Genomic DNA, 72,089 nt, shown 5'->3' with positions numbered 1-72,089 from the left:
AATTCTTATAAGTGAGCTCTACTACATGATCTAGAGTAAGAAGAAAGAGTGACAATCCAAATGCTCTGTAGCCTCCTGCTTATAAGTGTGGTGCACGACACACTCATAAACAAGACTCTACTAGACATGGCTTGTAGATTCCCTAGGATAGAACTGCTCTAATACCACTTTTGTCACGACCCAAACTGATGGGCCGTGACGGGCACCCGGTACCTTACTCAACTGAGTACCAACGTAACGTATCTTTCTTATTACATCATTATATACACGTGACATACGGGCCTAATAGGCCAACATGATCAATTATAAATTCAAAACATAGGCCGACAATGTAACGACTCGACCGGTTATTTTGAGATTTTGCACTTTGCTCGCCAGTTCTTGGGCATGTCTAGCCCCGTGTGATGTATTATGACTTGTGTGAATCGTCGGTTTTGGTTTTTAGGGTAATCGGGATGAATTTGGAAGAACAGTCCTCAGTTTGAAGTTTAAAATTTGAAAGGTTTGACCAAGATTTGACTTGTTGGTATAAGATCTCGGATCAAAAATTTTATGATTTGGTTAGCTCCGTTAGGTGATTTGGGACTTAAGAGCGTGATCGAAATGTGTTTTAGAGGTTCGTGGAAGGTTTAGGCTTGAATTGGCGAAATTGAAATTTTGGCATTTTCAGGTTCATAGGTAAGAATTTTGACTTCATAACTAGTTTATATGTGATTAAAGGCCTAATTAGTGGTGAAATTTTGGGAAAAATAGTGCAAAAATGGGTAATTAGGGCTTGAGATTAAGAGACCTTTGAGTGGGGATTTGAGGGGTCATTTGAGGTCCGATTTTGATGTTCTTGACATGTATAGACTCGTGGGAGGATGATGATTCTATTAATATAATTTTTGTCGGGTTTCGAGGCGTAGGCCAGGGGGGCGGGTTTGAGAAATTTTGGGATTTATGTTGTAAATTGATTATTTTCGCATGGGCTTCGTTCCTTTAGCATATTTTGACGCCGTGATTCTAATTTGGATAGATTCGACGCTAGTTGAGGCCGATTCGAGGAGCAAAGGCATTGCATGCTAGAGTTTGGATCGAATCGAGGTGAGTAATAATTTTAAATGTTGTCCTGAGGGTACGAAACCCTGGATTGCGCATCGTTGTGCTATATTGAGGTGACGCACATGCTAGATGACGAGCGTGGGGTCGTGCACTGTTGGGGATTGTGACTTAGTCCATCCTGAATGATGGTTTTACCGCGTATTTGACTGAAAAACTATTTACTATCATCATGTTTTGGGCTGAATGCCATATTTGGGCCTCGTGCCAACTATTTGAACCCTTAGGGGATTTTTACTGATATTTCCTCACTGTGTTGACTTTATACTTGTACTCAGTCATGCTATATTCTACTATTTTCATGACTCATCCATGCTTATTCTGCTTTAACACTTAAAATAATATTTTAAATGATATTTTGGGCTGAGCACCATATTTTACTGTTGCCCGAGTGGCTTGTAAGATTCTGACTGAGTAAGGCCGAAGGCCTATGTTGTGAGGAAACACTGATTATGATTATGAGGTCGAGGTCCTGAGATTTGTACACCATGAGGTGGTTTGTTGATATGAGGCCGAGAGCCTAGTGATGATGCCACAGGATGGCTTGATATTGCGCTTGGGTCGTAAGGGGGCCCTCCAAGAGTCTGCACTCCCCCAGCGAGCGCGGCTACCCATTGTGATATGAGATCGAGCCCGAGGGGCTGGTATTGTTCCATGTGTTGCCCAAGGGGCTGATTCTATTGGAATTCTGCCCAAGGGTCAGTTCTTTATGTGTTTACCTTTTCTAGCTGCCTGTCTTTTACTTGCTTAACTGTTTAAAAATGCATTTTAAGAATCTTAAACTGAACTAAAGTGACTTTGCATACTTTCACTGTTTCATTACTTTTACTAGCTTTTACTGTTTCCTTATAGCCTGTAACGTGCTTTATGTGATTTCGTATTACTCAGTCTACATTTATTATTATTACTCACTGAGTTGGAGTACTCACTTTACTCCCTGCACCCCGTGTGCAGATTCAGGCGCTTCAGGTCCCGCTAGTGAATGTTGATCCTTCCAGCTCAGGCAGATTCGGAGATCCTCTAGGTAGCTGCCGGCGTTCGCAGCGCAGAGCTTCTTCCCTTATCTTATTTTCTCTGTTTTAGCTCTATTTAGACTATGTAGACTCTTCAGACTTGTAGTATAGTGATAGATGCTCATGACTGGTGACACCCCGTTGTTAGGCTGTGTTGGTTTTTGCTTCCGCAAATTGTACTATTCACTGCTTATTTTGGAATTTTATCATGTTTAAGACTTGATACTTATTATTTTAATTGCTTAAGATTGAAATGGGAAAGTGTCGGCTGGCCTTGTCTTCACGAGAGGCGCCATCATGATCGGGTCCGGGTTTAGGATCATGACAAGTTGGTATTAGAGCCTAGGTTACATAGGTCTCACGAGTCATGAGCAGGTTTAGTAGAGTCTCGCGGATCGGTACGAAGATGTCTGTACTTATCCTCGGGAGGCTGCAGAACCTTTAGGAAAAACTTCACATTCTTGAATTCTTATAGTGCGTCCTTGATTTAGCTTGAAATATAACTCTTTGACTTCTTTCCACACATTTTTATGCGCGCTTAAGCGCTCAGTATCAAATGTACATCGATGTCTTGTAATTCCCTGATCAAGGGGCGAGATGTGATCTCTGTGTGTTGATGATGGGCTAGTCTGGAGGACTTGAGGCCAGATCTTTGCCTATAGCTGGAGCACTAAGGCGTTGATTGTGTGGGCACGCGCTTTTGGATTTGTATTGTCGATAATGTCCCTATTAGTGGGAGTGACGACTGGATAGCTGTGTGATGAGTATAACATGATCGTGAGATGTATTCATACGATTTGGAAGCGACAAGAAGGATCTGCTAGAGGATAGAAAAACTATTAGGTGCTTGATTTCCATCTTGATTTGAGGTATAACCCTGAGTTATGGGTGTGTGAAGAATATTTTCATGTTTTCTAGTTGGGGAGTGAAGAAGATTTCACGTTGTGTTATGAGTTCAGACTCAGGAAGATTAAGAGACTACCTAATGTTTATGATAGTAGAAGGTATAAAGAAATGTTAGTTGAGGCGAAACAGGTAGGTTATCTCCTGCGGAGTGTTCTGAAGTTGTGTGATACTTATGTGGTCTGATGGAAGATCTCTTCTACCAGTGAAATGTATGTGCTGCAACTTGAATTTGGGTCGCCTAAGAGAGTGAGGTTAACTATTTCGAGAGCAAAAGCGAGATTTGCAGAAGATTTAAAGTATTAAATGGTATGTGTTTCACGAGCTTATGAAGGATTGAGTTTAATCTCACTATGGGATTATGACAGCAATAGAGTATATGCGTTATGGGTTATTGTGTGTGTTTTGATCTATGGCTTCGATCCAAGTGGGGGAGTCAGCTAATGATTAGTTGATTGCACGGTTATGTGCTATATTGGTTCCATTTGAGGCGTGCGGGTGAATCAGTTATTGCTTACGGAGATTGAGACCCAGGATGGCTCGAGTAAAGGAAATTTAAATAAAGGTTATGCTATGCTTTATGTGTGTATGAGAGTCACATAATTACTTGAGTTGTTATTGGTAAAGGATGCTCGGTGCATAGGGCAAAAAGTTTCTTGGTTGCATTAAGGTGAGGTTGAGTTCTGCGGTGTTGGAGTGCTAATGAGGCACAGATTGCTCGGTTCATTTGGTTAGGCTAATTGTAGTTGAGTAGAGTGGAATACTCTCGAGAATGGTTCTAATGTGTTCAAGATTTCACATGTAATAATTGGAGATTTTCAAGTTGTATTTTTGGCTAAAAACTGAGGTTTGCGTTGGAGGGTGTCAAGACTTGTGGCATTTCTATATCAACTATGGGATTCTATTCATTAGCATCGGGAAGGTGAAGGTAACGGATTTAGATTCGCAGGAAATCTCTTCAGAGTAAAGTATTTCGAATGTGATGCTTTTGGGGACGTTTAAGAGAGTATTCAGCGGCTTATGAGCCTTAGACGATGTGGTTTTATGCTCGGGTCTCGTGTGGTGAATCTGGGCTGAGGAATTGTGGTGTTACAACAATAAGGAGTATCAAGTTGAAGGTAAATCAGAAGGAAACTTAGATACATAGGGTATCTTGGTAGTAGGCCGATCGGTATGGTAAGGATATGATTAGCTCTTTGGATGCTTATGAGGTAATGAGCCTATACAGGTGTTTCACGGCAATGCTCTTGGGTTTTAGTGGCCTGCGTTGCTTGGTTAAGTTAGAAGGATTCAGTCCTGACGGTTTAGTTTTGTGCACATGGAATTCGGGGAGTTCTTGATGGTTTCTACCTCAGTTAGAGATGTGTATTTTCTACGAGTGTGAGGAGCATGGGATGTATAGTGATTTTCTTTTAGACGGGATCAATGGAAAGTTCTTAGCTAGTTGAGTACATAGTTTCTTGTGGGTCGGAAGGGATAGGAAGTTCTCATGGTTATCCTAGGACGGTATGGTTAATGCGGGATGTTGTGTAGGATTGAGATTTGCATTTGTAAGGTCATGGTTCAGTTCTGAAAGGAAGGTCATAAAATCCTTAGGCAACACGGGTAACTTCAGATGATTAGGGAAAGGATCTTCGGATGATTAGGGAAATGATATTACTAATTGGCATGGCTTGATGGGGGTATACGTTTCAAAAAAAGGGCAAGTGTTTGAGTTGATGGTACTTCATTAGTATTGCGGCACTCTCTTGTTGGATCGACTGCTGATATTCGAGTTTGCTTGGTGGTACGTGATAACTAGGGATTTTGACGCATTTTATACTCCTTCTTGCTTATTCGAGTTTGCTTATGTTGTGCGGTCCGCGGAGCTCGAGTTCAGAGAACAAGATCTTCAAGTTCAGAGCCCTAGTGCGGCCGCACACCATTTTGTGCGGTTCGCACTAACCCCGCAGGGATATTTTTGTCCAGATTTTTCAGCTTAGTATAAATAGATTCTTTTTTCATTTTTAGGGAATCAGATAGTTTTTAGAAGCAACTGCGCTCGTGGGAACGACTCTTGTAGCCATTTTGGGCAATTTTATCTACTTTGCAACATTGAATCTTTATTTTTATCTTAGTAATTAATTAATATGAGTTTATCTTCATCTATTTCTTATTTATCTTCTTTGAATATGAGTAGCTAGACCCTATAGCTAGGGTTGTGGCTCAACCCTAGTGTGGGTAATTGATGGGTCTTGTATTTTAGGGCTAAATTGACTATTAGTGTTTGATATTTGGGTCAATTTCATGGTTAATTGCTGAATTAGTGGTTGCAAACACTAGTTTGTGTTTAGTTGACTAAGGCTCTTTTTGAGAAAGAGAGCCTAAGTCTCTGAAATTGATCCAACAAGGAATAAGGGCGTACTCAAGAGATTGATATCCCCAATTAAAGGGTTAAACCTCGAGAGAGTAATACCCGCCTTGAACCATAAGTTGCTTGTGTAAATTTGCATACCTAGTTGGTCTTTATCAAGGTCAACGGGGCAACTCTTCCAACCAACAACAATGGAGACCTCAAGGCAATTAGGGCAATCAACAACAAAACAGTGGCAATTGGGGCAATCAACAACAAAACAGTGGTAATTGGGGGAACAACAGCCAAAACAACAACTGGGGCAATCAGAACAACAATCAAGGCAATCAAGGGAATTGGAATGGTAATAACAACTATTGGGGTGGCAACAATAATCAAGGAGGATGGAATAATGGAAACCGGGGGCAGGGCTTTCAAAGGCCCCCAATGTACCAACAACCGAACAATCCACCCCTATTTCCATCTCAAGGCCCTAGTTCTTCGGGTAATGATATGGGTATAATTGAAATGATGTTCGAGAAGATGATGAAGAAGAATGCATATTCTGATGCACAGTTAGCTTCTCACAATACCTCTATCTAAAACTTGGAGGTGCAATTAGGCCAAATCTCTCAGTCATTGAATATTCGCCCGAAGGGTGCTCTACCAAGTGATACGGTAGTGAACCCGAATGGTGGGAACAATCATGTTATGGCGGTTATAATAAGAAGTGGGAGAGGCGGTGATGTGAATGCCTCTAAGCAAAAGCAAGTCATGGATGATGATGTTGAATTGCAAGATGATGAAGTCCCTTTGGTAGTTGAAGATGTGGTTGATGAAAATGTGAACAATGAAGTAAGTATTGATATTCAAGAAGTCGAGGTGGAAACTCAAAATGATGTGAACCCGTCTAGGGAACACGTAATAGACATGCTGGAGCCGGTTGTGCCAAAAGCCAAGGCTCCTTTGCCATGACCACCTCCACCTTATCCTCAAAGTCTCGCGAAGAAAAAGAATGATAATCAGTTTAAAAAGTTCATTGATATGATGAAGAGCTTATCTATTAATGTGCCTTTGGTGGAGGCACTTGAACAAATGCCGGGCTATGCAAAATTCATGAAAGACTTGGTCACAAAGAAGCATTCTATGCATTGTGAAACTATAAAGATGACTCACAAGTTAGTGCTATAGTGAATTCAATGGCCCCAAAGCTTGAAGATCCCGGTGCTTTCACCATTCCTTGCACCATTGGGAGTGAGTATTTTGCCAAGGCTCTATGTGATTTGGGAGCTAGTATCAATTTGATGCCCTACTCAGTTTTCAAAACAAATGGCGGATAGATCGATGAAGAGACCCTTGGGTATTATTGATGATGTGCTTGTCCGAGTGGACAAATTTATCTTGCCAGCTGATTTTGTGATCTTGGACTACGAGGTGGACTACGAAGTTCCTATCACACTGGGCAGACCTTTCCTAGCTACGGGGAAACATGGGAACTTACCTTTCGGGTGGGTGATGAAAAGGTGGTCTTTCATGTGTGCAAATCTATGAAGCAACCCAACAGTACCGAGGTGTGCTCTTTTGTTGACCTCGTCATAGCAGTGATAATTGATGACACCAGTGCAATAATCAATGTGAAGGACCCATTGGAGGTCGTATTGTTAAATCTTGATATCAATAAGGATACAAGCCGAGTGCAGTGCATGAATGCTTTACATGGAATGAGCTCTTATTCTTATGAGCCTAGGAAATTGTCTTTGGATCTCGAGAATAGAAAGACTCCACCAACTAAACCTTCAATTGAGGAGCCTCCAGTGTTGGAGTTGAAGCCACTTCCTCTACACCTCAGGTATGAGTTCTTAGGCTCAAATTCTACTTTGCTAGTTATTCTTTCTTCTTGCCTTACTAACATGCAGGTTGATGCCACATTGGCGGTGCTTCAAAAGCGGAAAAAGGCAATTGGATGGACTCTAGCTGATATTTGGGGAATAAGCCCCACATTCTATATGCACAAAATTATCTTGGAGGATGATGCAAAGCCTTCCTTGGAGCATCAAAAAAGATTGAACGAAGCAATGCAAGAAGTTTTGAAAAAAGAGGTGATCAAGTGGTTGGATGTCGGGGTTGTGTACCCCATCTTTGATAGCTCTTGGACTTCACCGGTGCAATGCGTACCGAAGAAAGGTGTCATGACCGTGGTTACAAATTCCAAAAATGAGTTGATTCCGACAAGAACCGTCACTGGTTAGAGGGTATGCATAGACTACCGCAAGTTGAATAAAGTGACCCATAAGGATCACTTTCCTTTGCCATTTCTGGATCAGATGCTAGACCGACTTGCTGGGCGTGCCTTCTATTGCTTCTTGGATGGGTATTCTGGGTACAACCAAATCTTGATTGCTCTAGAAAATCAGGAAAAAACCACATTCACTTGTCCGTATGGCACATTTGCTTTCTCTAGGATGCCTTTTGGGTTGTGTAATGCACCGACTACATTTCCGCGGTGCATGATGGCCATTTTCACCGATATGGTGGAAGACATTTGGGAGGTGTTCATGGACGATTTTAGTGTTGTGGGGGACTCATTTGATGAATGCTTGAAGAATATTGATAGGGTGTTGGCCCGTTGTGAAGAAACCAATCTTTTCCTCAATTGGGAGAAATGCCACTTTATGGTGGAAGAAGGAATCGTTCTCGGGCATAAAATTTTGAAGCATGGCATTGAGGTGGATAAAGCAAATATAGATGTGATTTCAAGGCTCCCCCTACATCCGTCAAGGGAGTCCGGAGTTTTCTTGGGCATGCGGGGTTTTATCGGAGATTCATCAAAGTCTTTTTGAAGGTAGTGAACCCCTTGTGCAAGTTGTTGGAAAAAGATGCTAAGTTCGTATTTGATGACAAGTGTATGCAAGCCTTTGAAATTCTCAAGCATAAGTTGCCCACCACTCCTATCTTACCGCGCCTAATTGGAGCTTGCCCTTTGAGCTCATATGTGATGCTAGTGATGTTGCGGTTGGGGCAGTTTTGGGTCAATGAGTGAACAAAATATTTCATCCGGTATACTATGCGAGCAAGACAATGAATGATACTCAAGTGAACTACAAGGTGACCGAGAAGGAACTTTTGGCTATTGTGTTTGCTATAGAAAAATTTTGGTCGTATCTTATGGGTACTAAGGTTATTGTTCATACCGACCATGCCACTCTCCGGTACTTGATGACGAAGAAGGATTCCAAAGCTAGACTGATGCGATGGGTCTTGTTACTTCAAGAGTTTGATTTGAAGATTGTGGACCGGAAGAGTAGTGAGAACCAAGTGGCGGACCACTTGTCCCGCTTGGAGGAGGAGAGGAGGCTTGTGATGTCCTAGAGATTAGTGATTCATTTCCCGACGAACAACTACTTTCGGTGTCGATGAATGATATGCCATGGTTTGCCGATGTTGCTAATTTCCTTGTGACTGGTATAATCCCGTGTGAGCTCTCTTCTAACCAAAGGAATAAGCTATTCTCAAGTGGGATAGTTTGGATTTCTATTGGGATGACCCATACTTGTTCAAGATTTTGACGGATGGTGTGATCCGAAGGTATATCCCGGAGGAAGAGCAATCGAGTATTTTGGAGGCTTGTCATTCCTCTCCCTATGGTGGTCATCATGGCGGGGTGAGGACAACTTCTAAAGTTCTTAGTTGTGGGGTTTTATTGGCCAACTTTGTTTAAAGATGCAGGTGACTTTGTGAAGAGATGCGACGAATGCCAAAGAGCGGGTGGAATTTCGAAGAAAGATGAGATGCCTCTCAATACCATTCTTGAGGTTGATATTTTTGATGTATGGGGCATTGATTTCATGGGCCCATCTGTTAGCTCTTGTGGGAACACTTACATCCTTGTAGCGGTGGACTATGTTTCAAAGTGGGTTGAAGCCGTGGCTTTGCCTAAAAATGAGGCCCGGAGTGTTGTTGCATTTCTCAAGAAAAACATTTTTACAAAGTTTGGTACTCCTCGTGCAATCATAAGTGATGGGGGGTCTTATTTTTGCAATAGAGCTTTTGACACGTTGCTTTCTAAGTACGGTGTCAATCACAAAGTTTCTACCCCCTATCATCCTCAAGCAAGTGGTCAAGTGAAAGTCTTCAACAAGGAAATCAAAAGCATATTGTCAAAGACGGTCAATACAAATAGGACCGATTGGTCGAAGAAGTTGGATAACGCTTTATGGGCTTATAGGATGGCTTACAAGACTCTGATTAGTATGTCTCCGTATCGGTTGGTGTTTGGGAAAGCTTGCTATCTACCAGTTGAGTTAGAGCACAAGGCCATGTGGGCTTTGAGGAATCTAAATCTTGAGTGGGATGTTGCAGCCAATCTTCGTGTCGAGCAAATTAATGAACTTGATTCAGATTTCATGCCTACTCTAGTTCGTCCTTGTATAAGGACAAGATGAATTACCTTCATGATATATATGCTCGTGGAAAAGATTTCAAAGTAGATGATTTGGTTCTCTTGTTCAACTCCCGATTACATTTGTTTCCGGGAAATCTCAAGTCCAAATGGAGTAGACCTTTTGAAGTGGTGTGTGTGACCCTGTTTGGTGCTCTTGATTTAAAGAACAAAAATGGTGAAGTCTTCGGAGTTAATGGGCACCGGGTCAAGCATTATCTTGGAAAAATTGATGACAGCCACTGTCACACCTCCTTTTTTACCTACACCCCCGGAAGAAGCGTAAAGGAGTTTTTCCAATTAAAGGACAATCGGAACGGGATTTAATTATTAATTATTCAGAGTCGCCACTTGGGAGATTAATGGTGTCCCAAGTCACCGGTTGAATCCCGAACCGAGGAAATTTATGACTCTGTTAACAGTCCGCGAACCAGAAATCCGAGTAAGGAATTCTGTTAACCCGGGAGAAGGTGTTAGGCATTCCCGAGCTCCGTGGTTCTAGCACGGTCGCTTAACTGTTGTATTTTATCTGATTTTAATACATGCTAACTTATGTGCCTTTGATTAATTTTACACAGCTTTTATTATAATTATTTTTAAAGAATTGCGACGTCATGAAAACGCATTTCGAACCACGTCGCAATCAATGCACCCTTAGTTATGGACACATTTCGACTTCGTCGAGATTTGGATTTGAGTCGCATCAATGCGCACTCTAATTTTAAGAATGTTATTTAATTAAATCGTGCCTAAGATACTAACGTAGTGTTATTTTGGGGGAAGACCATGAAATTTGCTAAACAACCTTCTCAAATCTAAACAGCGAGATAATTATGTCAACAATTACGTAAGGATCCTAATTGATTAAAAGGCCAATCATCCGTTAAACCTGAATTTTGAACTTCTATGCAGAAATACTGAGGAAATGGGCTTTGAGCCCATACAGTCCAAAGCACTGTCATTACATATGTTGCAGGTGAGGGCTCTTAGAGCTCTAAGAAACAGGCCTTACGGAGGCCAAATTTTACTTATGGACGGGCCAATGCACAGCCCAAAGATCGAGCCCTCGGGGCTCCTTCCTATTTAATTAAACTCTTAAACCTTGATGTACCTAGGCCCCATTTCGATTTCTCGCCTAACCACAGTCTGGGCCGACTGCAATTTCGCCAGGCCCTAAATTGGCCCAGTATGAAGCTGTGCCCAATTCATCTTAGACCAAAACTAAAAGCAACCATGTGTGTTGAACTCTAAATCAATTATAATTTTGCAGACTTGACATCAACATGCTGTGAAACTTTAAACAAATTGAAAATGACAATCGTGTAAACATGCAATGCTCAATTTAAACAACCCCCACCCCGGACTATATACATGAATCTGAATACCCGAATGTCCACTTACTAATTAAAATAATCCAAATCATGTTGGACAATTCATCAATCTCAATTATGCAAACCAGTTATTGGCTCGAATCAACACCAACTAAGTCAATTAGTAATAGTCAGACAATTTAAACAAACTAAACTATGAAAAGGTAATCAACAGACAATGTTTTCCTAAGGCAATAGAATTCAGTAGCATTCTTCATTGTTCTCCACTTCAAACTTGGACTTACATAGATGGGAGTCAAGGAAATGTACCTGGGAATTGTAATGAAAATAGAGAAAAGGAGAGGAATCAACTACTTTCAACAGCAACAAACAACAAACCCAGCAATGTTACACCACAGAAACACAGGCAGATTGCTTTGAAACCAGAAATATAAGCAAATTCCCACAGATCAGCTTAACAGACTTCTAACATTTCCCTGACCCTCACAGCTGAAACCTAGAATTAGTAATGAAATTGTGAAGCTGTTTCAGATCTCCATATTTTGATGTTTTTATTTTCTGAATAACCTCAGAATTGAAATGCTAGCTGAATTTAAAAAAAATGAAAGCTCAAATTAAAACTTAGGGCTCAAGGCAGAAAACTGAGAGCAGACCCCCTTTCCCAAGGCATCTTATGCCCTTTTATAGGCAACTCCCAAAGAGAATGGACTAGATTCTGATTTGCCAATCAGTCCCTCTCTATTTTCAATTAGCCCCTCTAGTTTTATCTTGCTAAACAAGTAACTGCACTATAATTGTTCAAATTTGCACTTGAACCCCATTCTAGAAGGCCCTAAGGCATTCCTCTACCCATACAATACCTATACTGCCCTTCCTTATACCTTGATATTACTATTCCTATCAGAACTACCCTTTTCCATACCCAGATTACCCCTGAAAGCCTTTTAGAATCACTGAACCTACCCTTATCCCTAACAGTTATACCCAATATCCTAAACCATTCTGAAACTTAGCTAAAATTAATTAACTAGCACTCAGAAACTAACTAATCAGACTAACTGAACCAATTCTGGTCAATTAACCAACTCAAACAAGCTAAACGAAATTAAACTGAGCTTAAGCTACCACGATTAACATTAAATGAACTTAAAACTAATTATTGAACCATGAACTTATAATCATTCAACCAACTAACAAGCTCAGAATCAACAGTAATTAACAGAACCTAAACTAACACAATTAAACCCTAAAATTAACAGAACAACAATGAAACAACGACTGCAATAATATTTTAATCATGCGAGTGAAAGAAGCAGTAAAAAGAAAAGAAAAACTCACAAAGGCCTAAAGGATTCCGGCCGGTCATGGACATCTGAATCCTTTCAGATTTTTGACGCGTAACATCCCTAACCATGTGTTCTTACACGAGAACACATGGTTAAGGGTACTACGGTTCGAAATCAAAAGGATTTGATTTTAGTGTTTGGCCAGTAATTCTTAGATCTAAGATGTGGGTCGTTTCATGGTGATTTGAAAGAAAACAAACACAGATTAGTGTTGTGGAAAGGCTGGGGGTTGTAGGGTGTGATTTTGGGCTGATTCGGACAAACTGTCACCTGGCCGGAAAACTTCAAATCAAGATTCGAAGAGTTCCGGCCTTATTCGAGGCAAACCAATGGGTGCCATGGAAAGAGGAAGGTGAGGGGGATCCGTAGTGTTAATTTCAGGGTGAACGGCATAGTTTGTGTTCACCGCCGGCAAGGGATTTTAGGGCGGCGCGGATTAGGGTTTGGGGAGAAGGGGTGGGGTGAAGAAGACGATGGAAATGGGGGTAGGGGGATGGTTTGGACACTTATATACTGGAAACCTAGTTAGTTCCGGACCATTGGATTGATGAGATCCAACGGTCCTGATCCAAGGACCTCGAAACGACGCCGTTTTATTTAGCAGGGGGCAGACCGGGTAAGGACCTGAGCTGGACTTGAATGCATGCGGCGTTTGGGCCTGAAGTATTTTAGTGTGTTTGGCCCAAATTTCGGGTCTCAAACAAGACCACTTCTATACTATTTTTCTATTCTTGCTTTTACAACAATTTTTTTATAATAATTTTTATCAAGATGTAAAACTTAACATGAAAATCCTGATTGTTTTAAAACAAAGACTAATTAATTCCTAAAATTGTTCAAAAACTATTTTGTGACAAATTCACAATAAAATCATTAAAAATGCAAAGGTGAACTATTGTTGTGATTTTTCATGTTTTGTTCTAAACAAATCAATCCTTAATTGATACTAAAATATAAACTAAAACCTGAATGCACAAATGCGTATTTTTGTATTTTATAGAAATTACACGCACAAATAAAAAAAATGCAACAATTATCAAAAGGGACACCAAAACGCACAAAAATTACAAAAATAAAGAAAAATTATTTTGTTTGGGATTTTGGGAATTATTCATATATAGGACAAAAATCATGTGCTCACAGCTGCCCCTCTTTGCTCGGAAACGCGAAGGTTTCCGGGCAAAGACAAGTGAGCAAATACGAGCAATTTTTGCCCGTTCGAAAATTCCGTGCGAAGCATTTTTTTTTGAAAAGTTTGACCGCATCCTGCTTCGGAGGTTGCCTACATATCCTGGGCTAAACAGGAATTAGGTCGGTATAGTTCGGGAGTGTCTGGTAGCTGGGACTACCAGGAACTGTGATTGCACTGCGCTTGTTGTTGTTACTGCTGCTGTTGCTGCTTGCTGACCTCCCTTATTATATCGTGTCAAAGATAAAAGAAGCTAAACTAACTATGCTCTATTAATTATAAAATCCTATCTAAATTCTTCAAACTTGCTCTTGTACTTCCTTGTTGCCTTGTTGTCTTGTTCTTCCTTGATAAAAATCCACGTTGCTATTCCCTGGTTAATTGAGATGTTATTCCCTCTCTCCCAACTGTTGAACTTAAATAAACTCGAACCCGAATGTATTCCTCTGTTATCCAGGTGGGCTCCTGACTGCCGAATCTAAAAATTGAAACTACTCCTCTATTATCCAGGCGGGCTCCTGACTTCGACTACTTAAAATATCTAACACCTCCATTTTCCAGGCGGGCTCCTGATTACTGAACTTAAAATTGAAACTGCTCCTCTATTATCCAGGCGGGCTCCTGATTTCGATTGCTTAAAATATTCAACACCTCCATTTTCCAGGCGGGTTCCTGATTGCTAAAACAGAACTGCATGTCTCTATTCTCCAGGCGGACTCCTGATTACCAAAATTAAATTGTATGTCTCTGTTTTCCAGGCGGACTTCTGATTACCAAAATTAAATTGTATGTCTCTGTTTTCCAGGCGGACTCCTGATTACCAAATTTAAATTGTATGTCTCTGTTTTCCAGGCGGACTCCTGATTTTCGGGTATATGAACTACATCCCCAGGAAGGTCCTAACAATTTACACTTGTTCTAATCGTGCCAACTTTGCAATTAAATTTGGTTCCGCACTTTGCAATTAAACCTGGCTACTACTTGTCTTCCTTCTTGGAGAATTCCTTTTCAACGGCTAACTTTCTGCATCTGTCACAATCAAAGAAAATTTCGTCAGTTTAAAATGGTGGTTAGTTGATGGCATTCTTGCTGAAAAACCCTTCCCCTGCATTGCTTTGTGTTGACTAGTTTCCACATACTGTCCCTGAACCACTTGACTTTCTGACCAACTTTTAAATTTCCGACATCCGGCGACCCAAGTGTTTTACACCCCTACTGTTGTTTTACTTTTCTGACCTTTTGCTTGAGCTTTTGTCTTTCCCACGACATTCCGCAATCATTTCCCCGATGAAACTTCCGTTAATTCCCTGTATTCCACTTTACCTCATGTTGTTTTTGACATGCTTTGACCACGTTGTGCTTTACAATTCCGGAAACAGGTAGTGGGCTTTGCAGTCCCTTCTGCTTGCTTTAACCAAAATTAGTACTGGAGTATCTCAACTAGATAAAACCCTCAACAGAAAATGAAATGCGATGATTTTTGAGTTAAGGATAAGAAAAATCCAAAACCAGATGATTGTTTTAAAAAGCGAAAGAAAAGAAACATATCTGAGCGAAACAGCTGGTACCCATGATCATGACATGCATTTTGGATTAATCGGCCCAATCTGTCCAAATAACCAGCTTTCAATTGCCATACTTTGTTGCCCAGAACTTCTATCAATTGTTTGAATTACCCAGACCTTACCCTTGTTTTCCTGCGGTACCTCGAAACATTCTTCCACTCACAAACCTTTTGCCTTATAACCATCTTCCAACTCACTTTCGCCTCGAGGTGCCCACGAGGGTTTTCACCAATAAGACTCTCTCATTTATTTTTCTCTCAGCTCCCGTCGCCTTACGGTGCCCGTAAGGGTTTTCACCGATAAGACTCTCTCATTTTGCTTTCGTTCTTTCTTGCTTGAACCAGAGTGTCGCCACTGATATGAATTACCGTCACCTGCTCGACCTGGCATTTCTTAGAGATTGATCAAAAGGTCTTTCTTTGGACCGTAATGTAGGCTTTTGGATTGGGTTTAGAAAGAAAGGTATAAAAGGCTCAAAACACTTCGAATGAGTTCAAATTACAACTTTCGAAATCCAACTTTCATAACAACCACAACTTCTGCCCCAGTTTCTTGCTTGGGGATTTTAGGATTTCTATTTGATATGACTGAATCTCGGAGTAAGGCTGCCTACGTACCCTTTTGGGATCAAGTCAAGCGTAGTTCACTGTATTTAACTTTTGTTGTTGTGATTTTCTTTCTTTCTTTTTTCTTTCTTTTCCTTTCTTTTTTTTCTTTGCTTCTCTTTCTCTTTTTTTTTCTTCTTTTCTTCTTTTTTCTTTTCTTTCTTTTCTTTTCTTTTTCTCTTTTTTCTTTTCTTTTTTTTTTCCTTTTCTTTCTTTTCTTTTCTTTTTCTCTTTTTTTTTTCCTTTTCTTTCTTTTCTTTTCTTTCCCTCTTTTCTTTTCTTTCTTTTCCTTTTGTCTTCTCTTCTTTCCTTTATGTTCGGCACCTGTGTTCTCTGATAGTGCCGCTGATTCCAGAAGAGGGGTATGAAAAATAAGTAAGGCTCGAAGGGGATAACAAGAGATAAGAGTGTTTGGATAGCACGCCAAAATGCCTTCATCATTTCAATCTTTAAGATATGCCAGATACAAACAGATACATTCAGAAAATAAAGAAATCATACATAGTATCTCTTGACCGCATCAGAGTTGATGGCCATTTCTACACATTTTCTTTCCACATCTGTCAAATACAATGCTCCGTTAGACAACACTCTGGTTACTACAAATGGTCCCTGCCAGTTTGGGGCAAATTTTCCTTTTGCCTCGGCCCAATGAGGCAAGATCCGCCTCAGTACTAATTGCCCGACTTCAAATTTCCTTGGACGTACTTTCTTGTTGTATGCTCTTGCCATTCTTCGTTGGTACAGTTGTCCATGACACACTGATGTCAATCTTTTCTTATCGATCAAGCTCAACTGCTCAAGACGGCTTTTCACCCATTCATCATCATCGATTTCAACCTCTGCAATGATTCGCAGAGATGGGATTTCCACTTCTGCGGGTATTACTGCCTCGGTACCGTATACCAATGCGTAAGGAGTCGCCCCTATCGAGGTACGCACGGTGGTGCGATATCCCAACAATGCAAAAGGCAATTTCTCGTGCCATTGTCTAGATCCTTCAACCATCTTCCGGAGTATTTTCTTTATGTTCTTATTAGCCGCTTCAACCGCACCATTTGCCTTGGGACGATACGGAGTAGAGTGCCTGTGAGCAATCTTAAACTGCTCACATGTCTCCTTCATCAAATGACTATTAAGATTAGCCCCATTATCTGTGATGATTACCTTTGGGATCCCAAACCGACATATGATATTTGCATGCACGAAGTCAACTACAGCCTTCTTGGTCACAGACTTGAACGTCTTAGCTTCCACCCATTTGGTAAAATAATATATAGCTACCAAGATAAACCTGTTCCCATTTGATGCTGCTGGATCAATTGACCCAATAACATCCATGCCCTATGCAACAAAAGGCCATGGCGCGGACATCGTATGTAATTCTGATGGTGGAGAATGAATCAAATCTCCATGTACTTGGCATTGATGACACTTACGCACAAAACCGATACAATCGCATTCCATCGTGAGCCAATAATAACCTGCTCGGAGAATCTTCTTTGCTAGAACATGCCCACTCATATGCGGTCCACAAACTCCAGAATGCACCTCAGTCATGATAGTTGTGGCCTGCCGTGCATCTATACATCTCAACAAACCGAGATCTGGCGTTCTTTTGTACAACACTCCTCCACTAAGGAAAAACCCACTTGCCAACCGCCGAATTGTTCTTTTCTGATCACTGGTGGCCTGCGTTGGGTATACTTCCGCTCTAATGTACTCTTTGATATCATGGAACCACGACTCTCCATCGATTTCCTCTTCTATCACGTTACAGTAAGCATGCTGATCACGGACCTAAATCTGTAATGGATCAACATAAGCCTTATCTGGATGGTGCAACATTGACGCCAAAGTAGCCAAAGCGTCAGCAACCTCATTATGAATCCTTGGAATATGCCTGAACTCTATGGCCTGAAAACGCTGGCAAAGCTCATGCAGACACTGTCGATACGGTATAAGCTTCAAGTCCCGTGTTTCCCATTCCCCTTGAATCTGGTGTACCAGTAGGTCCGAGTCACCCATGACCAAGACTTCCCGTACACCCATATCCACAGCTAATCTCAATCCCAATATACATGCCTCATATTCTGCCATGTTGTTTGTACAGTAGAAACGAAGCCGAACTGTAACAGGGTAATACTGACCTGTTTCCGAAATAAGTACCGCTCTTATTCCTACGCCATTCATATTTGCAGCCCCATCAAAGAAAAGTGTCCATCCTGACTTCTCAGCTTGTTACAATTCATCAATGTGCATCACCTCTTCATCAGGGAAATAGGTTTTCAAAGGCTCATAATCTTCATCAACGGGGTTCTCAGCTAAATGATCGGCCAATGCATGTGCTTTCATGGCAGTCCGTGTCACATATATAATGTCGAACTCTGTAAGCAAGATCTGCCACTTTGCAAGCCTTCCTGTAGGCATAGGTTTCTGAAAAATATATTTTAACGGGTCCAAGCGAGATATAAGGTAAGTGGTGTAAGATGACAAGTAATGTTTCAACTTCTGTGCCACCCAAGTTAGGGCACAACATGTCCTTTCCAGATGAGTATACTTAACCTCGTAAGATGTGAACTTCTTGCTGAGATAGTAGATAGCCTGCTCCTTTCTGCCCGTAATATCATGTTGTCCCAGTACACAACCGAATGAATTATCCACAACTGTCAGATATAGAATCAAAGGCCTCCCTGGTTCTGGTGGGACCAACACGGGTGGGTTTGACAAATACTCCTTTATCTTATCAAAAGCCTCTTGACATTCATCAGTCCATTTGACCGCAGCATCTTTCTTTAACAACTTGAAAATTGGTTCACAAGTTGTCGTGAGCTGAGCAATGAACCTACTGATATAGTTCAATCTTCCCAACAGACTCATCACCTCGGTTTTGTTTCTTGGAGGTGGCAACTCCTGAATAGATTTGATCTTTGACGGGTCTAATTCAATACCCCGCCGACTGACTATAAACCCCAACAACTTCCCAGATGGCACCCCGAAATCACATTTCGCAGGGTTGAGCTTAAGATTGTACCTGCGAAGCCTTTGAAAGAATTTTCTCAAATCTCTGACATGGTCGGATTGCTGCCTAGACTTCATGATCACATCATCCACGTATACCTCAATTTCTTTATGTATCATATCATGGAAGATAGTTGTCATAGCCCTCATATAAGTTGCCCCAGCATTTTTCAAACCAAATGGCATGACCCGATAACAATACGTTCCCCACGGCGTGATGAATGCCGTCTTTTCTACATCTTCCTTGTCCATTAGAATCTGATGATAACCCGCATAACAATCCACAAAAGAGCCAATATCATGTTGGCACAATTGTCGATCAGTATATGGATGTTGGGCAATGGGAAATTATCTTTTGGGCTTGCCTTGTTAAGGTCTCGATAATCGACGCATACCCTGGTCTTGCCATCTTTCTTTGGCACAGGCACGACATTGGCTAACCAAGTGGGGTACCGTGTCACCTGAATGACTTTTGCCTCAAACTGCTTGGTAATCTCTTCTTTGATTTTCACACTTATGTCCGTTTTGAACTTTCTTAACTTCTGCTTGATAGGAAGGAGTGCTGGATCGGTGGGTAATTTATGGACCACCAAATCGGTGCTTAGACCTGGCATATCATCATATGACCATGAGAAATCATCTTTGTACTCATGCAATACTTTAATTATCTCCTCCTTGAGTTGTGGCTCCAAATGAACACTTATTTTAGTTTCCCGCACATTGTCTTGGTCCCCTAGATTAACTGCTTCTGTGTCATTTAGGTTAGGTTTGGGTTTTCCTTCAAAATGACTTAATTCTTTACTAATTTCCTCATAAGCTTCATCATTGTTACAATCCACCCCATCATCACACTCGATCTCTTGTATTATTACTTCTGAGCTAGATTGGCTTTTAAAACTGGGCCGAAGATTCCTCATGCATGTCATATCATTGATATCAGCATAAAAAGAACTGTACAAAGAAATAAAAGAAAAGAAAATGGAAAGAGAATTAGGGACAAAGAAAATTGCATTTCATTAAATGTAAAGGCAGCAAGGTTTTAACTCATCCAAATGGACGGAACATAGCAACTGGATTACAAACCCTGGAATAATCCAGGTGACAAAAAGGAAAACAAAACCCACTACTATGACTCCCTCCGGACTGGAAGAGGAGTAACTTCCCAATTGTTGATGTTGGCATGTGGTCCGATGTATTGTATGTCTGCTCCGCTTGACCCTTCTCCGGCCTCAACCATGTTTGCTTTAGCAAATACTCTCTCGAACACCTTATCCAAATTCCCCTCTGCCCCAATTAACGAACATGACATCTTTGCCAATGACTGTTTCTTGATATCCGGCCTGACGAAGGACCTAGACAATCGAGGGATTGGTTTAGGAAGCACCCAAGCTTTCTTCTTCAATTTACGGGCCCTTCTGACATATGCCATTGTTGGCTTGAACCCTAACCCGAAGGTGTCCAGATTTTTGGGCAAAGACACAGGTTGAGTAATGCCCTGAAGCTCGACCCCTAAACCTTTCCCGGGCACGAATCCGTTATCCAGCATTTCTGACACTACCATGACGGTCGCAGCTGGCATCCTGGGACATGGCATGCTTTTACCCTCGGGCACCCTGCTCACCGGAACCGTGTTAAAGACCTGATAAACCCATGGCCCCCTATCATCTTCAGTCTCTATAAAGGGTACAAGGGCATCATTCATGGCGCATGAGGGATCTTCCCCATGTAACACAATTTCTTGTCTGTCCCACTCGAATTTGACCATTTGGTGCAGCGTGGAGGGCACAGCTTTGGCCGCATGAATCCATGGTCGACCCAGCAACAGATTATAGGATACTGCAGCATCCAACACCTGAAATTCCATTGTGAACTCGACTGGGCCAATAGTCAACTCGAGTACAATGTCCCCTACCGTGTTTGTTCCTCCTCCGTCGAACCCTCGAACACAAATGCTATTTTTACGGATTCTATCTTCATCAATATTTAACTTGTTCAATGTGGATAACGTGCAAATATTAGCGCTTGACCCATTATCGATTAGTGCCCGAGTAACCATTGACCCTTCACATTTGACCGTCAAATAGAGAGCCTTGTTGTGTTCTGTGCCTTCCATAGGCAATTCATCATCAGAAAATGCTACCCTGTTCACTTCAAATATCTTGCTGGCAATTGTCTCTAAGTGGTTCACTGAAATTTTGTCAGGCACATGAGCCTCATTCAATATCTTCATTAAAGCACGGCAATGCTCATCAGAGTGAATTAATAATGACAACAACGAGATTTGGTCCGGTGTTTTTCTCAGTTGTTCAACAATGGAATAATCTTGTACTTTCATCTTTTTCAGAAACTCTTCTGCCTCTTCTTCCATTACAGCTTTTTTGACTGGCACCGGATTATCTTTTGCGCCCTTAGCCTTTCTCAACTCTTCGAGAACGAAACAACGCCCCGACCGGGTCAGTCCCTATGCTTCACAACTCTCTTCCTCAATTTCCTTTCCTTTGTATGTCACCACTACCTTGTCATATCTCCAGGGTACGGCTTTGCTATCAACCATGGGTAACTAGACTACCGGTTTTATGACAACCGGTTCTACATAGGCTCCCTTAACAACCACCACGGGCGTGGATACTGACCTTGGTACCACTATCTTGACTGGCTCCTGCTTTTTCTCGGCCACAGATGGTCCCTTTCCCATTACTAACGCTGGCTTATCTTTTATCGCTTTTAACTGAACCACTGGCCTTGCACTCACTGTCTTTTCTTTGGCTTCCGTAGAACGAATCACCATAACCACCTGCGAAGGTTTCTTAGGATCTGCCCCCTTATGTATCAGTTCGATCATGTTGGCCTCATAATACGCTGGTAACGGATTTTGATTGATGTTCGGGGCCTCTGGAGCCTGTACCTCAATACGATGATTATCAATGAGCTCTTGTATTGCGTTTTTCAACTTCCAACATTTTTCAGTATCGTGCCCCGGCATCCCTGAGCAATACTCGCAGCTAACAGAGTGGTCCAGGTTTCTGGGAAGAGGATTTGGTGTTTTGGATTCAACTGGGGTCAGCATCCCCAACTGTTTCAATCTGTGGAAGAGAGCAGTGTAAGATTCTCCCAGCGGAGTAAATGTTTTTTTGTTTGGGGCCTTCTCATTTCTAAAAGCTTGGTTTGAGCGGAAGTTGGTTCCTGGTCTGTTAGCCCTGGGAGGTGGATAGGTGTTTTGTGGGTGTGGCTGTGTATTTTGGGGACTTGGTGTATGCCATTGTGAGTGCACTGGGGGCTGAGTATAGGTCTGGGCATGGTGGATAGAAAAATGTGGTTCTGGTGGTGGATAATAGTGTTGCGGTGGGCCATATAGGGTATATTGGAAATTTGGGTGGTGGGGTCTGGGTTGGTTGTAGTAGAGTGGAGGGTTATTGTGCCTGGACCAAGCATTAGCTTCAACTGTAGCAACTTCTTCTTTCTTCTTCTTCCCCAGCACACCACCAGTACCCTTTGGATGGCCTGGGTGGTTACTTTCAACGCCGAGTAGCTCAAGATCTTGTTAGATTTCAACCCTTCTTCAATCATGGATCCCATCTTTACCACTTCATTAAACGACTTTCCGATAGATGTCACTAGATGACCAAAATAGGTAGGTTCCAATGTTTGGAAGAAGTAATCTACCATCTCACTCTCCCTCATGGGAGGATCAACCCTTGCAGCTTGTTCCCTCCAGCGAAAACCAAACTCTCTAAAACTTTCCCCAGGCTTCTTTTCTAGTTTCAACAATGACAGACGATCAGGGACTATCTCGAGGTTATATTGAAAATGGCCAATAAATGCCTAGGCCAAATCATCCCATGTATACCATCGGTCGGGGTCTTGCCTCGTGTACCATTCTAGTACTGACCCGCTCAGGCTTTGCCCGAAATATGCTATCAACAACTCATCCTTTCCCCCGGCACCTCTCATTTTGCTACAGAAACCACGCAGATGGGCTACTGGGTCACCGTGCCCCTCATACAAGTCAAACTTCGGCATTTTAAACCCCGCAGACAACTGTACATCAGGAAAAGGGCACAAATCTTTGTATGCGACGCTAACTTGGTTTCCTAAACCATGCATGTTCCTTAAGGATTGCTCCAGGCTTTTGACTTTACGAATCACCTCCTCTTGTTCTGCATTCTTAACCAGTTTCTCAACTTCTTCTGGGATTTCAAAATGGGGAGAGTAGGTATATGGCTCAGGCGCTTTGAAAGTGGGTTCGGGAGGGTAATATTGGGTGTCGTGAGCTTGGAATAGCGGCTCACTGGATGATCTATGTAGTGGAGCTGGGGGAGGTGCCACAAAGACGGGAACCATGGGTGGTGGAGGGTTCTGTTTAGAGGGTGGAGCTGGGGGAGCGTATGACGTGGTACCATAACCCTGGGCCTGATAAGGGAAAGCTAAAGATGCGTGGGGAGTGGTAGGCTCCTGAGCTTGAGCCAGGGGTGGGATGTAAGATGGGTTGGCAGGATATAGTGGTGCCGGGTGTCCCTGCGACCATGCCCGATGCATTTCAGCCATTTGTGCTTTTAATTTCCTCATCTCCTCTTTCATAGCACCCACATCTGCTACCTCAACCTCATTCGAAGGGTCTACGATGCTGATTTCTGAATCCTGCCCTGTCATTTTTACTTGATCTTTCGACTGGGTGTTGTATGGATGAGTTGCCAGAATTGCCAATCAACTAACCACCTGCCTGGGCTCACACATTTAGACAACCACTTTGTTAGCGATTAGGTCTTAACATATTTAACAATCATACGTTGGCATGAATGCACTTATACAGTCATTTCTTTCTATTGTTCGTTTGCTCGATTGCATGCGTCATCCCGGCATTTCATTCCTTGTCTCGTTTTTCTTCTTTTCGCCTTATCCCTCTATTGTGCTTTTTCTTTTCTCTCTCTTGTTTTTCCGCTCTTTTTCTTTCTTTCTCTTTTTGTTTTTCCGCTCTTTCTTTCTTTCTCTCTTTTTCGGTTTTCCTTCTATTTTCACTTTCATTCTTTTTGTTTTTCTTTCGGTTATGGTTGAATCCTATGGAGATTGCCTACGTATCGTGACCCCGCACGAATCAGACCAAGCGTAGTTCGTGAAGATAAATGTAAAAATAAGGGTGGAAATAAAATGCTCAACTTTCATTAATAAACAGACTCTTACAAACTCGACATCTTTTGTTTTGGAAAGAACCTAACAAACACAATCTGAAAGCAAACCAAAAACTCTAAGCCTGCAAACATACTCAATCCAGAAAGATAACGGACGTACAAAAGACTGACTCGAAATGGTAGACACTCACAGACACGGACTATGCATATTCTAGTGCTTCAAACTTAGGTATCCGCGGGGCATCGTTCGGCCTCGCCGCGGGTCTAGGATCCAAATCCCTTTCAAACTGCTCTAACTCATTCATGGTTCGCTTCACATAGATCATCACTGCTGAGATAAAAGTAGTACGGGTCATGTCTTCACAAACCCGGCATCTCTTGACAATATCATGAGTAATGGCTCTAATCCTGTCTTTTGTTTGCTTCTTTTCTATGAGCAAGCGTCTTATCTGATCGCTGCACGTCTTTAAAGCTCGGGAGTCTTGCAAGTGCTGGTCTTGCAGCTGTTGCACTTCTGCCTCCATTTGGGCCAACAAGTTGTAACAATGTCCCTTTTCAGTTTCAAAGTCTCTAGCCTGCCTAACCGTTTTACCCTCAAGGGCAACTACTTTTCTCTTTAAATTGGCAACAATTTTCTCATGGTCCCTTTTCAACTGATTCAAGTATTGGCGACGCTCTTCGGTTCTTGTCGCCCACTGTGCTTTAAGTTCTGCCATGACGTTTTCAGCTTTTCCTAGCTCATCCCGCCATTCTCTGACTTCGCTTTCCAATCTTTTTACCAATTGTTCATCGGATCGGCTCCTCGGTTGCTTATCGATGGTTATCTTCAACTGTCGGATTTGGGCCTTAAGAGCGTCATTTTCTCTGGCTAGTCTATTCTTTTCACCTTGATCCGCGGCAACCTGTACACTGTTCTCCAATTTCAGACTCTCGACTTGTTGCTTTAATTTACCAATCTCAACTCGATAGCTTTCTTCCTTTGCTAACCAATCCCACTGCTTTTGGGATGACTTGGCGAAATCTTCGAGATGAGGTCTTTTAGCCGGTCTCCCATATGCTACGTCACCACTGAACCACTCGTGATACCCTGGAGCAATTTCCCCTTTGACCCTATCAGACACACAAGTGTTTGCCATCAGATATTGACACTCACTCCAAATTTGACGAACCTCTTCCTCGGGGAATCGACCGTCAGGACTAATTTCGACCACTTGGGTACTCAAATCGTCATCTCTCGGTACTACTTGATATCTACCGAGTTGCCTCAGAACCCGATATGGTGCATAGGGCTGTATGCTTTTGAGTCCCATCAACAAAAAATGCGGTCGGGCTGCTGGCATATATATGACTTCCTCGACAGACAGCCATCCAAGCACCCACTGTATCTGGCTAGCCTTGAGGTTCCGAAATAATAATGCCCAAGCCGTGACTCCTTCAGGTAGATTAGCCCCTTTGATTCTCGTACAAAATTCTCCTATACAAGTTTTCTCAGCCGAACCATAACTCAATAATTGAGAGCGCGGGCACAAATGTTCAATCATACACATTTGTAACAATAAGTTACATCCCTCAAAAAATTTGCCCCCAGCTTTGCACTCAGTGAGAGCCCTGAAGATATCAGCCACAATCATAGGTGCTAAAGTGATTTTCCCCATGGTTTGCAAGGTACTGACGACGCCTGCTACTTTTAAATCAATATTACCATCTTTCCTTGGGAATATTACGAGACCCAAAAAAGCTATCATAAATGCCACTCGTCTGTGTTCCTCCCATTTTTGTCGGTTATTTCTGCTGCACAGCTTAAAGTCTGGATTATTGAACCCGCCCACATGACCATATCTATCATACATGAAGCGGAAATTGCAGAAACCCTTAGCAAAATCTGGATGATGAACTGTTCGGGGTATTTTTAAGGAATCCAGGAATCGGTGTATGGTAAAGGCCCTAGGAGCAATCAAGTATTTGAATCTCAATGGAGCTTGGTCACTTCCAATGTACCCCGCTATTTCTTCCAATGTTGGGGTGAGTTCAAAGTCTGAAAAATGAAACACATTATGTGCCGAATCCCAATGGGCGACCAATACCCTGATGATATCCCCCCGAGGCTGAATGTTTAATAAATCCGGAAGGTCTTTCAAATATTTTCTCACTTCGTCTTGCCCCTCTTTGCCCAAATCATTCCACCACAATTGCAGCTCAAAAGGGATTTTGGTCATTATTGAAAAAAGGCTCGTTTACCATCGTGCTCATCCTGCACATTTATTAAAGCGTTTAAGCAAAAGAAAACCTTTATTTAACTCCAAAAAAAAACTATCTATATTATCGACTCAAAATTACCCCTATATTTTCCAAATTACTTTTTTTAAGATAAAAGACCCGATATTGCGACACGGCCTTTCAATGCCTCGAGGGCGAAAATTTTAAGGCTGTGAGGGTCAAAAATCAAAATACGACCAAATGTGGCTGTTTATGCAAAGTCAGCCTTCCGGCGCCCCGTTTGGGAACATTTGGCTTTTTTTGACAAAAACGGCATCACCTGATTTATTTGTGACAAAATTAAAATTTTGATATTTTTTGCAAAGGGGAGGTTGGACCCGATGAGGGTTGCCTACGTATCTCACGCCCTGTGAGAATCAAACCATGCGTAGTTCGGGAAAATTAACCGAACTATTTTAAAACATGACTCTTTTTCCATTTTTATTTTTTCATGACAAGACAAACTATTTTCCTTTTCTATTTTTGAAAACAAGACAAAATACGATTTTTCCATTTTCAACAAACAATAAAACAATCTATTTTTCCAAACTAAAATGAAAGACTTTTTTTCTTTTCTATTTTTTTTAGTAAAACAAAAATAAAACATTTTCCTTCGTTTTTTTTTTCAAAATTTCGGCAGAGTTTCGCCAGTAATTGGTCATTGATTTTTTATTTCTAAAATAATCAATTAACTCCCTAACTGATATATTTTTTTTCTTCTTTTTTTTCTCTCTTTTTTCCCCTTCAATTTTCCAACATTCCCGAGATTTAGAAACCGGTTAACATGCAAATTCAAAACAAATATATGTACAGAGCAAGTAGGATGCATCAGAATGGTCTTTTCATTTCAGGTTGCTAGTCCCAGACGGACCCAACCCCTATGTTGAGTCCCCTAAGTCAAATGCAACGTGATGCAAATAACCGTTCCTACTAGGGATCCGGCATGAAGTCACGTTATTCTATATTTAAAATCTGGGTCAGTGTACTAGACTGTGTACCCGAGCGGACAACTCGAGTCGAGAAGGGGGCAACTTACCGGGAACCAAAAGGTCATTCGGCTTCGTAACTTGTCCGACCTCTTTCTTATTTCAGGGTATGACACTAACAGAATGGGGAGTCTCAACCAGTAAGCACATCCCCGGAGGTGAAGAGAGAAGGGTGTCGGCACAATTTATATACAGTTCAGACGATATCAAAGCGGTAACATTTAGCACAATTAGCATAAAAAATGTAGGAAAATCAGATATAATTAAATACAACAATTTTTCTAAGCTCGAATTCTAAACCCTGGTCTGCGAAACCAGAGATTCTGGGTTCGATCCCCAGCAGAGTCGCCAGAGCTGTCACACCTCCTTTTTTACCTACACCCCCGGAAGAAGCGTAAAGGAGGTTTTCCAATTAAAGGACAATCAGAACGAGATTTAATTATTAATTATTCAGAGTCGCCACTTGGGAGATTAATGGTATCCCAAGTCACCGGTTGAATCCTGAACCGAGGAAATTTATGACTCTGTTAACAGTCCGCGAACCAGAAATCCGAGTAAGGAATTCTGTTAACTCTGGAGAAGGTGTTAGGCATTCCCGAGCTCCATGGTTCTAGCACGGTCGCTTAACTGTTATATTTGATTTTATCTGATTTTAATACATGCTAGCTCATGTGCCTTTTATTACTTTTACACCGCTTTTATTATAATTATTTTTAAAGAATTGCGACGTCATGAAAACGCGTTTCGAACCACGTCGCAATCAATGCACCCGTAGTTATCGACACATTTCGACTTCGTCGAGATTTGGATTTGAGTCGCATCAATGCGCACTCTAATTTTAAGAATGTTATTTAATTAAATCGTGCCTAAGATACTAATGTAGTGTTATTTTGGGGGAAGGCCATGAAATTTGCTAAACAACCTTCTCAAATCTAAACAGCGAGATAATTATGTCAACAATTACTTAAGGATCCTAATTGATTAAAAGGCCAGTCATCCGTTAAACCTGAATTTTGAACTTCTATGCAGAAATACTGAGGAAATGGGCTTTGAGCCCATACGGTCCAAAGCACTGTCATTACATATGTTGCAGGTGAGGGCTCTTAGAGCTCTAAGAAACAGGCCTTACGGAGGCCAAATTTTACTTATGGACGGGCCAATGCACAACCCAAAGATCGAGCCCTCGGGGCTCCTTCCTATTTAATTAAACTCTTAAACCTTGATGTACCTAGGCCCCATTTCGATTTCTCGCCTAACCACAGTCTGGGCCGACTGCAATTTCGCCAGGCCCAAAATTGGCCCAGTATGAAGCTGTGCCCAATTCATCTTAGACCAAAACTAAAAGCAACCATGTGTGTTGAACTCTAAATCAATTATAATTTTGCAGACTTGACATCAACATGCTGTGAAACTTTAAACAAATTGAAAATGACAATCGTGTAAACATGCAATGCTCAATTTAAACAACCCCCACCCCGGACTATATACATGAATCTGAATACCCGAATGTCCACTTACTAAGTAAAATAATCCAAATCATGCTAGACAATTCATCAGTCTCAATTATACAAACCAGTTATTGGCTCGAATCAACACCAACTAAGTCAATTAGTAATAGTCAGACAATTTAAACAAACTAAACTATGAAAAGGTAATCAACAGACAATGTTTTCCTAACGCAATAGAATTCAGTAGCATTCTTCATTGTTCTCCACTTCAAACTTGGACTTACATAGATGGGAGTCAAGGAAATGTACCTGGGAATTGTAATGAAAATAGAGAAAATGAGAGGAATCAGCTACTTTCAACAGCAACAAACAACAAACCCAGCAATGTTACACCACAGAAACACAGGCAGATTGCTTTGAAACCAGAAATATAAGCAAATTCCCACAGATCAGCTTAACAGACTTCTAACATTTCCCTGACCCTCACAGCTGAAACCCAGAATTAGTAATGAAACTGTGAAGCTATTTCAGATCTCCATATTTTGATGTTTTTATTTTCTGAATAACCTCAGAATTGAAATGCTAGCTGAATTTAAAAAAAATGAAAGCTCAAATTAAAACTTAGGGCTCAAGGCAGAAAACTGAGAGCAGACCCCCTTTCCCAAGGCATCTTATGCCCTTTTATAGGCAACTCCCAAAGAGAATGGACTAGATTCTGATTTGCCAATCAGTCCCTCTCTATTTTCAATTAGCCCCTCTAGTTTTATCTTGCTAAACAAGTAACTGCACTAAAATTGTTCAAATTTGCACTTGAACCCCATTCTAGAAGGCCCTAAGGCATTCCTCTACCCATACAATACCTATACTGCCCTTCCCTATACCTTGATATTACTATTCCTATCAGAACTACCCTTTTTCATACCCAAATTACCCCTGAAAGCCTTTTAGAATCACTGAACCTACCCTTATCCCTAACAGTTATACCTAATATCCTAAACCATTCTGAAACTTAACTAAAATTAATTAACTAGCACTCAGAAACTAACTAATCAGACTGACTGAACCAATTCTGGTCAATTAACCAACTCAAACAAGCTAAACGAAATTAAACTGAGCTTAAGCTACCACGATTAACATTAAATGAACTTAAAACTAATTATTGAACCATGAACTTATAATCATTCAACCAACTAACAAGCTCAGAATCAACAGTAATTAACAGAACCTAAACTAACACAATTAAACCCTAAAATTAACAGAACAACAATGAAACAACGACTGCAATAATATTTTAATCATGCGAGTGAAAGAAGCAGTAAAAAGAAAAGAAAAACTCACAAAGGCCTAAAGGATTCCGGCCGGTCATGAACATCTGAATCCTTTCAGATTTTTGACGCGTAACATCCCTAACCATGTGTTCTTACACGAGAACACATGGTTAAGGGTACTACAGTTCGAAATCAAAAGGATTTGATTTTAGGGTTTGGCCAGTAATTCTTAGATCTAAGATGTGGGTCGTTTCATGGTGATTTGAAAGAAAACAAACACGGATTAGTGTTGGGGAAAGGCTGGGGGTTGTAGGGTATGATTTTAGGCTGATTCGGACAAACTGTCACCTGGCCGGAAAACTTCAAATCAAGATTCGAAGAGTTCCGGCCTTATTCGAGGCAAACCAATGGGTTCCATGGAAAGAGGAAGGTGAGGGGGATCCGTAGTGTTAATTTCAGGGTGAACGGCATAGTTTGTGTTCACCGCCGGCAAGGGATATTAGGGCGGCATAGATTAGGGTTTGGGGAGAAGGGGTGGGGTGAAGAAGACGATGGAAATGGGGGTAGGGGGTATGGTTTGGACACTTATATACTGGAAACCTAGTTAGTTCCGGACCGTTGGATTGATGAGATCCAACGGTCCTGATCCAAGGACCCCGAAACGACGCCGTTTTATTTAGCAGGGGGGCAGATCGGGTAAGGACCTGAGCTGGACTTGAATGCATGCGGCGTTTGGGCCTGAAGTATTTTAGTGTGTTTGGCCCAAATTTCGGGTCTCAAACAAGACCACTTCTATACTATTTTTCTATTCTTGCTTTTACAACAATTTTTTAAAATAATTTTTATAATTTTTATCAAGATGTAAAACTTAACATGAAAATCTTGATTGTTTTAAAACAAAGACTAATTAATTCCTAAAATTGTTCAAAAACTATTTTGTGACAAATTCACAATAAAATCATTAAAATGCAAAGGTGAACAATTTTTGTGAAATTGATACTAAAATATAAAACTAAAACCTGAATGCACAAATGCGTATTTTTGTATTTTATAAAAATTACACGCACAAATAAAAAAAATGCAACAATTATCAAAAGATGACACCAAAACGCACAAAAATTACAAAAATAAAGAAAAATTATTTTGTTTGGGATTTTGGGAATTATTCATATATAGGGCAAAAATCACGTGCTCACAGCCACGTGGTGGCGCTTCTTCATTTCAAATTATGTGATGGTAACTTGCGTCGTGCCGCGACGTTAAATCATGCACTTCTTGGGAGGCAACCCATGTGTTTTTCTTCTTGTTTTTATTTTGATTTTCATTATAGTGTAGGATTGACTTTTGGGCTGACCGGTTGTGAGATGTTACATGGTTGTGTTGATGCAGTGTAAGACATAGTGGAAAAAGTGTCAGGTCTCTAAAGTTGCCAATGCGGCCGCACTACATTCTGTGCGGACCGCACTGGTGAAGGGTGAATAACCACCTCTATGAAGTTTGCCACTGTGGCCACACTATATTTTGTGCGGTCCGCAGTGGACCTCTGTGGCTGCAGTCCATTTTATGCGAACCACAGAGTGTTGCCTCCTCAAGCTTGAAAGTATTTGTGCAGTGCAGACCGCGATCCACACTGGTTGGTGAGACTAGGCCCCAGGTCCTTTTCTATAAATAGGGCTTGAGGCCCTTCTTTTACCTTTTTCGCACTCTTGACTCTCAGACCCTCTAGAATACTGTTCATCACCTTCTTTACTCGTAATTAATTGTTGGACTCGTTATTCTTCATTACATCTCATATCTGGTACTATTTCATTCCTTTTAATTGTTTTCTTCTGTTAATTTCTTTCAATTCGTGCTTTTATTACTTCCCTCTCTATACTTCTCGTAGATTCTGCAATTATTTAGGTTAGGTTAGTTAAAAGTTTGATTCATGTTGAACTTGTTAGTTGAATACATTGGGGTAACATACAGGGACATTAATTAGGTGCAAAATTGAGCTTAAAATCGAAAATTCATGAACCCTAACTTAGTGCCAAGATTGGGCACCCAGTGCGGACCGCAGTTATTTCTGTGCGGTCCGCAGTACCATTTTGTGCGGACCGCATTGATGAATAACCTGAAAGCTGAACTTTGGGTAGTGGGGCCGCACTACATTTTGTGCGGGTCGCACTAGCCCTTGTGCGGCAGCACTACCATTTTTGTGCGGTACGCACTGCCAAGATATAGAGGGTGGGTAGTCTGAACCCCACCCCTGTGCGGACCACATGACCATTTTGTGCAGTCCTTATTAGACCCTGTGCGGCCGCACTCCATTGTGTTCGGTCAACACTGGGTGGTTTTTGCAATACTATTTGCAACTTTTCCTTCTGTCTGTATTTCTTTTTCTTGAGTGTTCTTGACTACTGTCTAATGATTCTAACAAGTATATTTGAATTGTGCTTGCAGACAAAGGTTAAACAACGAGGCAAAGGATCCAAACAACCTTGAAGAGGTGAATCTTCCCGGGGAGGGAAAAACAAAATGGTTAAACTCACTCCCCAATCTAGGCAAAACATCAAAAACATGAGGAAGGCCATAAAAGCTACTGACAGAGCCATTGATATGTCCGGGAGTTAGTACGAGCGCTCCCGGAAGATCTCTTCGGACTCAATCCCAGAATACATCCCTTATCCGAAGAGGCACAGACTGAGAGACACTCCACCCACTTCCCCCCCCTGCCCAAGCATCAATGAACATTTCTTCTGGGTCGTCTGAAGGCTCAGCAGCAGGTAGTGGGGATGAATACTCTACCTCACCCACAGCTTCATTATCTGGAGAGGGTGCCGTAAGAGATAAGGATGAAATAGGGGAGAGGAAGAAAGCCGGAGGTTTGGCAAGATAGATTCGTGAGTAAGGTGGCGTACCAAAATTTCGGGAGTGGTGACCGGTGAGAAAGTTGATCCCGGAGCGGAGTTTCATTGATAGAGACCTGCTACCTCACAATCCCAACGTGAGGAGGTAGTTTAGGACAAAAGTGGGTTGGGAGAGTTTTCTGGATGAGTGTGTGGACGCTAACGAACACTTGGTCAAGGAATTCTACTGCAATGTAGCCCACATCAAAAAGGGCTCCAAAATGACCAAGGTTTGGAATCTGAAAGTGTTATTTGACGAAAAATCAATAAATGAATACCTTGGCTTTAATGAGGAGGACGAGACCCTGTACATGACGAAGATGGAAATGGGTGAGGAGGTTCGTCCATGGTTGGCACAATACCTGGCAATCTTAGGTACCACCCCCGACTGGTTGAGTGTTGGAGTCAAGATTTTGAGACGGAGTTTAAACTTTGAGGCACGGGGGTGGGAGACCTTTGTATATAGCCGGTTGGACCCCACAACATATTATAACTCTCTCCCTCTCCACCGGGCGGTGTTAGTGGCTTCTATAATAGTGGGGTACCCCATCAACGTGGGGAATGTGATGTCGCAGATTATTATAATTGTAGGCGTGGAGCATGACAGAAACTATCCATTCCCCAATTTCCTCACAATGTATTTCCGGGACTTGAAAGTGGACAAGAGGTCTTTCGACATCAAAGTCAAAGCGAAGGCCCTCTTTTCTTGGTATAGCATGCTGGGGGATGACAACCCCAAGAGCAAGAACTTCAAAGGTATTGCTACTGCTCCAACTGGCCAGTCTGAAGAGCCAGTTGTGGTAGTGGCTCCTGCTGAGCCTACCTCTACTTCCACAGACATCCCTCCCGGTCCTTCCACATCCACAGCTGTTCCTGATAGCCCATCTACCTCAGTAGGCCCGGAGATTCCATCTTCCCGGGCCCATCCTATTACTGCCCACCGACTAAGCCAGGCGCTCCTTAGTATCAACAACTGGATGCAGACTGCCTCATCCAAGTTATCCACCCTCACTACCGTGGTAGAGGCTCAGTCGGCACCTCCAACCCTATAGGTTCCCCAGTCAATCGAGGATGATCTTAGAGAGATTTTAGACAACCAGAAGAAAATCCTCGACACTCAGGTAGTGCTCTCAAAGGCAGTTGATTCACATAGAAAGGCTCTCAAGGAGCTTGCTCGGGAGCACAAGAAGCTGAGGAAGACACGGGCCTCCAAAGAGTCCGTGAAGGAGCTGAGAGTAGATGTAGACAGACTGAAGGCGGATCACCTGCCTTGAGATTTATTGCTCCAGGACCCAACACCAGCAGTTCATATAGAGCTGGAGCAGTCACAGAGGCCTCCCAAGAGAAAAAGGATGATCCTTCGAGCTGATGAGGCAGTCATCCAGCTGGCTGACCCACAGGAGACCTCTTCCAGTCAGCCACAGGGTGCACTACCTACAGAGCCTGTCCAAGTCCAGGCCCAGCTCCCAGTAGAAGAGCAAAAGTCCACAAGGGACCAGTCTGAGGTCCTCGAGCACAGAGAGGACCCAGGGACCACAGATGACCCTATGCAGACAGACAGGACATAGGGAGTTTCTTATATCCTTTTTCCTCTTATCTTTTTGGTGCTTTATTTAGACTAGTTGGCATTGGGGACAATGCCAACTTTCATTTGAGGGGGTAGGCCCTACCTGTTATTCAATCGGATGATTGTATATATATTTGATACATTTTTATGCTTTCTTGATTTTTCATCTTTGGTCTGTATATAATTTTGATATTTCATTACATTTATCGTACTTTTATTTTACTTTGGGTCTGTATATAAAGTTATGTTTCATTGTACATATTCATCCCATCTATTGTATATTCAAATCCCCTCTTGTATATATTCATTCTATTTTCCGCAAATTTTTTGTTTTTAGCTTCTTATTTGTGATTCATAGCTTCTTGTTTTCAAAGTTTGCAATAAGCCTTTGGTTTTCTTAATGCCACGATTCTTTCCAAAGGTGGAGTGCTGTGTGAACCGGGTGGCTCTTCCCAATGATGGATGGTGTGACAACCTTCTTAAGTGTTTGAGCCCGTTTTTTCTTTTTGTTTTTAGTAGTTGGTAGTTAAGGGTACCTCAAACAAAGCTTCACTTGGGCCTAGCACATTTACCTTTGATCTTATGGTCAAAAACAAATTGTTGTGTTTAGGATGGTGAAAGTCGTGACCTTGAGACTCTTGTGTTGACCGATAATCATCAAGTGGTTTTTCGGGACCATTGTGTGCTCAAATCGTATCTAAGGTCGTTGTGGGCCCTCGACTCTATGTCTTTAGCAATCTCTTAGCTTGTGCGGTGAGTAATTGAATTGCAAGTCCAAGTCCCAAGCCATTGGTCTAGAACTTGCCCTGAATGTTTGTTGAGGCGAAATCCTAAGTGAATTTTGACTTGAGACATGATTATAGGTTCTCCTTGATCCAAATGATAGTTTGAATAATTCCATATCCTACCAATGATAAGATCCCTAGTCAACCCTCTTGAGCCTTAGACCTTTTTTCTTGCAAGAACTATGATACAAGCCTATACCCGTTCTAAAAGATACCCTCTCTTGGTAACCGATCTTTCCTTTAGCACATGGCAAAAATATAAGTTTGGGGGGAGAGACGAGGATTGTAACAAAGTGGTAGAAAGGCACAAAAATAAAGAAAAGGAAAGACAATAAAAAAAGAAGCAAAAATACAAAAAAAAAATGTCCAATGTGAAAAAGAATAAAAAGGGATTCAAGAAAAGCAAAGAATGAAAGGTGTGGAAAGTTGAAAAAGGAGACAAAGTTTGAAATGCATAAGAAAGAGTGACAGTGTGTCTCTCTAACCCTTTAGAAAGAAGTGAAATGACTCAAAGAGTCAAGTGAATATATGCCAAATGAATCATAAGAAGTGCTTAAGGGAAGATGGAACCTACTTAGACCAAAACATTCCCTACCTTGAACCAAAAGCCTTCATAATGTTTCCACAAAAGCCCTATATGATCTTGAGTTGAATGAAGCTTACATTAGTGGATACTCACATAAGGGGCAAGAATATGGTACTTAGAGCAGGACTTGTGACTTTTTCTTGAGAAAGATGAGTGAATTTCCATTAACCTCATTTTGCGTGCCACTAATTCTAAAGGTGAAGTTTGCTTAGGGAGAGTTGAGGATATATGAATTTGAGTTCTATAATGACCAAAGTAATTGAAAGAGTTCTTTGATGTGTTGAGTCAACCCTTGATGCTCTTGTGTCGCACTTAACCCATGGTGTTTCAATGAGTAAATGTTGTTAATGATTCATTTATATTGAGGGCAATTGTTAGTCACAATTGATACTAGTTGAGGTTGCTTTAGGACAACTAAAACTTCTTGGATTTCCCCTTAAGGGGTGTCTTATTTTGTTTGCTTGAGGACAAGCAAAACCTTAAGTTTGGGGGAGTTGATAACTAGGGATTTTGACGCATTTTATACTCCTTCTTGCTTATGCTTTGATTAGAAATTCACACAAAATAGTCCCAAAAGGCTCACAAGTTGTGCTTGATTGCAGGTTTGCTCAACAAAGTGATAAAATGTCAAAGATCAGCTCAAAAGGAGTAAAACTTGCACAAGTGCCAAATACAAGACAAGCTCAGGCAAAATAGGCCCAGTGCGGCCGCACACCACTTTGTGCGATCTGCACTAGGAGATTTAGAGAGCATGATTTCCAAGCTAAGAGGCAGTGCGGCCGCACTAGGTTTTGTGCGGTATGTACTAAAGGCAATGCAGCCACACTACCATTTTGTGTGGTCCGCACTAGAAGCCTCCGCGGTCGCAGTCCATTCTGTGCGGTCTGCGGAGCTCGAGTTCAGAGAACAAGATCTTCAAGTTCAGAGCCCTAGTGCAGCCGCACACCATTTTGTGCGGTCCGCACTAACCCCGCATAGGCATTTTTGTCCAGATTTTTCAGCTTAGTATAAATAGATTCTTTTTCCACTTTTAGGGAATCAAACAGTTTTTAGAAGCAGCTGCGCTCGTGGGAACGACTCTTGTAGCCATTTTGGGCAATTTTATCTACTTTGCAACATTGAATCTTTATTTTTATCTTAGTAATTAATTAATATGAGTTTATCTTCATCTATTTCTTGTTTTTCTTCTTTGAATATGAGTAGCTAGACCCTATAGCTAGGGTTGTGGCTCAACCCTAGTGTGGGTAATTGATGGGTCTTGTAATTTAGGGCTAAATTGACTATGAGTATTTGATATTTGGGTCAATTTCATGGTTAATTGCTGAATTAGTGGTTGCAAATAATAGTTTGTGTTTAGTTGACTAGGGCTCTTCTTGAGAAAGAGAGCCCAAGTCTCTGAAATTGATCCAACAAGGAATTAGGGCGTACTCAAGAGATTGATAGCCCCAATTAAAGGGTTAAACCTCGAGAGAGTAATACCCGACTTGAACCCTAAGTTGCTTGTGTAAATTTGCATACCCAGTTGGTCTTGAGAAAGTCAATTGGGCAAAATCACTTGAACCACCGAGAGGTGTAGAGTGGGTAAAGTAGTGCAACGGTTATATCATACTCTCCAATCATGTCAATTGTGCCTTAGACTCAAGTACCCGTCAATTGACCACCTAGGTGGATGTCATTACCCTAGTTCCCTTTAAACCATTTGAATTACCCTTTTAGCTTATCTCTTAGCTTAATCTAGTTGCAATTATAATCTGTAGTTTGATAAAAGTAGAATTATAAAAAAAAAACCCAAAAATGATTAGAAGTGTAATTTGGAATACTTACGCAATCCTTAAGCTAAATAGACACTAAATTCCAATTCTAGCTCTGTATGGATATCGATCTTGACCCAAAATCAGGTAAAAGCTGCTTCGACCCTCTCTCGCTACATAATTAGTAGTGCGGAGTAGGCTGAGATCAGCACGGAAGAATTCTCGGAGTATATCTCGTGGAAATATTGGGTATTAGAGGTGTGTCATGTGTTCGGACGGCAAAATTGGAATCAGATATGGTGATTCTTGTGCTATATGGAGTTGGAGACTGGGAGTTCTCACATACAGGTTATGTTGTGGTTGTGGGTCGCATGTATCGGTGCTGTATAGTGACTAACGGGGTTTGGAGACTCGAGTGGATCTTTTGCGGCTTGGTATATTATATTTTGATGTAATATTAGGTACAGACTGGTTGTCTCCATATCGTGTTATTCTGGACTATTACGCTAAGGCAACGATGTTGGCTATGCCGGGAATGACACGGATTGAGTGGCGAGGTTCGACGAATTATGTTCCCAACAAGGTGATTTTATTTTGAAGACTCAGCGGATAGTTTGGAAGGGTTGTCCTTCTTATTTGACCTTTGTGATGGGTTTCAGGGCAGAAACTTCTTCTATGGATTCAGTTCCGGTGGTGAGGGATTTTCTGAATATGTTTCCTGCTATCGAGCATGTCGTCGGACAAGGTTGTTGATTTTGGTATTGATTTGGTGCTGGACATCATATCGTATGGCACCGGTGGAGTGAGAGAAGTTGAAGGAGAAACTTCAGGAACTCCTTGACAAGGGGTTAATCGGTAGGCCTATATGGATATGTGTTCTGCATCGGGACGACTTTGTTGACTTCGAGTTGCTATTGGTGAGAAAGGTGTTGATTCGGTTGTTATTGAGCTATTAGTGTTCTGAGGTGATCTATGAGTTACTTTTCTGTGTTGCGAGACGTTATGATTTGTTGGTTATAGGCACATATGGTATGGTTCTGTTGGGGTTTCATAATGGAAGTCAAGCGGGAAGAGTATTTGGGTATTGCTCGGTGAATGACGTATCAGTTATGTCCTTTCGGGTTTGTGTGGTGTTATGTTATTTGCTTCACCGTAATTATGAAGATTTGCATTGGTTCTAGACATCCAATTGCGCGTGATTTTCGATTTTTGAGCAGAGTGACTTGAGGTGTTTCATGTGGACCAATGTTTGGATAGGGTCGCGCATTGCAGCGAAGTTATGTGGAGGCATGATCCTTCGGGCTAAATTCGTGTGTTCTATTTCTACGATGTGTGACGGGTTTTCAGCATAGCGTGTGGTGGTACTAGTGAGCTTGCGGTACAACTCTCTCATTTGAGTCATTTTTCATGATTTGAGTATGTTCGGATTATTGCTGGTTGGTGTGCGGATTTCACGAGATGTGGCTTTGGATTGTATTCGTGTTGGATTAGATGAGATCGTTGGGATCAATAATGAATACAAACGGATTCGATTTCAGCATGTTAGAATGATAATATCGAGGTTCGGCTCCGAAATTTGCCATGGTCCTTGCCAAAGGAAAAGTGGCTTCATGAGTGGTTGATCTAAGGAATGGTTATGACTTTCTACATGGTTCATTTATCATTGGCAGTATATGAAAGTGTTGGGATGAGACTTTAGTTGATAAGAGGTTTACTATCGGTATTCGGTTGTTGTGTGCAGCTATTGTGATTAGAAGTTATCGCTACAAGTGTTTGAGTTATGTAGTATATCATGTAATTGCACCTGAGATTGCAGGTATGGGTTAATACAGCTTGTTCGGGCTTATTCAGAGTATAGATGTGAGATTCTGATCTTATGGATGATTTCAGAAGCGAAAATGTGGTTCTAAGGTTTGTGGGCTATGTTGGATTGTGAAATTTCAGTTACATTGTGGTATCAGACCGATATGAGATAGGGTAACGTGGGATCACCCCCGGGTATCTACATGGTAAGGTTAATCAGCGAATTGTTGGTTTTTGGAACAATTATGAGCACGTTCGAAGACGAACGTATGTTTAAGTGGGGGAGGATGTAACAACCCGACCGGTCGTTTTGAGCTTTTGCACTTCGCTTGCCAGTTCTCGGGTATGCTAGCCCCGTGTGATGTATTATGACTTATGTGAATCGTCGGTTTTGGTTTTCAGGGTAATCAGGATGAATTTGGAAGAATAAGCCTCAGTTTGAAGTTTAAAATTTGAAAGGTTTGACCAAGATTTGACTTGTTAGTATATGATCTCAGATAAGAATTTTTTATGATTTGGTTAGCTCTGTTAGATGACTTAGGACTTAGGAGTGTGATCGGAATGTGTTTTGGAGGTCCGTGGAAGGTTTAGGCTTGAATTGGCTAAATTGGGATTTTAGCTTTTCCGGTTGATAGGTAAGATTTTTGACTTCATAACTCGTTTATATGTGATTAAAGGCCTAATTAGTGGTGAAATGTTGGGAAAAATCAGTGCAAAAATGGGTAATTAGGGCTTGAGATTAAGAGACTTTTGAGTGGGGATTTGAGGGGCCATTTGAGGTCCGATTTTGATGTTCTTGACATGTATAGACTCGTGGGAGGATGAGGATTCTATTAATGTGATTTTTGTCGGGTTCCGAGGCATGGGCCCGGGGGACGAGTTTGAGCAATTTCGGGATTTATGTTGTAAATTGATTATTTTTGCATGGGCTTCGTTCCCTTAGCATATTTTGACGTTGTGATTCTGATTTGGATAGATTCGTCGCGAGTTGACGATGATTCGAGGAGCAAAAGCATTGCGGGCTAGAGTTTGGACCGAATCAGGGTGAGTAATAATTTTAAATATTGTCCTGAGGGTATGAAACCCCGGATTGCACATCGTTGTGCTATATTAAGGTGACACACACACTAGATGACGAGCGTGAGGTCATGCACTGTTAGGGATTGTGACTTAGTCCATCCCGAATGATGATTTTACCGCGTATTTGACTGAAAAACTATTTGCTATCATCATGTTTTGGGCTGAATGCCATATTTGGGCCTCGTTCCAACTATTTAAACCCTTAGGAGATTTTTAGTGATATTTGCTCACTGTGTTGACTTTATACTTGTACTCAGTCATGCTATATTCTACTGTTTTCATAACTCAGCCATGCTTACTCTACTTTAACACTTAAAATGATATTTTAAATGATGTTTTGGGCTGAGCACCATGTTTTACTGTTGCCCGAGTGGCTTGTGAGTTTTGATTGAGTAAGGCCGAGGGCCTATGTTGTGAGGAAACACTGATTATGATTATGAGGCCAAGGACCAGAGATTTGTACGCCACGAGGTGGCTTGTTGATATGAGGCCGAGAGCCTAGTGATGATGCCACGAGATGACTTGATATTGCACTTGGGACGTAAGGGGCCCTTCCAGGAATCTGCACACTCCCAGTGAGCGCGGGTACCCATTGTGATATGAGATAGAGCCCGAGGGGCTGGTATTGTTCCATGTGTTGCCCGAGGGGCTGATTCTGTTGGTATTGTGCCAGAGGGGCGGTTCTTTATGTGTTTATCTTTTCTACCTGACTGTCTTTTACTTGCTTAACTGTTTAAAAAGGCATTTTAAGAAGCTTAAACTGAACTAAAGTGACTTTGCATACTTTTACTATTTCATTACTTTTACTGGCTTTTACTGCTTCCTTATAGCCTGATGTGCTTTACGTGATTTCTTATTACTTAGTCTACATTTATTATTATTACTCACTGAGTTGGAGTACTCACTTTACTCCCTGCACCTCGTGTGCAGATTCAGGCGCTTCAGGTTCCGTTAGCGAGTGTTGATCCTTCTAGCTCAGGCGAATTCAGAGATCCTCTAGGTAGCTGCCGGCGTTCGCAGCTCAGAGCTTCTTCCCTTATTTTATTTTCTCTATTTTAGCTCTGTATTAGACTATGTAGACTCTTCAGACTTGTAGTATAGTGATAGATGCTCATGAATGGTAACACCCCGATGTCGAGTTGTGTTGGTTTTTACTTCCGCAAATTGTACTGTTCACTGCTTATTTTAAGATTTTATCATGTTTAAGACTTAATACTTATTATTTTAATTGCTTAAGATTGAAATGGGAAAGTGTCGGCTGGTCTTGTTTTCAAGATAGGTGCCATCACGATCGGGGCCGGGTTTAGGGTCGTGACAGACAAGGCCGTACAATCTTTCACCTATACGACATATGTCCACAAGCCTCTAAGAGTACATAAATATCATAAAGGTCGGGACAGAGTCCCGCCATACCAAACAATACACGTCTAAATCATACTAACCAAACACACAACTCCGAAGCAAATGGAGCGCCCCAATATCTTCTGCTGAGCTGATAGCCTACTTGGAGGTTTCTCGACCTGTCTGTCTAGAACTGCGGGCATGAAATGCAGCATCCCCAAGCAAAAGGGACGTCAGTACGAAATAATGTACCGAGTATGTAAGGTAATGTACTGAAAGCTGAAACTGAACTGATAATATAATAACTGCAAGTAGCTGGAAGTCAAAGATAATCTAAAGATATGCTTACCTGCTGATACTGACTCAACTCTCTCAATATAGTAAGTAAAATAGTTGTCCGGCCCTATAAGACTCGGTATATATATGTAACTGCTATGTCGTAGTAGCTATAAGGCTTGACATATATATATATATATAACTGCTCTGCCGTAGTAGGCTCGCTCATAGGCGCTCGGCCATACTAGGCTCTATATCTCGACCATGATGGTCTCGCTCATAGGCGCACGACCACAGTAAGCTCGGTATATAACTTACCATCTGATCAGAGGTTGCCCAATAGGGGCCTACCCATCGATTATAGCTCGATGGTAATGAAAATACTTTTAATACTGTATATATGTAAATTCTCTGCTCTCTTGACTGAAAGAAGAAAATGCTCAATTGAATATGAAGTCCCAATAAGGAGAATATTGTAACTTACAAAACTAGGAAATATACGTAATTTGAGAGACTAGCCAAATATACGTAAATTTCGGGATATGAATTTTTCTTTATGGCTCGTTATCAAACCTGCGTAATGATGCGATCATGCTAAAATGAAGAAAAAGCTTAGCCTTAACATACCTGGAGTAGGAAAAACTCCGTATAATATTCTGTTGGAAACTTTCGTGGATTGAACTTAGAACCTAAAAAATCGGATTTAACCTTTTGCCTTTTTGAAATTCTTGAACGTATCAAGCTTCCCTTGTTTTGAAATTTTGGGAAAGAATTAAGTTTTTGAACTAGGAAAAAAATGGAGGAGTATGTATCTTGTTCGGATTTTGACGTTATTTTTTGGTTCTGTTTTGTCAATGTCAAAATTGAATGGAACAAGTCCATTTTGTTTGAAATAAATTGCTTCTGTTCCCAACGTTCTTAGCTTTTTAAGCCAAAGGCATATAGGCTTGGCCTTTTACAAGGAATTCCATGGATAAGATATTCAATTCTTATCAAGATTTAACTTAGTCATCATTTGGTTACTACATGGTAGCCATTTGGCAAGGTGACTTAAGAGTCATCTTTGCCATATTTTGGCTCTATGCCACGTGGACGGGTGGGCAAAGATTATCAATTTTTATCCACTTATTAGTTAATTGAGTAATGTCCTGTTAATCGGTAATTAATTAATTACCCGTATAATTTTATAAAAAATTTGCCTCGAATTACTTAAAATACTACTCTCTTTTAACACGCCTTGTACACCTTACTATCATGGCTATGCGGTACCTTGTATGATACTAGTCCATAAATATTGAATATTTTAGCTCGGGCCATATTTTATCTCAAAATGCCAAACTTCGACGAAATTCATTTTCTTCGATATTACTTACCCTCTCACCTTCACGAATTTACTAATCACTTGTGAAATAGCATAATCATTATAACCTCCAAATAATCTTTTACTTTGACTGATGTCAATTACCTTATGACAAATTCCACGTACAATACTTCAGGGTGCAACACTGATGTAACTTAATACTGCAAAGTGTAACATCACCGTAATATAATACTGCTGGGTATAACATCATCATAATATATTATTGCAGAGCATAATATCGTCGTAATATAATACTACGGAATGTGATATCGACATAATATTACGGGGCGTAATAGCCATGATGTTTGTGTGGTTATAAATCTTCTCATTAAGGGTAAAATGAGTAAAATGAATAGTTTAAAGTTGAATTATTTTCAAATTTAGAAATGTGTCATTTATTTTGGAACAAACTAAAAAGGAAAGTACCTCATCTAATTTGAAACGGAGGGAGTATTAAGTAAGGGGTAGTTTGGTTAAGAAATAAGTTATATTGGACTGTACTACTAAACATTAAGTTATATTGGACTGTACTAATAAACATTAAGTATTAAAAAGCACTATTAAGTACGAAAATTGATTTAATAAATAAGCAGTTACGTGTTTGGGTACAAGTGCTGAAATTGATGATAAGTTGCTGCAGTATTTGATAAAAAAGTGCCAATAAGCTCTTCTTTTGTTAAAATGACTTAAATAACCTTTGAAATGTTTATACTTATAAGGGCGTAATTTCTTTAAAATTTTAGATTCCAGACGGTTCAAATACAAAATATTCTATTTGTCATTTTATTTTAAATACAACTGTGCTTAGATACGATAAATTTTATGATAAATACTTTATTTTATGATAAGCATATAATCATAAGTTATACTAATAATTAATAAATTGACAAAAGTTTCTAAGTAAAAATAAATCTAAATAGGATAAAATATTTAAAAAGAAACAAACTCTGTCTTCATCACCACAACTCTAAGAAAATAATACACCAAAAATTTGATATCTCTTCATTTATTACATACAATTCAAAGATTAATACACAATCACATAGATATAAATATGCAAAGAAATAGAGAATTTGCTTATCTTAAATAGTCAATGAGAATTGCAAATTTGAAGAGGCAGGGGAGTTTAGGTTGAAAAAAATACACGGGACTGTGAGTATTGATGTAGGAGTTTTGAAAAACGAATATTTTAAGGATAAAATAGTAAAATTTTTGGTCAAACTTAAAGTGCTTATAAGCTTAAAATTTATAAGCTGGGAGTGACCAGGTTATGGCTTATTTTTTTACTTATAAGCATTTGACTTATAAATATTTTTAATTTTTACCAAACGCTATCTACGCCGAAAAGTGCTTATAAGCTAATTTGACCAACTTATAAGCTTAGCCAAACACTCTCTAAATTAGTAATGCAGAAATTATTTTTTATTGGGCGTTATTGGTTTATTATTGTATTACAAAATTGAATATACAGTCTATAACTTAAACTTACGTTTGATTTAAAATTGTAAGCAAAATTTATTTACAACTACACTCCTATAGGGCTAAGTATTTCATAACTGATTAAAGACGCGACCATTGCACTATGAGTGACAGTCAACACTAGTCCCACTATAATTTCCTTTGCTAAAATACCTTTAATGCATGTATCATTAAAATGAATAATAACTGTTGAGAGACTTTATTTATTGGAGCGAACAACAGCAGAATATAGAATAGTTGGAATGGAATTACATGAGCATAGGAAATAGAAAGAATGCAATCAAAATGAGCTACTGGATTAGAAGAGGAAATACAATTCACAAGCCAATTAGTTGGAACTTCCAATTAAAGGTGGGCGCAACTCTTATTTGTCATTACACAAAAAAAAGGCTTCCCCTACAGTTGCTGTTTTTAGGCCATGAATCAGGGACTTACTTCTCTTTTATGTACAACAACCTCAGGCCTACACTTTCTTTTACCACCCACTTCAATCAAAAGCAGATTTAGGGGCGGAAGGGGATCAATCCATTGTTCAAAAAATATTTGCTTGAACCATATAAGTTGTAAGTATATTTCATTATTAATTATTGATCGTATGGTTGGATTTGACACTTTACCATTGACATGTTTAGTGGAGTAAATGCTGTCTCTTTTGACAACACTAATGAAACACTCTTTTGCCTCATACATCTATTTATTTACGTAAAAGATATAAGTTGTTCTTTTTACATATAGATTTGAAAATAATTAAATCACGTAATTGTATTTGCGTAAGACAAGTGTGTTTTGAATTAGGAGGTAAATTATATTATTTTTCTGCTTCTCCTCTCTTAAGATAAAAGAAATGAAAATACTTGAGACGTAAAAGAATCCTAGTAGTAGTATTTACTATAATAGTGTATGGAATAACAATATTTAATTGTCCTAATATCCAGCCAATGTGGCCTAATAGTCATTCATTTCATGGAAAATTCCATGCAGGACTGTTTGTAGACTATTATAATACATCATTGACTCTGTCTCTGTTTTGGGTGGGATTTTTTTTTTCTTCTTCTAGATTTCAAGAATTAGGGGGTGTGGAGCCCAAAGCTGGTCCTTTGCTTTGCTGGCTTCAAGCTCTCCATTGTTGGTTTTTAATGGGGTTTGTCTGCTGACAAAGACCATACTTTCAGTTTGGCCCAATCCAACAAAATAAACATCTCTCTCTATTCATCACTCCCTTTTCACTCTCTCTCTCTCTCTCTCTTTCTTTCTATGTATAATAATCTTCCATCATCATATTCATCCTTAAAGAAAAAGTGACCCAAAAAAAAAAAAAACCACAGATCTAACCTCTTTCACTTTCAGATCTTCTTGCTTTTTCAACTGTAAAGGTCAGTTCTTTTGTTTTTCCTTTTGAGCTTATCCCTTTATCTGACAGTACTTAATTTTGGTGAATTATTCTGGTGCTTTATTAACTGTAGAATTGGTTTCCAAGAGTGTTTGTGATTCCTGAAAAACGTTGGCTATTTTTATCAAGTTCCAATTTTTCTTGCGTATTTTGGATCAAATTGGCTGACCATACATTTCTATGTTAAAATTTTGTGAATTTGACTACTTATATTTTTGAAGTTCCTTATTTTATTGCTGTTGACTTATTCTGTTGAACTAGAAGCAGCAATTGATATTTGCATCCAGAGATTTAAAATGTTAAACTAAAGGTGGTTTCTTGATATACATTTGCTTGGCTGTTGTTGATGCCATTTTATTTTCATTTTGATCTTGTTTGTTAATGCTGTTGTTTGACTTGCAGTCCACAGAATTTGCTGCTGCAAAATTGAGGTTTATAAAAGGCAGCTTTGAGTTGAGTCCTGCTAAATGTGGAGACTGAGATGAGGTATGTCATCTGGATTGATGAACTTGTTGAGGGCCTGCTTTCAGCCAAGGGCAGATGGACATGTTCATACAGGTTCAGATGCCGGCGGTCGTCAAGATGGCCTTCTATGGTATAAGGATATTGGACAACATTTTAATGGAGAGTTCTCAATGGCTGTAGTTCAAGCTAATAATCTACTGGAAGACCAGAGCCAACTTGAATCTGGCTGCTTGAGCTTAAATGATTCTGGTCCTTATGGTACCTTTGTTGGAGTTTATGATGGCCATGGCGGTCCTGAGACTTCAAGATTCATCAATAATCATCTCTTTCAACATCTCAAGAGTAACTTCTTCTTTCCATTTTGTATCCATTATTGAGCTATTTTGGGTGATTCATGACCAGAGGGGGGCTGAATCTGTTTTGTTGCTTATTCACTTAACTTCTAATCTTGCAGGGTTCAGTTCTGAGCAGCAATCAATGTCCGTGGACGTGATTCGAAAGGCATTTCAAGCAACAGAAGAGGGTTTCCTCTCTGTTGTATCAAGACAATGGCCGATGAAACCACAGATTGCTGCTGTTGGATCATGCTGTCTTGTTGGGGTTATCTGCAATGGGACATTATATATTGCCAACCTTGGTGACTCTCGGGCAGTCTTGGGTAGGCTTGTCAAGGCAACAGGGGAGGTACTTGCCGTTCAGCTCTCTGCAGAACACAACGCGAGTATTGAATCTGTAAGACAGGAGTTGCAATCTTGGCACCCAGATGACCCTCAAATAGTAGTTCTAAAGCACAATGTCTGGCGTGTGAAGGGCCTTATACAGGTACCTTCTCCTTTGCAGTTCTATGCAGTTCCTATTTTGTGTTTCTTAGTTCTAAGTACCATTTCAGCATGAGAATTATACAATGTTCTTCCCATAGAAATTCTAATAATTCCATTTATTAGCAATTAGTATCGCTGTAGGAGTAGACTACAGTGGAGGGTAAAGCATCACTTTCACGTCTTACCTTTCCCTTTTAGTATTTGATTTTTGTGGCGAATCATTTGGAAGTGAAAAGATTTTGATTTTGATATCCTTATGGGAAATGCTACTCTACCAATACCGGAACTCTAGATTACCATGACGAGACTGAAGTCAAATAAGTGGTTACCAATATTGGAAAGAACTCTTTGGTCAAGGAGATTACTGATGAGACTGAAGTCAAATAAGGATATCATGTGTATCTGGGACACATGATATATTTGTGCCTAAGGTTTTAAGAATCACCTATAGCTCTAAAAATGACAATATAGAGTGTTCACTCTTGTTTATTGTTTACCAAATTTATAACTAATAAATGTAGTGATAGATCTTCTATAAATTGATTTTGTTCGTTTTTTTTACTTTGACATTTTGCCCTATTTGGAGGCATATATAGCGTCTTTGAAGTTGGATCAGGCCTTCAATACTCTGCTGAACTTATGTAAAAAAAAAAGCTAAGTTTATATGACTACTAATATTTTCCATCAATATTACATCCCAAACAGTATCCAAAAGTTCCTATTTTTTTCCTATTGCCTGCTTCATTCCTTGCTCTGCCCGCACTATATGTTTAAAATGTATATTTTCTGATGCACTTTCTGTTGCTTTATGATTAATATAAAGATGTGCCCTTTGATTTATTTCTTCTCCTTCATTCTTCACGTAGTGATTTAACAAAAAATTGATTGTGGGGCAGATATTACACTGGCAGTTTATTTGATTCTTGATTGTATTGCAATTTGCATTAGTTAAGCGATGCAACTGTGACCCACATAGACAGCAATATAACTAGAAATGTGGGATCATAAAGTTCCATATCTTGTTTTCCTATGTAGAAACGGACCAGATCCTAGTCAGGGAACATAGGTACTTAAGCATGTGATACCAGTCATCAAGATTGAGTTTGCTCAGTGTCTTAAAAGATCTAGGATCAAAACATCCCAATCTGGCTGTTGCCAAATGATATTTTCTAGACTCCCATCCTTTAAGAGATGCATATGTTGATAAGGAGTTTAAAGAAAAGTCAGAGCAATTATGGTTATCTGGTGTCTGAAGTGGCCCTTTGTTCTGTTTTTCCTATTAGCTTTCTTTTGGTAGACCCCCTAACATCAATAAGAGATCCACTTTGTTCTGAAAAATGTACCAACTTGTATGGAAAATGTTTGAATTGTGGCATTCTTGCGGAGCTAAATAATATAAATGTACGGTGAAGTCTAAGTCTCTCTTTCTTCTGGATTCTTGCTATAATTCTAATGTGGTCCAGAATGAAAGCTGAACCTAAGTTTCCCGAAGAGGCAAAATATTGTTATTGTACTGGAACATACATGCGGACCTTAAGAAGCTGTTATGAGAATGAATTGTTGATTTTCGAGGAGGCTGGGACAAATTATTATAGAGCTAGGTACTTTCTTGGAATTGTATAAATCTTCTGCATTTACTATTGCACTTTTGTGCAGGCTAAGACATAATTGTAGTCCTAGCATTAATAAGCTGTCTTGATCTTTTCCCATAACAGATTCTTCATCTGCAGTTATTCAGAGACTCAAATTTACTTAGTATGTCTGGCATCACTCAGAAACTCTTGTCTGTGTCTCTGGATAATCTAATATTGCATTACTCAAATACTATTATATTCTAAGTTTTTGGATGATCAGCATAATTTGTTTTGCAGATTTCAAGATCCATTGGTGATGTGTACTTAAAGAAAGCCGAATTCAACAGGGAACCACTATATGATAAGTTTCGTCTTCGCGAGCCATTCAGTAGGCCCATATTGAGTGCAGATCCAGCGATATCAGTGCACCATTTGCAATCTCAAGATCTATTTGTCATATTTGCATCGGACGGTCTTTGGGAGCACTTAAGTAACCAAGAAGCTGTTGATATTGTACAAAACCACCCACGCAATGTAAGATATTTGAACCGATCTCATGCATCTCTTTAGTTTGTTGGTGATTCTACATAGGATTTTTTTCCTTGAAAAGCTTTATAATTTCTCCAAACCTACAAATCCTTAATAATAATAATGCAAATGAAGTCATGAATATAGATTTGTCTTGTAGTTGAAATTGTATTGCTTTCTGTCATTTTTCTGGCTCCTAAATCTGATCCTTTTATGGTTGACATCCTATATCTTCCTATTCATGGTACGTCACAGTATGAGTTGTGCTTTAGACAGTATGAGCTGTGTATATAATTCGTGTAATAGATACATCCGGTTAAGGCTACTCACTTCGGTGGTTCTTACCAGTTTTTTTGTTTTCTTTAACCTGTTATATGACAGGATTTAACAAAAAAATGTTGTGAAGATTGATACAGCAATATGCTTTACATTTGGCCCCAATTAACTACACAAACAAGTACTCCTACTAAATTTCATAAATGCAAGGTGATCCGGTGAATGCCATGATTCTTTCTCGTGTTTAAGTTTTTGCCCTTTACAATGGATTTGCCGGAAAGAAAAAAATGAATAAAAGGGGCCTTGGGAGGGGATTTGATGGAACTAGATGTTTGGTATGAAGGAGAACATTTTCCGGAAAACATTTTACTGAAGAGACTGTCTCATTAAGATTTAGAAAGTATACTTTATATACTATTAGAGAAAAAACATAAGCGAAGAAAGTTGTTTTTCCCCTTTTTGGTGTTTTGTTGGCAGAAAATGACTTATTTCCTTCATACCAAACATAAATGGTGGGAAAACTAGTTTTGCCTTACACATAGTGGGAAAACTGTTCTTACATAAATTCAGTATTTGCTTGCTCAGCATAGATAATGTACTCTAGACACTAGAAATTTTGCTCCTTGCAGAAGAAAAATTTGCAGGATGAACCTCATTTAGATCTTATTTGCCCCTTGGCAGGGAATTGCTAAAAGATTAGTAAAAGCTGCATTGCAAGAAGCAGCAAAGAAAAGGGAAATGAGGTATTCAGACTTGAAGAAAATTGATAGGGGAGTCCGTCGGCATTTCCACGATGACATTACAGTGGTGGTTGTATTCCTTGACTCAAATGTTGTAAGCAGGGCTAGCTCTGTCAAGAGTCCTAATGTTTCTGTTAAAGGGGGTGGCATCACTCTGCCTCCAAACACACTTGCTCCATGCACCACTCCAACGTAAGTTGGTGCTAGTTGATGGCTATTTCAAAAGGTGGTCGTTGTTGCTGTTGTTGTCACTACTCTTTCCTTGTGAATACGAGGTAGCTTCTTAAAGATAAAAGGCAGGTCTACGAAGTTTTTAAATGTACACCATAATCTAACTGAGACTAATACTCGGATTTAGTACCAGTGTAAAAAAGGGCGGAATCTCAGTGGATCATTTACTTGGATTTAGTTCTTGAGCACAAAGGGACCGGGAAAAAAGAGATCCTCACAAAATGTTAATTCGAGTTTGTCTCACTTGGCCCCTGTTATTCCTTCAGAGTTATTGGTTTATTTTTTCCTCTTGTAAATTATGTGACCTGGTGGTTGTAAATGTTTTAAAGCCTACTTAATTCTTTAATGGTATGTTTCTGACTACTGCTATAGTAATAACTGGTGAACCAGGATAAGATCAGCTGGACTTCCTGTCCAGCTTGAATATATAATCCGTATTTGGTTTCTAAATCCTAACCTCTTTAATTTTATCCTGTTTTATTTACCTAACTAATTTGCGTCTACCTTTGAAAATTACTCTACGACTTCTTTTTTCATTGAGGTTTTCACATTTCTAAATATTTTTCCTCTTACCGTCTATTCTGATCAACAAATTCTTCAACTTCTTTTTCTTTTAATATTAAGAATTTGGGCTTAATATTAGCAAAGCGATTGACAGTAGCACAACAGAATTCAGGCGTCAATATCATAGAATTCATCTCGAACTCTATTTCTCTAAAAGTCGCTTTATTATTCAATTTTCTAATTGTTCTTGTGATGGAATATCAAAACTTTAATACGAGATTCAAGAAAAAACTGATAACGAAGGAAGTAACAGAAAATTACGAAGTGAGTTTTGAATCACTAAATCCAAACTTGCGTTACATCAATAGAAAAGGGTAGACTCTTAACTTCAACGATTGAGGATTATAACGAAAATTCACAACCACTCAACCTAATTTGAGAACAAATAATTATCGTACACAAATATTCCTCAAATTTTCTTATTACCAAATTTACAATGAGGAGAAAAGGACCCGAAATGAACAAAATACTGTAGTTTATTTCTAGGCACAGAGCCTGGGCTCCTTCAACTTTCAAGTCAGGTCGGTAATAGCCGTTGAGTTCAGCAGGATGCTAACTAGCTGGAGACTCTTTCCTGCTTCGTTCACCAGGCCGAAGTACTGTCCAAGTGGATTTTATTGCAGGGCTGAGGATCAGGTGAGTAGTATAAATGAACGTCAAAAGAAGAAGAAGAAAGTGCTGATAGTAGGTTCAGGCTGGGCTGGCCTTGGAGCTGCTCATCATCTCTGCAAACAGGTTTGCCACTTTATTTAAGTCTACATCAACTTCAAAGCAATTGTAAGCTGTTACTGATTTTCTGGTATTCAATTTCAGGGCTTTGAGGTCGTTGTTCTTGAAGGTGGCTATGAATTTGGACCCAAAAATCAATCCCTAAGCCCTGACGATGTGGGTATTCGCGGTAAATGATACTTCCCGCCAATTTATTTGTTTTCATTTGTCTTGATTCTCGCGTTCTAGTTTGACATAGTTGAGTATTGTCTTACTGATCATAGGTATGGTTGTAGAATTTAAACTTTCCAAAAATAGGTGAATAATTGCAAGAACAAAGATAAACCAGTTGACTTTCCATTTGTTATCAGCTTATCCAAAATTCAGAATATACAGTTGGATTTAGTTTCTGCTGCAGCCGGTGCAGTTGTAACCTATTTGAATTAGTCATGTAATACCGCTAACTCATACTCTAATCTGCCAAATTTAACTTAAGACTTGTTACCTGGATTCCTTTCACAAGATATGTCTTGCATGTATTTCCTTTCTTTCTTGGAGTAAAAGGGCACAAAAAGTTGAAACTAATGGTGTAAGATACTGAAAACAACATTCTTACAGACACAGCTGAGAGTAGGATACCACATTTGGTGACGACACTTGATACATGTTCTCCCTCCCCCTTGCGCACAGATACGTTTTCGCAATCAATCAAAGAATTTAGAGAACTTAGTTTTCTAAAGTTTCTTTACTTGTATACTTTACACCATTAGTATTGCAAAAGTTTTCTGTTTTTCAAATTTAGGCTAAGTTCTAGAGAAACTTATGCTAAAATGTACTCCTATTAGAAACTGTTGGACGTGTCATAGGAAAATAAATAAAGGGTAAAAAGCGTAAACATAAGCCAGTGCACGTATAAAATGTTGGATGTCCTGATGTCAAGAACATAATAGGAACCAATAGTGGATATCAGACTTGGACTATATCGCTTCCTAGGTAATAGGCATTTGGCAAACAATCTGAGTTATGCTTTGATTCTCTCTTTTTTTTCTTTTTTTCTTTTTTGAGGATCTGCAGCTGCACTTATTTGAAACATGGGTTGGAGAGACAAATACACGAGTAGTGCTATATTTGGTTTAGAGCATTATATGCTGATATTTTAGAGGGAAAGTTGGATGGCTGAGTCTAAGGAATTCACTTTTTTCTCTAATTTTTAGCATGTCCACCAAGAGCAGTTACCACATTTTTCAGTGGATATCATTTTTCTCCTCTAACCAGGTGTTTGAATATGTTGCTAGGTTTCTGGTATCCCTATCGAAATATATTTGCTCTAGTTGATGAGATTGGTATCAAGCCCTTCACTGACTGGACTAAATCTGCTCAGTACTCGGCAGACGGATTGGAGGTGAATTTTCCTAGTGTTTTTGACTTCACTGATCCAAACATGCAAAATATGAGGTGAAGGGATGGTAGCACATGTGTTTACATTTTAACTTTTGGACTTCATTTGTACCATTTTGCTGCTCTCTTTCTCATTTATACAAGTTTGCAACATTATTAATATCTGAAGTATCACTTAAAAAATAGGTGGGTGCTAGTAATGATCCACAAGTAGTCAGCTGCTTTCGCAATTTTTCGTTACTGAAAGGTCTGTTCTTCAGGTTCAGTTTCCAGTACTCCAAAACGAACCCCAATTGCCTGCTCCTCTTGGATCATTATTATACAGTAAGGTATATCCTTAATGACTGATAAGATATCTGTCACCGCACATTTATTCATCTTGACCTTTTATCTACAATATTGAACATCTATATCTTTCTAATTGAGTTTAGATCCTTGTGGTTGTAGTTTGTTCGAGTGCCGTTGGTGGATCAATTGACATTGCTTCCTCTGATGGCTGCAAGTATGATATATCAAATGCTTTATCCAACTCTAAAAAAATACATGCTACAAATCCATCTACTCATGCTTTCTGATCTGTTTGCAGTAATAGATTTTGACTACACCGATAGTGCCTGGACAAAATATGATCCAGGTAACAGATATCTACAACATTCAGCTTCATTCATGGATAGGTCGTAGTCACATAATGTTGTTTAAGTGGCGTTATTGAAGAATATTACATTTAGTTACTGCAAGGGAGCTTTTGAAGCAATTTGGGTGCTCAGAAAGGCTTTATCGCGACATTCTTGATCCATTGATTGAAGTGGGCCTATATGCCCCTGCGGAGCAATGTAGTGCTGCTGCCACTCTTGCTGTGCTGTACTACTATGTCGTTGCTCATCAGGTTTTCTGCATTTTCTCCTTAGCGTTATGCTGCTCTTTCCAATTGATGTTGGCATTTGATGAAAATCAGTTCTCAAGGCTGGTAAAGCAAAAGACATAAAGAACAAAAGATTTTTTAATATTGTCAGAACAAGGCTGTGAAGTGTGACTTTGGTGAATTATCAAAAATCTGTTACTAGAGTGATGAATAAAGTACCACTAATCATGTCAAAAGCTGGGTCGACAAATGGAAGAAGTTGGGCTGACAAAAAGAAGTAAAGGAAAATTCCACAATAATCGTAATATGTATTGATATACATACAACATTATTAAAAAATCTGGGCATTCAATTCAAAATCTTAATATAATAGGTGTAGTTGTACAAAATCTTTATAAGAACCGTTTCAGTTCCCTTATATATGTACCCAACGGGGGACACTATATAACTTAACACCCACCGACATGCATGGTTAACCCGACTATGGGGTTCATATGTAGATTTGAACGCGAACTTATGAGCCTGAGAACGGGTTTACTAAAGGATAGTTCTAATACTATGAAAAAGAATCATAGCATCCAACACAAAACCTTAAGGTGGAATATTTAAGACCTCTACACTAAGAGGGATATTATATCGTTCAACGCCCTCCCCTACTTTTAACCCAAATATAGGATTCACACCAGAAAAAGACTTGTAAAAGGTTGGACTAGTATCCTGTGAAAATAAGGAAACCTTTTATAAAACACTTTGGATATCCTTTATATTCAATATGGACATTGTATAACTCAACACCTAAAACCTTAAGGTAATGAGGGGTTAGGATTTTTACTAACGTTCTGTCGCATCTGTAACCCGATTTTAAGACTCTTGCTATTAGGTGTGTGTGAATAAAGTCCCGCATGGAAAGTAGAAAGGAAAAAGAAGCTACTTATAAGGAGTTAGATACTCTTAATGGTATGAGGCATTTTGGGAAAACCGTGCAGGCTTGGCCCAGAGCGGATAGTATCATACCATATTAAGAGTATCTTTGTGTCATTTTAGCCAGCAACTGATATCAGAACCAATGGTTTGGTGAGACGAGTATGGAGATGGCAAAGTGTGGCGTGCGGCCTCGGCTTAGTGCCTTTTCCCGTCTACGGGTCGATTTATTACTTTTACACGTAGCTTTGAAGACGCACACACAACCTTTGGGCTTCGGTGACCATAACTACTCAGATCATGTGGGCTACACACAGTTAATCTCCAAAATTAGCCCATGAATGGTAGTGAGTCATGTGGAACTTAGTTCAAGAGGGAGATTGTTGGGTGAGTGTGAACAAAGTTCCACATAGAAAATAGAAAGAAAAAAGAAGCTACTTATAAGGAGTTGGATACTCTTAATGGTATGAGGCCTTTTTGGGAAAACCATGAGGGCTTGGCCAAAGTGGTCAATATTACACCATATTAAGAGTATCTTTAGGCCGCTTTAGTCCAACACATACATTGACCTAAACTGTTGACGTATGAGATTGTGAATGAGCTTATAAAAGATATGATACTATCTAAAAGAATCTGAGCGTCTAACCAAAACTTTAATTCAATAAGTAAAGTCAGTTATGACCCTTCGATACCCTTATATACCTACTATGGGACATTATATCTCTGAACAACATAGAGTCTCTAACTCCTACAGATTGATCAATTTCAGGCAAATTGAAATCTGATTCCATATGTCACAATTATTTGATTATAATGTGCATCCACTTTGTGCAAACGATGATTCAAAGTTATGCATGCATCTAATTACTCCACTGGCTGGATAAAGTGATGACCATCTTTTCTTCTATTATTGTTACAGGGATTTATGAATTTATGGATTCTTCATTTTCTATTTTTGGTAGAAGCACTTTGATTTGGCATGGTGTCGCGGGAGAGTTAGAGAACAAATTTTTGAGCCTTGGATGGATTCCCTCAAAACTCAGGGATGCAAATTCCTAAGGGGTAGAAAAGTAACGGACATGTTGGTGACTGGGGAAACTAACTGCATCTCTGAAGTAGTATGTGAGAAAGAAAGTTTTGTGGCTGATGCTGTAATCTTCGCTGTCGGAGTATCCACTCTGCAGGAGATCATTCAGAACAGGTATATATGCCCCCGCCTGTTAGTTACTATGAAAACACATGTCACAATGTATGCATTCCGCTCTACCCTTCATCTTTGAGTTATAGCCAAGTGGGTTTTGTGTAATCTGACCCAGCAATAGCTTGCTTTCTCCCTACTGCTCCAACCAAAATAATAAAACTTCAGAAATCTACTCAAGATGGTCCTATGACCACCATTTCTAATGGGGTGGTTTTCTTCATGCAGTGCAGCATTATGTTCAAGGGAGGAGTTTCTCAAGGTTTTGAACTTAGCCAGTATTGATCTACTTAGCGTTAAGCTACAACTTGATAGGAAGGTATGTGGTGGGAATTCCATTTTTGAACTTGTCGCAACTGATCCGAAGAAATATTGCCCTTTTGTCTTGCCTGTATAAAATAAATGCTTTTTACTCTAAGACAACAAAATTTTAGAAGTGGCTGCAATCTACTCAGTTTTTGTGCTTGCTAACATGCTTAAAGTTACACAAAGAGCCAATGCAGCTTCTTATATGTAAAGTACTGGTCTCATCTTCACTTTAGTATCCTGGTTGTTGTTCTTGAAAATTGCCTTTTGATGGAATGCAAATGCTCTAGTGGTCACATAGTGAGGAAAGTGACAACTAGCACCACTAACTTCCTCTTGAAAGATCATCGTACGATGCCTTTTCCATACTGCTTCATGATTTTTCTGATATTATTTACTTTCTTCACATTGCTTGTGGAACTGCTGATGACATTCTTTTCTTTCATCTTGCTCGTTTCGTATGGAGTAGTAATTGATGTTCAAAAAATTGACTGTAGCTTATTCTATTATATGGTATCTTCATGACTCAACAGGTCAACATTCCAAATGCATCCAACGTATCATCTGGGTTTGATAATTCACACGCATGGACTTTTTTCGACTTAAATATGATATATGATGAGCATAAAGAAGATCCAGTAACAGTGCTGCAGGCTGATTTTGTAAGTACAGGTTTCCTCTTTTGAATTAAGTTTTACTTTTCGTTCATAGGTCCCAATTTTCCCATTTCTTAAATACATGAAGAGCTATGCCAAATGTCAACTCTGATATATGTTAATCATGTTTTGAATCAGTTCAGTATCATGCAACTGACTTATTGCCCCTGAAGGATGATAGAATTGTTAGTAAAGTGATGTCTTGCCTTTCGAGGTGCATTAAGGATTTTGAGAATGCCACAGTGGTTGACAAAGAAATTGAAAGGTTTCCAAAGTCTCTGACACATTTCTTTCCTGGTGAGTTTCTTAAGGCTTTACTTTACTGACTCGCGGTAAACTCTTTAATTCACATGCTTTGAACCTCAACAAATTCCCTTGTGCCAATATTTTCCTTCTGGGATTACTAGTTGAAGAGTTGGAACATATATGGATACCCAAGGGAGAATTTGATTTGAAATCTAAAAGTAAAGTGCTCATATTACAGAAGTACTAATCCAAAGAGCGTTGTTTTGCTAAAATTCTCATACACCAACCAGAACATCTCAGAAACAATTCAAGGGAGAAACTTTGGTCCACAATACCATATCTTTTACTTATTTCCTTTCTATTTTTTTTCCACACTTTTCTTCCGTGGCTTTGAAAAGGTTCTTACAAGTACATGATGGGTGGATCAACATCTTTTAAGAACTTGTTCATAGCTGGAGACTGGATTGTAAACCGACATGGATCATGGTCACAGGTCATAGCTCTTGAACCATTACTTTTCTAGTATCTTTAGGTCCTTAGTGCTTGCAATATTTTGTTGGTGAGCAGCAAATTTATGTTTAACAGGAGATATCATACGTGGCGGGACTTGAAGCAGCCAACAGGGTGGTAGACTATCTTGGTAAAGGTACTTCTGCTAAGATAATTCCAGTTGAGGAAGACGAGCCTCACATTCAAGCTCTACGCACTCTAAACAGGAATGTTAAGGAGATAAGAGCCCTCTTTCCGTGGTCTGATTATTTTCTTCAGTGATGTGTATGCCTTTGTATATTTCAATTATTCAATCAGAATTCCCACAGATATGTATCTAATGAGTAATGACTAGCACGTTAGTGACTTAGTGTCTTGATACAAAAAGAATTCAGGTGTTAGATGGGTAGCTCAGGAAATTGCTCTAGGAGAAAAAAATAACCCAAAATGAATTACACAACATGAAGAATAAGAACCTATGCAAGAATATGACTCTATTGATTATTGTAATTGAGTTTGACATAATCTAAGTACAGAATGCACCTTGATAACAGAAACCACTTCTCCTCTACTGGTTAACCAACTAGTAACTAACCGACTAACAAGTTGAACTAACCAATGCGCTAACTCAAACTGTCATATGTTTTACTACTGATGTTTATTTTGCTTTAGTTATCTTTCAATTTCTACTGTTAATACTTTTTTTTACTTCAGTATTTTCATCATAGCTTCTTTACTCTTGATTTTTTAAACCCGTTTTAAAAAATGTGTTTATTGAGCCAAAGGTCTATGTTGTTGTTGTACTATACCCCATATAACTTATGTTGGTCATATCTAAAAATAAACTGAAATAACAGAGGAAGTTGAATCATGATTTGATGCGATTTGAAACTTGATGAAGAAGCGTATGTCACGCTCCAAATCTGGATGAGCATGGCGCATGATGGCACCTGATGTCTCATCGCTTGAACCACTGATCTTTGAACTAATGAAAAAATTGTGCATATGTCATAAATTAATAATTCTTAACGTTCGAATATAACATAGAGCTCATAGGAATATTCAAAACAATTAAATCCTTATACACAAATCATGAAGTACAATGATAATACTATGAACATAAATACATGACCTACAGTGTCATGGATCTTCTAGCTGACTGAATGATACATAAATGCATGAATCCTAACCCAACAAACAAAATACTAGACAAGGGGCACCATTAAAACTGTAGTGAGGCCTAGGGCGGCTTGGCAAAATTGGGAGCCTAAAGCCAAATTTTAATAAGGGGCTTTAAGCCTTTATTAAAAAAATATGTATATATTTTTATTTGAAATTTATTTTTCTAGCTTTTTTGAGATGCAAAGTTATTAATAATTTTATATATAATCGATTTCTTCTAATAATATTTTTCAATTGATAAAATAGCTAATTCATTTAAAGATATTGTCAATCTTAAGATTTGATTATTTTTAGCTTTCAAAAGTTTCTTTCTATAGAGGCAATTGCTATAAGGACGGCTAACATTATCTTATAAGCAATATAGGCATTTGAAAAAGAAGAAGTCATTTAATAATATTGAATATATCAATCAGAGTATTATCTTCTACTTGCACTATTTTCTTTAATACTTTTAATTCGAAAAATACGTCTAGACCATCAATATCGGAGTGACTATTATGTTTTAAAGAACTTCCAAGAATAAGGTAATATTAGTTCATATTCACATCATCAGGTGATATCAATTTTAACCATTAAATGGAAAACCAAAAATATTTTCATACAGTTCGAATTGTTCAGATCTATTTTTAAGCGAAAAAAATGGTTTGATCTACTATGTATAAGAGGTAGAAGAATTAATTAACATAAAAACCGAACAATAGAATATAGGTATAAACAACGGAAGAAAATAATCATGATCACTTGCATATAATATAGAAAACACATGTCATGGACCATATTCAAATATAAAAGCGATATTTTTCTCTTGAAGTGCGACCGTGAAACGAGCCTTCAAGCATGAGCAAATCTTTCACGAGATCATCCTCCGGTTACACGATCTTCTATTGTGGTACCCGAACAATTCTCAAAACTCGTGTAAGCGAATTTTCTTAGGAAAAACGTGTGAGCTTTTGGTGTAAAATTGTATGAAAAATACATCCCGCAATTGTGGTGTAAGACCCCTTGCATAGCCATAGGTTTTAGGATTTAAAACCCTTTTTCAATCCTACTAGGTCTTTATTTTTTACTAAGAAATTAGATTCCATTTAATTCCTAATTATTCAGGCATAAGAGGGGCAACTAAATAAAACTTATATATACGAGATTTTAAACTTATTTACCTGGTTTATCTAAGTTTTTATATTTACAAAAAGTAACTAAATTATTTTACAAAATATATGCACATTCGGTTAAAATTTACAATTTATCTACAACTTAAATATAATTTTTTTTTTACAGAATTTGGTCAAAAACTATAATTTACATATGATTTATATACAACTTGTATACAACTATATAAGTTGTAGATATTTGTATACCGTTTCTACACTCCACATATAATATATATATATATATTTCATTATGAAATTCCAACCAAAACCACCTTGAGTTTTCACCAAGTTCTCTAATTGAGATATAAACTCCAAATGATATTCCCAATCATTTGCAATAACACTCAATCCAAATAAATAACAATTTTGCAATTTTAATTTTCGAATTCAAAGCTTCTAAGCTTTCTAATGGTTATCAATGGAGTTTAAGCTCATGTATACACGTCCAACTTCGGTTTAGTTTCTATTACATAGTTAATTAGTTTCAGTTTAGTTCCAAACGCCACTCTTGTTGACAATGTCTTGTTTATTCATCTACGAAATATTCTGGTAACTTATTTGTATTGGTGCTTCCTGTATGTATTATATGGCTTTTAACCAGTTGAATCATTTTTCTTCACCATTCTTCAAAACTCCAAGCATGTTCATCTGGAAAAGCCGAATCGAAGAATTGAGAGAGAAATATCTATACGGAGAAGAAAAATAGAGAAGAATAAAGCCTAAAATGGGTAAAATTGAAATCTAATCTCTTATTTTACATATAAATAGTAAGTTGTATATGCTAATATAATTAAGTAATAACCTCTCTATAAGGGGTAAATAAGTTTATAATGAAGTATAAATAGGTAAAATTTCCAAAATTTAATCAACCAGACTTACTATTATAGACTTAATTGGAAACATCAAGATTAATCTTACCATAATGAATTACGAATTATTCCACTAAACATTCGCAATTTCACTCCTCAATTTGTTTTCAAAATTCTTTCGTTAAACCTTATTTGTCTCTCTATGTTAAGATTCATATACTAATCAAATAAATTAAGTTAGTGACAGTTTCATTCATAATTATTTCCTTTAGATTTTCTCTAAACTCATTTCATTTTACTGATATAAAATCCACCGGCCGGGTTTGCACATGCAAACTTATAAGCTTTCATAAAGGTATATCATCAATCTCTAAACCGAGACATGGATTCCATCAACTAACTATTACTTCGCCAATGTATATTATTATTATCCAATTTACCAGGCATATTGACCCACGAAAGAATCTCGCCTTTTAATAAATCAAAACAATAATAATATACACAACTAATAATAATTATATCAAGATTAAGAGTATAAGTACATTTAATGGCTAGAGAATTTATTTTATTAAGTCAGTATAAAATACTTATCTGTACTTGGTCCATTCAATATATACAAAACGTACTAGCACAAGAAGTCGGAATTAAACATTCACATAATCAAGATAAATTATATTTAATCTTGTGCTACAAATTGCTTTTTTCAATATATTAAATGTTTATTATGAAGTTCAAGTTTTATATTCATCTCAAATGTAATTTCTTAGCATCATAGCAGTTGCAAATCCTTCTTCTCTATATTTTTAAAGAAAAAAAATTAAATCTCTTAGTTGATCTATGGCAACATCAATATACATATTTCTTGATTGTAAACTTTTACGAAATGAATTAACAACAAATAATATATCATTCCAAATAGTCATATACTCAATAAAAACTCAAAATTTTCAAGATTATATATTATTTACTTTTTATTTTTGGATCCTCATTAACTTCTACAAATGTTAGTGAATCATCTCTTATTTACGGAGCTTCAAATTTTGTTTCTCTAATACTCCCTCCATCACAATTTGTGTGATGGTGTTTGATTGGGCATACAGTTTTAAAATGAAAGAATTTTTTTTGAAACTTGTAGTAAAAAATAATCCATTGAAATTTTTGTGGCCATAAATCATCATAATTAGGGATTAGATAAAAAATTTAAATTTAAATTATTACTAAATATGGAAATTAGAAAGGTGTCTTCTTTTTGGGATGGACTAAAAAAAGAGTGTCACATAAATTGTAAAAAGATTGTGTAAAACTTTTCACCCGAAAAAGAAAATAGTGAATATAGATGTTGTACCACTCCAACGAATAATATAGTTGTAGTATATGAATTAGCCATGTCATAAAGTACCAAACGTTTGGGACGATGAAGATGCCCGAAAGGTGGGGTACGATGATCTCATTGTATAAGAACAAATGTGATATCCAAAATTGTAATTACTATAGGAGTATCAAGTTTCTTAGTCATACTATGAAAGTTTGGGAGAGGGTGTTCGAGGCGGATAAGGCGAATTATGTATGTATTTGAAAATCAGTTCGGATTCATGCTAAGACGTTTGACTATGGAAGCCATCCACCTTGTCAGAAAGTTGGCGGAGCAGTATAGTAAAGAAAGAATGATTTGAATATATTGATCTAGAGAAAACATACGATAAGGTCCCTCGGGAGGTTCTTTAGAGATGTTTGGAGGCTAAAAATGTTCCTGTTATACATTAGGATGATTAAAGACATGTATGATGGGGCTAAAATTCGGAAGAGGACAGTGGGAGGAGACTCAAATTATGATGGTGTTACACCAAGGATCTGCACTTAGCCTGTTTTTATTTGCATTGGCGAGACGCATTGACGCGACATATTCAAGGGGAGGTGCCATGGTGTATGCTATTCACAGATGACATAATATTGAATGACAAGATGCGAGGCGGTGCCAATGACAAGTTAGAGGTTTGTGGATAGACCCTAGAGTCTAAAGGGTTCAAATAAGCAAGACTAAGACAGAATACTTGGAGTGCAAGTTCAGCAACGCGATAGAGTGAGCGGACATGGGTATGAGGCTCGATTCACAAGTCATCCCCAAGAGAGGAAGTAAGTATCTTGGATCCATTATCCAAGGGACTGGGGAGCTCGAAGAGAATGTCACACATCGTCGAGGGGCGGAGTGAATGAAATGGAGGTTGGCGTCCGGCATCTTGTGTGACAAGAATGTGCCACCAAAATATAAAAGTAAGTTCTACAAAGTGGTAGTTAGACCGACTATGTTGTATGGGACAGAGTTCTGGCCAGTCAAGAACTCCCATATCCAGAAGATGAAAGTAGCAGAAATAAGGATGTTGAGATGGATGTGAGAGGATACTAGGTTGGATAGGATTAGATATGAAGATATATGGGTTAAAGTGGGTGTGTCTTCCATAAAGGACACGATACAGAAAACGAGACTTAAATGATTTGGGAGTGTGAAGAGGAGAAACTTAGATGCCCCTGTAAGTAGGTGTGAGCGATTGGTTTTGGTGGGTGTGAGAAGAGGTAGAGGGTTGTCCTAACCCAACTCCCACAATAGGCCGCGATGGCATCCAACGTCGCCGTTAGGCAAGACTACAGTGAACTATCAACTTAATTAATTATTTTATTACTTTTGAAATCATGAGTTTTATTTAATAAATAAATAATCAATGCGGGGAAAACCATAGCAATACATACATTAATAAAACATGAAAAGGAAGTGGTGACAATATTAAGCAAAACTATAACATTTACTAGAAACTCTCAAAATTCGGTGTCACAAGTGCATGGACATCTATTAGGAGGTACATACTAATACAACATCTGTCTGGAATGTAAAATAGAGAGGTCAATATAAATGAACATGATGGAGACTCCGTGTCACGACCCAAAACTATTAATCCATTTTCACGTTAAAATCCAAACGTGATGTTGTATTCCCAACGTGTGACACTCTGTGTAAAATGGTGTGTCACTAGACATGCCGGCTTTTCAAAAATATTCCCAACACTTTTAATAGAAAATGGATTAAAGCAGTTTAAATAGTAAAACTTCTCATAAACAGGAAAGAAAATCCAAAACACAATGCGGAAACTCCCAACATCAGGGTGTCACTGAGTACAAGAGCATCTAGATATCACAAGTATGGGAAAATATTGTCTATCATAATCCAAAATTAAATACAATAAGTGGAAGGATAGGGAAAGAGAAACAAGGTCTGCGAAAGCCAGGCAGCTACCTCGAAGTCTCCAAAAGGATCAACTGCGTAGAGAATCAACACCCACCGTATCCGAAAATACCTGGATCTGCACACAAAGTGCAGGGTGTAACGTGAGTACAATCAACTCAGTAAGTAACAAGACTAAATAAAGAACTGAAAGTAGTGACGAGCTTCACACTTATAGTTCCATTACAATAATTTTAACATAGGAAAGTAGGAATGCTTTCAAGTTCAATAAATTAGGTCGAAACAGTTACTTCATGACAAGTTTAAGTGAAACAGAGTGTAATATCTTTCAGAAATTTCGAGACAATGATACATGACAGCTAAGTGAAAAAATGATGAAATCAATTGTATCCTCTTAGGGCCTCAGTCACTCAGCCCTCCAAATCACTCAGCACACGATACTTGGCACTCAACATATGTACTCAGTAGGTACCTGTGCTCACTGGGGGTGTGTACAGACTATGTAGAGGCTTCTTCAGCCCAAGTGCTATATCAATCCAATCATGGCATAAACCAATAAAACATGTTGTGGCGTGCATCCTGATCCCATAAATAAATATAGCCATAAGGCTCGTTGCAGCGTACAACCCGATCAACATATATACAGCCCTAAGGATCGTTGCGGCATGCAACCCGATCCACACTCATATATATATATATATATATATATATATATATATATATATATATATCGCTCACAGCTCGGCACTCAGGGCCCAACTCAGTCACCAACCTCTCCAATCTCTCGGGCTCTCAAACATCATGAAAACTAGCCCAAACATAAATGATGTAATGTGTTAACAAGGAGCAAAAGAGATTGAGATATAATATGCAAGTAAAATGGAGACTGAGTACAACAACAATTTAGTAGATAATTAACATGTAACAGAGCCTCTCTAGGTCCCTACAGTGTCAGCACATAGCCTAAACATGATTTCTAACATGGTTTGTAGTTCATTTGTTATAACACATGGAGAATATACAGATAACAACAGGTTTTTCAGCTATACAATTCTATGGAATTTGACCAAGTCACGATTCCTCGGGACCACGTCTCGAAATCTGAAAAAAGTCACAAAACCCGAAAGCAACCACAAGTCTAACCATACCAAATTTATAAAAATCCGACACCAAAACGTCACCCAAATCCCCGAATCAAACTCTCCAAATTCCTAGTCAGAAACCCCCAATTTACACCTTAAATACACACCATTTAGGTGGAAAAATCAATGGGGAAACAAGATTATCAATTGAAAACGAGCAAAAGGGACTTACCTCAAGAATTCCCTCAAAAATCCTCTCAAGACTCGCCAAAACCTGAGCTCAAAATATTGAAATGAAGCCAAAATCGCGAACCCTTGCATTTAAATTTCTGTCTAGCACTTCTCTTCTGCGGACACTTAACCGCATATGCGATGTCACAGAAGCAAAAAAAATTCTGCTTTTGCGGTAAACCACTGGAGTTGGGCCTCCGATTCTACGGTCCTTACCCCCACATCTGCGCAATCGCAGGTGCGAAATTGCCCATCGCACATGCACAATGTCCGGTTCTGTGCACATCACTCCACTCCTGCGACCACGTAGATACAGAAATTTTTTTGCATCTATGACCACAGTCCTCCCCAAGCCTGGCCGTATCTTCTCTCCTCAGCTCGCACCTGCGAGCCCGCACCTGCGATCCAAACTCCGCAGGAGCGATTACACCAGCAGAGTTCACCTTCAGCAATCACTTAACTTCAACTTTTGACCCGTTAACCATCCGAAATCACCCCGAAGCCCCCGGGACCTCAACCAAACATACAAACAAGTCCTAAACACGCTACAAACTTAGCCGAGCCCTCAAATCACATCAAACAGCATCAAAAACAAAACTCGTGCATAGATTCAATCCTAATGAACTTTGAACTTCCAATTTCTACAAACGATGTTGAAACCTACCAAATCACGTCCGATTGAACTCAAATTTTGCACACAAGTCACAAATGACCCCAAAGACCTACTCCAACTTCTGAAATTCCAATCCGACCTCGATATCAAAAAGTCCACTCTCGATCAAACTTCCCAAAAATCCAACTTTCACCATTTCAAACCTTATTCAACTAGGGACCTCCAAATCACAATCCGTACATGCTCCTAAGACCAAAATCACCAAATGGAGCTAACAGAACCATCGAAACTCCATTCTAAAACCGTTTACACATAAGTCAACATACGGTCAACCATTTCAACTTAAGCTTTCAACCTTGAGATTAAGTGTCTCATTTCATTCCAAAATATCTCTGGACCCGAACCGACTAACCCGACAAGTCATATAATAGCTATAAAGTACAAACTATAGTAAATGGGGAATGGGGCTACAACTCTCAAAATGACCGGCCGTGTTGTTACATTCTCCCCCTCTTAAATAAACGTTCGCGCTCGAACGTGTCTAGAAATGTACCTGGAGTCTCAAATAGGTGTGGATATCTGCTCCGCATCTCCCACTTGGTATCCCAAGTAGCCTCATCGGTTGGTTGACCTCTCCATTGCACCTTCACTGAAGCTATGTTCTTCGACCTCAACTTTCGAACCTGCCGATCCAAAATGGCCACTGGCTCCACATCATAAGTCAAATCAACATCCAACTTAATTGTGTTGAAGTCCAAAACATAAGATGGATCGCTGGCATACTTTTCGAGCATAGAAACATGAAATATTGGATGCACACTCGACAAACTAGGTGGCAAGGCAAGCTTGTAAGCCACCTCTCCAATCCTCTGGAGTACCTCAAACGGCCCAATATACCGAGGGCTCAACTTGCGCTTCTTCCCAAACCTCATAACACCCTTCATGGGTGAAACCTTCAGTAGAACCTTCTCCCCAACCATGTAAGCAACATCATGGACCTTCCTATCGGCATAACTCTTTTGTCTAGACTGCACCGTGCGAAGCCGATCCTAAATCAATTTAACCTTGTTCAAAGCATCCTGAACCAAGTCAGTACCTAATAGTCTAGCCTCGCCCGGCTCAAACCCACCCACCGGAGATCGACACTTTGTCTCCCATACAAAGCCTCATACGGGGCCATCTAAATGCTCGACTGGTAGCTGTTGTTGTAGGCAAACTCCGCGAGCGAAAGAAATTGATCCCATGAACCCCCGAAATCAATGACACAAGCACGTAGCATGTCTTCCAATATCTGAATAGTGCGCTCGGACTGACCGTCTATTTTGGAGGTGAAATGTTATGCTCAACTCAACCTGGGTGCCCAACCCTCTGTGTAATGCTCTCCAAAATCATGATGTAAACTGCGTGCCCTGATCTGAAATGATGGACACTGGCACATTGTGAAGGCGCATAATCTCTCGGATGTAAATCTCAGCCAACCGCTATGAAGAATAAGTAGTACCAATTGGAATGAAGTGCACGGACTTGGTCAGCTGATCCAAAATCACCTAAATAGCATCGACCTTCCTCGAAGTCCGTGGGATCCTAACTACAAAATCCATGGTGATCCGCTCCCATTTCCACTCTGGAGTTTCTATCCTCTGAAGCGATCCACCCCGTCTCTAATGCTCATACTTTACCTGCTGATAGTTAAGGCACCAAGCTACAAATCTCAGTATATCCTTCTTCATTCTCCTCCACCAATAAGCTTCCTCAAGTCCTGGTACATCTTCGCGGCACCCGGATAAATGGAATACCGCAAATTGTGGAACTCCTCAAGAATCAACTCACGTAGCCCATCTACATTGGGCACACATATCTGGCCCTACATCCTCAACACCCCATCATCTCCAATAGTAACATCTCTGGCATCATCGTGATGGACCTTGTCCTTGAGAACAAGTAAATGAGGATCATCTTACTAGCACTCTCTAATGCGATCAAATAAGGAAGACCGAGAAACCACACATGCTAGAACCCGGCTGGGCTCCGAAACATCTAATCTCACGAACTGGTTGGCCAAGGCCTGAACATCAACTGCAAGAGGTCTCTCACTAATGGGAATGAATGCAAGGCTTCACATACTCACTGCCTTCCTACTCAAGGAATCGGCCACCACATTGTCTTTCCCGGGATGATACAGAATGGTGATATCATAGTCCTTTAGCAACTCCAACCATCTCTGCTGCCTCAAATTTAGATCCTTTTCTTTGAACAAGTGCTGGAGACTCTGATGATCTGTAAATACCTCACAAGACACACCATAGAGATAGTGCCTCCAAATTTTCAATTCATGAACAATGGTAGCCAACTCCAAATCATGGACAGGGTAGTTCTTCTCATGGGGCTTCAACTGGCGCGAAGCATAAGCAATCACTTTACGCTCTTGCATCAAGACACACCCAATACCGATCCGAGAAGCATCATAATACAGTATATAAGAGCCTTAAGCTGATGGCAAAACTAGAACTGGAGTTGTTGCCAAGGCAGTCTGAGCTCCTGAAAGCTCTCATCACACTCATCCGACTACCTGAAAGGAGCACACTTTTGGGTTAATTTGGTCAAGGATAGATGAGAAACCCTACACGAAATGACGATAATAACCGGCTAACCCGAGAAATCTCCGAATCTTTGTAGCTGAGGATGGTCTAGGCCAACTCTGAACTGCCTTTATCTTCTTCGGATCCATTGAATCCCCTCACTGGACACCACGTGCCCCAAGAACGCCACCGAACTAAACCAAAACACACACTTGGAGAACTTGGCTTAAAGGTTCTCCTCCCTCAACTGCTGCAACACAATCCTCAAATGTTGGGCATGCTCCTCTTGGCTACGAGGCTACACCAGGATATTATCAATGGATACTATGACAAACTAGTTGAGATAAGGCTTAAATACACTGTTCATCAGATGCATGAACGCTGCTGGGGTGTTGGTCAGCCCAAAAGACATCGCAAGGAACTCATAATGACCATAATGGGTCCTGAATGTTGTCTTTAGAATATCCAAGTCTTGAATCTTCAACTGGTGATACACAGACCTCAAATCAATCTTAGAGAACACCTTCGTTCTCTGAAATTGGTCAAACAGATCATCAATACGCAGCAAAGGATACTTGTTCTTGATTATGACTTTGTTCAACTGCCTATAATTAATGCACATTCTCATAATACAACCTTCTTATTCAAAAATAGAACCGATGCACCCCAAGGTGACACACTAGGTGTAATAAACCCTTTATAAAGGAGTTCCGAAGCTGCTCCTTCAATTCCTTCAACTCAGCTGGTGTCGTACAGTACAGTGGAATAGAAATGGGCTGAGTGCCCAACACCAAGTCAATACCGAAATCAATATCCATGTAGGGCGGCATGCCCTACAAGTCTTCAAAAAACACATCCAAGAAATCTTGCACTACCGGAACATAATCAATAGTAGGATTATCAGCACCAACATCCCTTACAAAGGCCAAATAGGATAAACAACCCTTCCCAACCATCTGACAGGCCTTCAAGTATGAAATCACTCTGTTGGGAACATAGTCTAGAGAACCTATCCACTCAACCCTTGGCAACCCCAGCATCGCCAACATCACTGTCTTAGCGTGACAATTCAAAACAGCATGACATGGAGACAATCAATCCATACCCAAGATCACGTCGAATTCCACCATAGTAAGCAATAAGAGATTAACTCTAGTTTCCAATCCCCCAAAAGTTTTTACACACAACGGATATTCACGGTCCACAATAATAGTATCGCCCACTAGCGTAGATACATGAATAGATGAAATTAAGGACTCACGAGGCATATCCAGATAGTGATCAAAATATGATAAGACATACGAATAAGTGAAACCAGGGTCAAATAATACATAAGCATCCTTGTGGCATACTAAGACAATATGTGTGATCACTGTGTCTAAAGCAACGGTATCTGGTCTAGCAGGAAGAGCATAGAATCGGGCATGGCCACCACCTAATCGACATGGGCGAAGCTACATGTGTTAAAGGGTGGTCAATTGACCACCCTTTGCCGAAAAATTACACAGCATATATAGGTAAGATATGAGGTTTTAGAGGTACATAACATATACTGAACACCCTTTATCGGAGATTTTTTTTGTCACTTCTTTTAAGTTTGAACACCCTTGAGGAAATTCTTGGATTCGCCACTACTGATCGGCCTCCCCCTCTAGGGCGGCCGCTAGCTGCCTGAGCTCCACCCCAAGCTGGCTGGCAGGTGGTGAATTGACTGGTGCTGAAGTCATAGTATGACTCCTTTGCTGAGCTGGACCTCCCAAGAAACGGTAACACTGCCTCTTGATATGACCAAGCTCCACACTCATAGCAACCCCGATCTGACAATAATGGTGGGGACTAAAGGGAGCCCCGAGTACTGCGATAACTGCTAGAAGGACCCGACATAGATGAACCCTGAATTGATGGAGCACGGGACGAACTCTAAGCTAGAAGGGCACTGAGAGATGACTAACGCTGATGAGAATTGTATGAACCATGGCCGAATGATGCATCACGGTGAACTAGACGAGCCATTTGAGCATGCCAATAAGGACGACCCCTGCCATGGTAGAACTGCCCCCAGAAGGTACACCACCAAAACCACCCGAACCTCGAGGCCCCTTGGCCTCCCTCTCACCACGATCCTAGCTATGAACCATCCATATCTGCCTAGCAATGTCGACCACCTCATCAAAAGTAGCACCAGATACCCTCTCCCTAGTCATAAGCAACCGCAGATGATATGTGTAGCCATCGATGAACCTCATGATCCTTTCCCTATCAGTGGGAACCAACCAAACTGTGTGATGATCCAACTCAGAAAACCTCATCTCATACTACGTCACATACATACCCTTCTGACACGACTACTCAAACCGTCTGCGCAGCTCCTCTCTGCGAGACTGCGGTAAGAACTTCTCTAAGAAGAGAACGGAGAACTCCTGCCATGTAAGTGGTGCTGCACTGACCGTCTTATGCCTCTCATAAGCCTCCCACTATCTGAAGGCAGACTTAAAATACTAAAAAGTAGTGAACGAGACCCTACTGGTCTCCAGAATACCTGTTGTACGAAGAATTCGCTAACACTTGTCCAAGAAACCCTGGGCATCCTCCAACTCAGCCTCGCTAAATGTAAGCGGGTGAAGCCTCCCAAATATTTCGAGCCTCTTCTGCTCATCATCAATCATAACAGGAACCACCTAGGCCTGAGCCGCTACAATCGGCTGGGTTGGTAGTTCCCCCGGTGTCTGCAGTCCCCGCATCACCTACTTTGGTGTACGGGCAAAACTGAGACCGCCTGTGCAAGACTAGTGCACATGGTCAAAATCTGAGCCAAGGCCTCCTAAAGGCCTAGAATCACAATGGGCACAGCTGGTGCCGGAGCTGGCCTCACTAGCTCAACTGCATCTGGTACCCGCTCTTGAGCTGGAGAGACTAGTGGGTTTGCAGGTGCTGCTCCAACTGTTGTACGAGCTGCACCTCTGCCCCACCGTGACCCCTACCATGACCTC

General features: G+C 39.8%; 2 protein-coding genes across 4 annotated transcripts; both read left to right on the top strand.

Moving 5' to 3' along the window:
* Nucleotides 1–46,008: 46,008 nt before the first annotated feature.
* LOC107810275 (putative protein phosphatase 2C 46) lies at nt 46,009–51,227 on the top strand. 2 transcript variants are annotated; one of them, XM_016635027.2, is made up of 5 exons: nt 46,009–46,217; nt 46,637–47,041; nt 47,154–47,521; nt 49,392–49,628; nt 50,580–51,227. In XM_016635027.2, the coding sequence occupies exons 2-5, from the start codon at nt 46,723–46,725 to the stop codon at nt 50,832–50,834; spliced, it is 1,179 nt and encodes a 392-aa protein (XP_016490513.1). In that variant the 5' UTR covers nt 46,009–46,217; nt 46,637–46,722; the 3' UTR covers nt 50,835–51,227. The 2 variants fall into 2 exon arrangements, with proteins under 2 accessions (XP_016490513.1, XP_016490514.1); XM_016635028.2 differs by lacking the exon at nt 46,009–46,217 and adding an exon at nt 46,306–46,544.
* A 614-nt stretch (nt 51,228–51,841) lies between these two features.
* LOC107810277 (uncharacterized) lies at nt 51,842–58,604 on the top strand. 2 transcript variants are annotated; one of them, XM_016635030.2, is made up of 13 exons: nt 51,842–52,168; nt 52,247–52,331; nt 53,437–53,543; nt 53,800–53,868; nt 53,987–54,041; nt 54,126–54,173; nt 54,268–54,425; nt 56,285–56,523; nt 56,749–56,839; nt 57,360–57,488; nt 57,626–57,779; nt 58,127–58,221; nt 58,314–58,604. In XM_016635030.2, exons 1-13 carry the CDS (start codon nt 51,983–51,985, stop codon nt 58,497–58,499), a joined length of 1,602 nt encoding a protein of 533 aa, XP_016490516.1. In that variant the 5' UTR covers nt 51,842–51,982; the 3' UTR covers nt 58,500–58,604. The 2 variants fall into 2 exon arrangements, with proteins under 2 accessions (XP_016490516.1, XP_075111027.1); XM_075254926.1 differs by having other exon boundaries at nt 51,855–52,168; nt 56,288–56,523.
* Nucleotides 58,605–72,089: the final 13,485 nt, after the last annotated feature.

Source organism: Nicotiana tabacum, chromosome 6 (genome assembly GCF_000715075.1).
Source record: "Nicotiana tabacum cultivar K326 chromosome 6, ASM71507v2, whole genome shotgun sequence".
Classification (NCBI taxonomy): Eukaryota; Viridiplantae; Streptophyta; class Magnoliopsida; order Solanales; family Solanaceae; genus Nicotiana; species Nicotiana tabacum.
This window is presented reverse-complemented; position numbering and strand designations above follow the sequence as displayed.

Bases quoted from the DNA above. Each gene is read 5' to 3' on its own strand.
- LOC107810275 (XM_016635027.2), top strand. From the start codon at position 46,723: ATGTCATCTGGATTGATGAACTTGTTGAGGGCCTGCTTTCAGCCAAGG. The intron at 47,522-49,391 runs GTACCTTCTCCT...TTTGTTTTGCAG, and splicing joins GTGTGAAGGGCCTTATACAG to ATTTCAAGATCCATTGGTGA. The intron at 49,629-50,579 runs GTAAGATATTTG...GCCCCTTGGCAG, and splicing joins TACAAAACCACCCACGCAAT to GGAATTGCTAAAAGATTAGT.
- LOC107810277 (XM_016635030.2), top strand. From the start codon at position 51,983: ATGCTAACTAGCTGGAGACTCTTTCCTGCTTCGTTCACCAGGCCGAAG. The intron at 54,174-54,267 runs GTAACAGATATC...TATTACATTTAG, and splicing joins CTGGACAAAATATGATCCAG to TTACTGCAAGGGAGCTTTTG. The intron at 57,780-58,126 runs GTGAGTTTCTTA...GGCTTTGAAAAG, and splicing joins TCTGACACATTTCTTTCCTG to GTTCTTACAAGTACATGATG.